A 72,089-nucleotide genomic window follows, 5' to 3' on the forward strand; every position below is an offset into this window, starting at 1 on the left:
ATCAAACAAGTCAAGGGCGCCTAGGTTCATCATTCTTGCTCCTTTTATTCCCTAAATTCCTAATCTACTCGGAAAGAAAAAAGCTACCTGGTTCAAACTATATCCCATGGAAAAGAACTGAGGCACAAAGAAAAATTACAGGGGATTATTACTACCTAAAGAAAGCTAAAAGACATATTTTGGATTTTTGTTTAGACTTTAATCCCTCAAGAAAATTGTCTAGGAGATCAATCATCGGGAAAAGTCCAATTTTTCTACTTTTTTCGTTTTTTTTTTTCCACAAAAGCTACTACACTTAAGAATGAGTACTACAACTAAGCTAAAATAGCACAGAAACTCATCCAAACGATCTCCTCACCCCACACTTAAAATTTTGCAATGTCCTCAATGCACACTATAAATAATAAGAGGGTAAACGAGACTCCCAAGTAAGTCAAAGGCCGAAGCAATAGCGGCTCACGAGGTACTCAGACTTTTCCCAGACATCGTCCTTTGTGTGGGCACCCCACACTTAGTCCTCACCATCTAGCTCGCTTTTGCACTCTTCTAATGGTTTTGCTTCCTATGCTCATAATCCTACAAAACAAAAATAAATACTATAAAATAATAAAAATAAAATAAAATAAAATGTAAACAAAAATAAAAGAAAGCAGTAAAGCTGGGTTGCCTCCCAACAAGCGCCTGATTTAACGTAGCGGCACGACGTGAATCACTTTTTGCCTCCACCTCGAACTTATGAATTGAGCCCCTAACATGGCATCCAGTTTGCGGCTATGCTCCAGTGGTGGGGCTACAATGATAACCAGGCCAAGTAATAAATTTTTCACTCTACACTTCTCGGCCTTTAGATGAGGAATGTATTTTTTGCTTTTTGGCATGACAAATTCAAGAATACAAGCACTCTCATCCTCACTCTTTGACTCCCCCATAGGCTCAGATGTCTTGATTACTATCTTACTATCTAAACACAATGTGGAAAAATGATTGGACTGAGGACCAATACGCCCTAACTCTAGAATTGTATTACTCTTTACATCCTCATATTTACATACACAAGAATCTTCAAATATAACATTATCTACTTCCTCACATGGCTCTAGTGTACTTTTCTCAACATGGGCATCATCAACAAAAATATTCTCGAGTGATTGGCTCTCCACTTTTAGCTCCTCAATTTGGCGTATAAGCTCATTTTCAGCTTTACACAACTCATTACTGTTTTGTTGGGCGTTAGACGCATCAACCTTTGTATTCAATTGAGCCTCTAAGTCGTGAATAGTAGTACCAAATTTATCGATCTCTTGTCCCAATTTGGCTCTTCCTTCTATAAAGTATCTCATCTCATTTGTAATTTCCTCATGTTGAGCCTCATATATTTCTAATCTTTCGGATTGTTTCACCAGCGACATATGGCTCAAAATCTCCCCTTTTTCAAAATTATCTGTTTGCTGGTACTCGCTCTCTTCATTCAATTCTTCCATATTGGCCTTCATTCTTGTGATTGCTGCCCTCATTCTTTTCATATCTTTTTTGAGTTCATCCTGTTGCTCTGCTACTTGCCTCAGAATATCCCTAATATATGCATCAGGCTCCATATCCTGCACTTCATTGCCCCTATCAAACTCAGAAATATCATTAGAAAGATCATAATAAGGGCTCAGAGAAGGATGAACAAAATTAGGACAACCATCCCAATGGCCATCTTGACCACCACACATATTACAAATATTCCACTCAAAGGATTGAGATTGTGCGCACAAATCGGTCCCGGGAATATTCTGATAATTTTTCCACCAGTGGAGTCTTCCACAATATGGACAAGGATCATCAAAATAAGAATAACCATCATTCGAATAATTTTCATTCCAAGATGCCATGTTAAAATAAATAACAAATACTAACTAAACTAAAAAAAATGAATAGATAAAAAAAATGTCTAATCTAGAAAAATAGCTAATTTCTAAGTCCCCGGCAACGGCGCCAAAAACTTGTTGCGACCAAACACACTCACGCAAGTATACGCGGTCGTCAAGTAATAAAGTGACTAAAAGTCGGATGTCGAACCCACGAGGACTTATGATTAACTATTAACTAAATTAGACTATCCTAATTATCTAAACAAGAATTAAAGCTAAAAATATTTGATTCTAAACTAATTAAATAAAAAAGATAAATAATGAACTTTGAACAGAGAAAGAGCAGATTTTTATGATATCAATGTAATGAAAACGATCTAGGGTTATGGGCTATCTAACAATCCTATTGTATTCTTAAATTGAATTTGCCGACTAATTTATCTAGCTTATTGGTTGACAGGGTTAATATTGCTCATAAAAATCTGTCGAGTTCTTACTCGCCTATTCAAGCTAACCTAATGCCTATATGTCTATGGAGTTAGAATCAACAAGAACGCATTTATAATTCCTGTAAATCAACCAAGCAAGGCAATTAGGTATATGTCTATCCTAACCACGAATTTGTTTCCCGATGCCCGAGTTCAAGAACTTGCCCTACTCAATCCTGTATGCAATATAGAATTCCCACTTTCGAGTTTAATTCTAGATTCGTAGATAATATTCAATTGGTGATCAAGCAATCAAATAAATAAGCGCCAGATTGAATAAATAAACTAATATGATAAATCAAGAAGTCAAAATCAATATCCGAATAACAATAGTCATGAAAGAACCACAATCCTAGAACGTGAAGTTTAGCTCCATATAGACATGGTAGCCAAACAACAAATCATATAAAGAAACATAAAGATTACTAAGTTTGGTAGGAGAAAGATGAAACTTGATGAATTCCGGCCTCCACAGCTTTGTCGTGGCTTTTTCCTCTTCCCAATATGTTAGATGCCCTAAAAGAGGCGTTTTTAGCTTATATATTGCGTACAAAAGTCGTGGGCCAAAGTTCTCCTATTCCTAATCCGACTTGGCTACAGGGATTGATGCTGGGGTGGATGCGTCGCATCCACCTCGTCCTCCACTTCTCAGCTTCGCATGCTAGGGTGGATGCGTCGCATCCACCCTTTGTTCCTCCTTCTCAGCTTTGCCTAGGTGCAGATGCTATGGCGGATGCTATGGGCCGACTTCACTGCTAAGGGTGCACGAAATCCAACCCCTCTTCCTCTACCTAGAGCACCTTTTCTTTATATTTTTGTACTCCAAACACCCTAATTCATCACACACAACTCAATTAGTCATAAAACTAATAATTAAACCATGTTGGGCATTTTAAAGATCAAATAGCATCAAAAAGCGGTTAAAACATGGGTAAAGTAACATCAACACATATCGAAATATGCCCAACATCAGACCCAAAAATATTACATTGTGTGTTGGACATCATTTGCACAAGTTGTATCTCTTCTTTTACACCTAAGAGGTCAAGACTTTTTTGGCTATAAAAAGGAAGGCCATTAGTTCATTTTAGATACACCAACAAGACTTGAGTCTTCATTTCTTGTTTCTTCCTTTATTAAGAGTGTTTTGTATGAGAGTTAAGTGTTGGGAAGCACTTGTGTGAACCCTTTCTTTGGAGTGATCTTGTGAGGTTATTCTCTTAGGGTATTTGGGATTAATTAGAGTGTTTATTCTAATTTTGTACTCTCTTTTGTACTCTTATTCTTATAGTAAATTGCTCCTCTCCGCTTGTAGACGTAAGTCACTTTGACCGAACCACGTTAAATTTGTGTCTTCATTATCTACTTTAATTGTCGTTGTTATCAACTTCAATTGTCTTTGTTATTGTCATTATACCGCTGTTTGGCTATATTCCGCACTACCCGGGTTCCCGATCCTAACAAATTAGTATCAGAGCCGGATCTAACCGGATTAGTTTCAATAGCCAAAATGACTCTAACAAAGACCTATATTGAGAAATTTGACCGAAGAGCAAACTTCGGAATGTGGCAATTAAAGATGGAAGCTATCCTAATTCAGGATGGCTTAGACTTGGCGTTGCAAGGAAAGGAGAAGAAGCCGGATAAAATGACGGATGAAGAGTTTGCCATCATAGACAAAAAGAAAAAAGCAGGTATTATTTTAAATCTCTTAAATGAGGTTTTACGTGAAGTTTCTGTAGAAACCACTGCTAAAGGCATGTGGAAAAAATTAAAAATCTTATATATGAAGAGGACAGTGGAAAATAGACTTTACCTGAAGTAGAAGCTTTATACAATTTGTATGGGTGAAGGTACCTCTATTCTCTCTCATCTTGACACATTTGATTTCATTCTTATGGATTTGAGTAATATAGATGCTGAAATTAAAGATGAGGATCAAGCCGTGTTACTGCTTTGTTCTCTACCCCCATCTTTTAAGCATATAAGAGATACTATGCTTTATGCAAAGGATAATATCTCTTATAAGGATATTAAATCTATCTTAAAATCAAAGGAACAGATAGATAGTGATATTACTGGGGAAGCTAGTGGAACTCAAGCGGAAGTTGGCTTGTTTGATAGGGGCAACTCCGACTCCATATTCAGATACAATAATTTACAGTGTCGCTATTGTCATAAGAAATATCACATTATCTCCGAATACTATAAGCTGAAAAATAAAAAAAAGCATAAGGAAAGAAAAAATAAGCACAAAAATACTGACACCGCCGAAACTAGTGTAGTAACTGATGAGATTGAGGGAACTATACAATGAGTGGATTTTAGATTCCGGTTGTTCATATCATATGTGTCCTAGAAGGGACTTATTTTCTACATATGATTCAGTTGCAGGTGGAGTTGTCCAATTGGGTAACAATATTACTTGTAACGTTATTGGTAAAGGTACAATTCGGGTCAGAATGCATGATGATGTGGTGAGAACTCTCACCGATGTTAGATATGTTCCTGAGTTGAAGAAAAATCTCATATCTTTGGGCACTTTAGAATCCCTTGGGTGCAAATTCACCGGTGAAGGTGGAGTTCTAAATTTTTTTTAAGGTGCTCGTGTGATCATGAAAGCACACAGATCTGGTTCGTTGTATACTTTATTGGGCTCTACTGTTATAGGCCCTACTACAGTTTCGGTATCAGATAACTTGTCTGATTTTGATGGCATTAAATTTTGACATATGCCCATTGGGGATTTTGCGGAGAAGGTGGAGCAAATTTACTATATCATCCAAAATTAGGCCAAGGTGGAGATTTGTAATATGGCCATTATTTTGTCAAATGGAATCCATCTCACATAATCATAAGCATCTTTGCAAAGTGTAGACTTTGTTGGCAATATTCTTTGGGACCCAAAAATATTGCATTGTGTGTTGGACATCATTTGCACAAGTTGTATCTCTTCTTTTACACCTAAGAGGTCAAGACTTTTTTGCCTATAAAAGGGAAGGCCATTAGTTCATTTTAGACACACCAACAAGACTTGAGTCTTCATTTCTTGTGTCTTCCTTTCTTCCTTTATTAAGAGTATTTTGTATGAGAGTTAAGTGTTGGGAAGCACTTGTGTGAACCCTTTCTTTGGAGTGATCTTGTGAGGTTATTCTCTTAGGGTATTTGGGATTAATTAGAGTGTTTACTCTAATTTTGTACTCTCTTTTGTACTCTTATTCTTATAGTAAATTGCTCCTCTCCACTTGTGGATGTAGGTCACTTTGACCGAACCACGTTAAATTTGTGTATTCTTTATCTACTTTAATTGTCGTTGTTATCAACTTCAATTGTCTTTGTTATTGTCATTATATCGTTGTTTGACTATATTTCGCACTACCCGGATTCCCGATCCTAACAAAAGACTTCATAGACTCAAAGATTGTGCTCAGTACATTGGGTACCATATGATTGTAGCAGATCATATGTAATTTTTATAGTTGGAGGAACATAAAGGAAAAAGATACAAGATATTATTTCTCGGTGCTTGAGTTGATAAATGGTCGAGAAATTAGTAATTGTGACTAGAAAGTTAGAAACCTACTTGGGTATCCATGAGTGAAAGTTAGAATCTGTCACTTTGGGACTTTAGAAGACTTATTACCTATTTTGGAAAGGTTTTAAAATAGTTTGGGTATCTATTGGTAGGCCTATTGAGAATATATTCTATGCGGATCAAATTTGCTTACACACAACATTTACTACAAATGTATCATCTAGAAGGATTTTATGTCAATTAAAAGGTTGTATGTTACGTAAAGTGCTTGTTTCATCAGATATAATAGATTAACAACTCACTATGTGATTATGGCACTTAAGTCAGATGGTTTAGGTGGAAGAGTTTGAGTTGGATAAAGTTTGCTTAAACGTTGTATAACAGACAAATGTTGTGAGTTGTATAGATACTAGGAGACTTGTTGACAAAGAATATCACGGACTTGAGGAGTCATTGAGTGATTTAGTTGTTGTTTTTTTTTTGTTTTTTTTATACAGATTTGACATAATTGGGTTATTGCGTGTGCAATACACGCACTATGTTGATAAAATTCCATGTGGAATTTGATGCGGCGTGTTGATCGAGAAGCAACAACTGAATGATACGAAGTAAACGGATCTAGAATTAGCGTGCTCGAATTTGGACAAGGTATGTTTGAAAGAAAAATACTATTAGACACCTCAGAACATGCAATAGTTCTTACCAAATGAGAGAAATCTATGACGCGTTGATATAATGGGTGATTACGAGTTTCTACATATTTCTTTCATCATTAACAGTATTGGGAAGGTTTAGATAAGAATCTATTTGAGTTAGGGCATTATGACCGTTACCGGGTTTGGCAACAAGTAATTATTGTAGCTAAGAGGTACGACTATGAATATAAAGGACATTGGATATATTATACAATTATGTTCCAATAGTTCATTTATGAATCGATACAGGTTGCTGAGAATTGATGTCACGATCCAAATCCACGTGACCGGTACGCGACAGACTACCTGATCCAAGTGAACCAACCCATATGTCAAAATCAAATATAATTGCGGAAACCAATTGAAAATATTGTGCATTTTCAAATTAAGTCATAAAATATTTTTTATTTCTAAAATCTTACATGAAACTTTTCATAAAATAATATAATCAAATTAAATAATTATTCATTTATCCACAATCCTATTTTTACAATCCAATACAAGTATCTATAGAGCCTCTATACCAAACAATAGAATCAACACTTAGAATAATTCTAATAAAAAAAGAAATAATATGATAGCTACTACGAAGTAAAAGTGGTACTTCATCATACATCGGAAGAAAGTCATCCTAGCCCTGTCCACATATCACGTGTCACACCTCATCTTGAAATATATAAAGAAATCAGGACCCCGCAGAGGGGCCCCTAAGAGCCGAGTACACTACCATGGTACTCAATACGAGTCATAGACCCTCTCTAACTTAAGTTTTTGGGATAAACTTTATAAAAATAATGCACCAATATTTGATATAAAATGGTAAGTAGTTTTATCAATTCACGATCTTTATCTTTTAAATTAAAAGACAAGTGAAATGTAACCCACAATATAAACTTTTAAAATATTTATATCAATCTAAAATTTTGAATAAAATCATATGAAATCATTCCAATTACTTTAAGTTATTGAAATCACTTTCGGCTTCTTAGACCTAAACATTAAAAAATTATTCTTTAACTTTCACCGGGAACACTATACTGACATCGACATAAGAACAAGGTCAACTAGGTGATTAACCTAGCGGCAAGTATCATATACCCTACTTGCTCAGGTTGTCTCATCGCAGTGCCGTACGAATCGACTCAGCCATGCTAATATAGCACATTTTTCCCACTCGGGGGACTTATCTCACAAACCTCGGCTTAGCCTTGGAATGTGTCTCTACACGGACACGTGTATTTTCATGGTAACAAACTCAATATTTAAACCAATCTTGGTGGTCTCCACTAGTAACTATCAAAATATTTGATATTCCAAAATAGATTCATAGCATAATTGCCTCAAATGATCTATTTTATCAAATCATAAAATTAATTGACAATTCAAACCATTTGAATAAAAATTATATACACAATATTTTACATGTTAAAACCTTTCGTAATTTAACATCAATCTTTAAAAAGATACCACAACTGCTATTCATTTATCAAATTTCAAAGGGAATACGTTTTATGAAAACTTATCTTTAGCACTCAAATATCTATACTCTTATCAATACGTAAATTTTGATAAAAATTTCTTACATTTGTCTTAAGTGTTATTTTGCCAACACGGTTTAACATAGAATTTTATAGAACAACATGACACTACATATGCAACATAATATTTTAGTACATGGAGACATCCACACTTATTTGTCCCCACAAGCACGAAAGCTCATTGGCAAATAACTTAAGCATTAACTCGAAATATGCTTTTAGAGAAAATCCCTCAAGAAGAGTAAGTTTTATTCAACTTACCTCGGTTTCGCTTTAATATCATTCATAAGTTTTCAATTCTCTTCCATTATTCCAATGCTGATTGAAATGCTCAAGCATCACCAACAAGTCGATATCTACAATTAGATATTCTAATGATATCATATAACCTAAAGTATTGATCAATATCTATTTATGGCCCACAAGTTGGCTACAAGCCTCCAACAACTCAAATCGTCCAATAGGTTCACATGTTAGTCTAGTCAACTTTATTCTTATAATTTAATACTTATTCAAAGTCATTAATGATACTACATCAATTGTCCAATGCCACCAAGTTACTATCCATCGTCTTTCTTAATCAACACTTGCAAAATATACAACTCGGGTGCTTACGTAGTTGGTCACTTTTAATTTTTCTAGCAAATAATTTCATAGATTCATTGTATTCATCAATTTCATTTCCAAGAATATTATTCATCTTCTCTCTCATTTTCTCAAGAATACTATTTATGCCATGGGCTATAGTTTTATAATTTCATCTTACAACTATTAAAACTTGTAATAAATTCCACAAATACTTCTAATTACTCATAATAAATGAGTTTGAAGTATTAAAATTACCTCTTACAGACCAATCTTGAAAAATTACAATTTTAGTAATTTTTGTGTTCTTGAAGATTTGATGATGAAATCTAGTATTTGTATATAAGAATGATATTAGAATTCATGTATGTTGAGTAAGAATTAATGCAAAATATCATTAACAACTTACCTTAGTTGGTTGGAATTGATTTGAGCTTAAAATTGCCTCTTGACCTCAAGAACCCTAACTCCAAAAGCTCAAAAATAATATCTCTCCCCGACCTTGTACTTATAGGCCTAGTTTCTGGGTTTCAGATGCTAGCCTGGATGCTTCGCATCCCCAGTTCACTTCTCCTGTAATGACCCGACGGTCATTTTGAGCTCTAGCATGTCCTTCAACGATTTGAGGCCTTGAGTAGCTTCACTTCAGGTATTATGACTTGTATGTGTGGTCGGCATTGAATTTTGGGAAGTTCGGAGTTGATTCGGATGGAAAATTCTAATTTCGGAAGCTTTTAAGTGGGAAGAATTGACTAAGATTTGACTTTTAAGTAAATGACCTTGAAATCAGGATGAGAAGGTTCCAATAGATTCGTATGATAATTTCGGACTTGGGCGTATGTTTGGGTTGAGTATCGGGTCGTGAGGGAGCATTTCGACGCTTATTGTGAAAAGTTGGCATTTTGAGGTTTTAGAATTTTCTAAGTTTGGTTTGAGGTGGACTTTGGTGATATCGATGTCCGTTTGGGGTTTCGAGCCTTGGAATAGGTTCGTATCGTGATTTGTGACTTGCACGCAAAATTTGGCATCATTCCGAGATTTTAAGTATAATTCGGATGCGTTCGGCGAAGTTTGAATGTTTGAAAGTTTAAAGAAAGGTTTCGATCATCCATTCATAGTTTTGATATTGTTTGGTGTGATTCGAGGCTTCGACTAAGTTTGTATCGTATTTTAGGACGTGTTGGTATATTTGGTTAAGGCCCCGAGTGGCTCGGGTGAGTTTCGAATGAGGTTCGGATCGATTAGAGCCTTATTGAAGTTGCTGGAATTTTTTATTTGCTGGTGCAACCGCTTCTGCGAAGCCTTGGTCGCAGAAGCAACTTCGCAGAAGCGAGATGAAGCTCGCAGATGCGACTTGGGCGAGTTGGGCATGTGGTCGCAGAAGCGAAGAGGAGCAGTGCACCTGCATATGCGCAGAAGCGACGCCACTACCGCATGTGCAGGGAAATACGCAGATGCGCGAAGCAGTGTTGCACCTGCGATTGCGTAGGAGCGGAAGAATTTTCACAGGTGCGATGGGCTGCTGGCAGTGGACTTCAGCAAGAGCGAGATTTTTCTTACAGAAGCGAGCTCTTAAGCGCGCAAATTCATCCATAGGTGCGATGATCGCTGGGCATAGGGCCTTATTAAGTACATGGGTTTGGCTCATTTTCATTTTGTTTCTTCCATGGGATCCGACCTTAGAGCGATTTTGGAGTGCCATTTTCATCGTCACTCATGAGGTAGGTAATTTCTACAAGTTGTGAGTTAAATTTACAGATTTGGGCTTGTCAATACATGAGAAATTGTAGAAATTGTGGGATTTCAAGAGAAAACCTAGAAATTGATATTTTTGGATTTTAACCACGATTTTGGAAATGGAATTAAGAGTAAATATATTTGAGTTCGTAATGTTATGTGTAAAGTTTTTCTTCAAAAATTTTCGGAATACGGGCACGTGAGCCTGGGGGTGAATTTTAGGGATCTTCCAATTTGGGTTGGATAATTTCTCTAACGGCTAAATTATGAACTTGTGAGTGTGTATTGATTAATTTATATAACATTTGGCTAGTTTCGGATTGATTGGCACCAAGTTGAGGCTTTAGAGCGGATTTGTGGACAGGAAGTGAGCTTGAGAACGAGGTAAGTCTCTTGCTTAATCTTGTAAGAGGGAACTCATCCCCTTAGGTGTACCTTTGTTGTGTATTACTTGTGTGGGGAGCTACGTACGCACGAGGTGACGAGAGTCCGTGCGTAGCTATATTCCATGATATGTCCGGGTAGTCTTAGATCCACATCATGCTTTAATTGTACTGTTGTGTTTATTATGCTTATTAATTATCCTGAATAGAGCTGAGACTAGGGATTTTAAAGTTGTAAATTTTCAAATTAAATTTATTATTTTGGAAAGAATTGAGGAATACATAATAACTTCGAGAAATCCGTGTCCTCTCGAGTCGCGAGTACTTCCGCGAGCGAGGTAAACATCTCTACGCTCATGGGAGCGAGCTGTTCGCCTCGGCAGTATAATAGATGCATCTATGGTTCGTGCCGTTCGATTCTCGGCAGTGCGCACGGTATTTTGGATTAGGCCGTATGACCTCGGCATAAATCGTGCGTGATAATACTCGAAGCCCGAATACACTTGATATTATTTTTATGACTTGAGAGGTTATAATTTATTTAATGGCCTGAAATTGTTGAAGTTAGCATGTGCCAATGGGAGACTTTTAAATTAACTATCAGTTAAATACATTTATTCATTCTTGGTTATAGTGTTATTTTTATTATTCATGTATTCCATGCCTATATAAATTTTTTGTATTTATATTATTGGTCCATAGTAAGTGTCGATGTCGACCCCTCGTCACTACTTCTTCGAGGTTAGACTAGATATTTACTGGGTACATGTTGTTTATTTACTCACGCCACACTTCTGCACGAATCGTGCAGGATCTGAGGCAGGTACATCTGGCATTCATTCAGGGTACCCCCGTCATCCTGAGGCATAGTGGTGAGTTGCTCTCTGAGTCCGTTCTGCAGCACCCGCAGTCTCTCTTTTATATTTACTTTCTGTCTATCCTATTTCAGACAATAGCATAGTTGTTCTGTATATTCTACTAGTTGCTCATACACTTGTGACACCAAGTCTTGGGAATATGCTAGTAGACACTTTATGTTTTTTTTGGTATTTATTTCCCGTATCTTGCTCTTTCATTGGTTCACGCTTTACTTTGCTATAATTTTCCACTTCTCATTTACTTAATAAATAAAAATCAACTATTTTGAAATTATTAAAAAGAATAAATATATGGCTAATTCACCGTTGGTTTGGCTAGCGGCGACGTTGGGTGTCATCACGACCTATAGTGGGTTTTAGGTCATGATAACTTGGTATCAAAGATCTAGGTTCACGTGGGTCTCACGAGTCATGAGCAAGTCTAGTAGAGTCTTGCAGATTAGTACGGAGACGTCTGTACTTATCTTTGAGAGGCTACATGGCTATTAAGAGCACTTCCCTTCTTGGTTCCTCTTCGTGCGGTTTGATTCTATTGGAGCTTATGCCTCCATTTCCTTCCTGCTCAATCTTATGCGACGAGGAGAGCTTGTTATCAATTGGGCATCGAGGAGTTGTAGTGGTACTGCAGGCGTGGTGCATGATGTTTCTCCCTGTGTATTTAGGCAGGCTATTATCGTCGCCTTGCGGAAGGGTGTTCTGTTGTTTCAGCCCAGCATTTGTATTTCCTATAGTTTCGTGGCTATACACATACTATCATGATGTTCATACGTTGTTATCCGACAATGTTAGTGTAATAGTAGGGTGCTTGTTTATATTCGAGGCAGTGAATGACTCGAAAGAAGGATTTCTTAGTACATGGTTTAGAGGTTCGACATTTAATTCCAGTGAGAAAAGGCAATCGGACTATGGATGTTCAGGCTTTGGTTGATGGAGTAACGAGACTTGATATTTTCGAGCGTGGTAGAATTCTTATTTGTGATGTGGTGTCATCGTCCTTGCTTGAACACATTAAGGTTCGCCGGCTTATGGTCTTCAATGGTTTGCCTTCGGGGCAAGGTGTTGTGAAATAGTGCCTGAGAAGCGGTTGTTAGAGATAGCGGTGTGTAGCTGTTTCAGAATCAAATCGGTGTTTCTAATGCTGATGGCTCGAGAAAGACGATCTTCGAAGAGGCTTAGAGTTGGCAGTAATTTATCAGTTCAGGTGATACAGAGATGGATTTTGATTTGAGGCAATATTTGGGTAGCGAAGGATGAGGAAGGACATGGTGGGAGGTGACTCGTGGTTGTTGAATTGATAGCAGGTCAAGTATGAAATGAATCGGTGTTTCTAATGCTGATGGCTTGAGAAAGACGATCTTCGAAGAGGCTTAGAGTTAGTAGTAATTTATCAGTTCGGGTGCTATAGAGATCGATTTTGATTTGAGGCAACATTTGGGCAGCAAAAGATGAGGAAGGACATGGTGGGAGGTGACTCGCGGTGGTTGAATTGCTAGCAGGTCAAGTATGAAAAGCAGAGGTCGAGAAGTTGCTTAAAATAGATGGTTTAACTGAAGTGGGAGTGACAAAGTAGTATATGGATTCGGTGGAAGGATAGCCACATGCCTTGAGAAAGTTTAGAGCGATTTGGGAATCATGGTGGAAAGTGAATAGGTCTACGAATTTTATTTGGGATGATGGCTACTGTACTGAGGAAGATTGAATATGGCAGAGAGGAGTTTGCTTGAAATGAAGAGGGGTGTGAAAACTTGATTATCGTTTTAAGGATGCAATGTGACTTCGAGTTTGGAATGTATTATCGGACTTTCAGTTGATGTCTTTGGGGAATGAACAGACTTTTACAACCAGTGGACGAGCATGGGCTCATGAGGGTTTACTGATTTCGTAGTAGTGGTACCTAGTGTAGTATTATTGGAAGATGTCGGTATGGAATTCCACAGGTGGGCTATCTCCTGTGGGCAGGTTAGCGGTTGTGTGATTTTGATGAAGTTTCTATGAAGAGTTCTACCTACTACTTGGCATAAGGTTGAATATGCGATTGTGGCTGATGATTTGGAATGTTCATGAAAAGTTTAACAAGGGATTTCGAGAAATTTGGCGGGTTAACGGTGCGAGATCATGGTGATTGAGAAGGAAGAATCTTTGTGGGTTCTACATTATGTGATGGTAGCTTAAAGCTTAGTAGGGGAGCCCACCGTCTACGATTGGATCGTGTGGTTGTCTGCTTGTGCGGTTTTTGTTATCGGTGCATTGGTGGATTATTTATAACTAGGAAAAGAAAACATCAGGGGTAATTCGAGCTAATAACTTGATGAATGTGTGCTATATTTTGCCTTATCAATTTAGGTGCAAGTTTTAGAAAAACTCAGAGTTTATGCTTCTTGTGGATGTGTTGTACAAGGAAAGGAATTCATCTGATTGCTTCTTTAGAGGTGTTCATATGCTAGCAGAGCGATGGAGTTTGATTATATTCGGGACCAGGTCAGAGTGGGTGACCCTCAATAGTGGTTCTAGTGGGTTCGAGGATGTAAGCACTGTGTCTAAGGATTTTGGGTTCGTTGTGTGGCTGAAGACCGGGATTTTGCAGCAGAGTGTGAAGAATACTTGGGGAATTTTCTATGTTATCATCGGGTCTGCGGGGCAGCATTGGAGAAATGGGAGAAATAGTTTCGGATTCATGGAAGATCTTTCAAAATGGGTGTACCAGTTAGAGATGCTATTGTGCTCGTGGGGAGGGTATGAGATGGTTCATGGGTACTGAGACGATGTGGTCTCGTGATTTGGGTCACTCGGGATGAGTGCTGATTAGGTTTGTATATTTTTGAGTGGATCTCTTATTATTTCTAAGGCAAGTCAAGAGTAAATTGGAAGAAGTCGGGTCGATTAGTAATGGTTTGAATCAGCATGATTGTGGCAATGATCAGTTCCTTCGACGTGTTAAGCTTACAGGTGGTTTGTGGTTGTACGTGCGAGCTTGACAGCCACCATAATTTGATTGATTTGGGGGAGATATTTGATTCAAATAGCCTTGTTATGTGTAAATGGATCCCGAAAGAGTTATGGCAGTTTAGACCACGATTTGGGGTTTGTATTTTATACGCCTATCGGAATTCAGTTGTGTGCTGCAATGGTTCTTCTGAAATGAGTTAAGTGAAAGGTTTCTAACCAATGAAGTGTTTATTCTACTAGTAGTTTAGGGGTATTGATGAATTCTTGTACTCTCATGTAACGGCATAGTAAATGCAGCGGGCGGTATGGAAATTTGGAAGTTGAGGACCAAGGTCGAGGTTTGGTGTTGATAAGAATGTCACGAGCTCGGATGAGCGGGGGAAGACTTCAGAGGTTCAGAGTAAGCTGACATTTTCTTTAGTGTCACCTGAGAACGATGTCCTGTGTAAGAGGCTTTGTGTATTGATTTGCCTTACAAAATTAGTATGGTTGGTGGTGTGGAGGTGCAGATTTTGCTATCTGGTGCGGAAGGTTGTGGAAGCGTGTCCCACGGGGAAATTTGTATAAGTGTGACATGTTAGTCACTTGATTGTTAAGGATTGAAACCAAGTATGGAGATTCTGGTACTATCGCTAATGTGATAGTTTATGCCTAAAAGGCGCTCTATTCCTTTGGTTGTGGATCCTTAGAAGGTTATTAGCCCAGTATGGGATAAGCGGAATTGGCTTGAGGTCCGCTAGTAGATTTACATCAGATCGGATATGTTCATTCAGCATAGTACTACTTATGGAGGAGTCTTCGAGTGTTGGGTTATTCTTGTCGTCAACTATTCTACGTAATACTCAATTATGCCATATGGGTTGTGAGACGACTTGATTATTCGCATGTGTGTTATGGTCCCATGTAGCTTATCGTTATTGCACCATAGTCGAGCTCGAGTTTTGTGGCGCATAGCGCTATCCGTCTCCCCAGAGTCGTATTTATGCACTTGGCGTGCTTGTGGCTGATATTCAGGTATTCCTTAGGTATGAGAATTTTGTCCCGATGAGTATTTCCTTATTTATTGTTATGAGTGGATCGGGTGGCACGCTGCCACGGGTATGTTATTTGGATCGGGTTGCATGCCGCAACGGTATCATGTGTGGATCGGGTTGCACGCCACAACAGTGAGATGTTGAGTACGGTTCCCTATACTTATTTTTATGTATTTTTTTCTCATTCTCTGAGAAAGGTTCATAGCATCTCTTCGGCCGTTTTATTGGTTACGTGGGTCGGGTAGTTCTTTTTCCAGAGTTCGTTCTCCCTTATGTGTCGTATTCAGGTTGTATCTTGTTGGCGCATTGATAGTGTCATATGAGATCTTGCTCAGTGTTTGAGGTAGCTTATTGCCTGAGCAACTTGTACTGGGTGAGATGAGGTTATTGGACCTAAAATCGGTACGATCGAATTTATGAAAGTTATATTAAAGGGAAAATGTCACTATTTAGTTATGAATGAGGAAGTGGTTCTTGTCGAGCTGAGGAACTCTGCGAGTTATTGATTTAACGGGTGGTTATGAGTTTCTACGCATCTCTTTCGTCGTGGCAGTATTGCAAGATTTGGAACGTGGCTTATATGTGTTATGAGGTGTATTGTGGGCATCCGATTCGTTAAATTGCAGTTATTGTGGTCGAATGATGTTATTATAGGCAGGCGATTTATGCGGTGCATAGTGTGATCTCAGCATAGGTGCATGATCAGGTTTTGGTACAGTGTGTAGGGATTGATACGGTGTTTGTATGTTAGAATCAGGTCTTGTAGAGAATTTCGGATGTTGGAATTTGATTCTAAGGCTTATTGACTAAATAAAAGGGAGGATCTTCAGTCTGACTTGAGATAATGTGCTCACATGGGTTGTGGTGGCACTGGTAGGTGCACGAGGTGTTAAACAGTGATTTTGGACAACTCTGGAATAGTTCTTGGCACGTTCGAGGACGAACGTATATTTAAGTGGGGGGAATGTAACGACCCAACCGATCATTTTGAGCTCTAGCACGTCGTTCAGCGGTTTGAGGCCATAAATAGCTTCACTTCAGGTATTATGACTTGTATGTGTGGTCGACATTGAATTTTGGGAAGTTCAGAGATGATTCAGATGGAAAATTCTAATTTCGGAAGCTTTAAGTTGGAAGAATTGACTAAGGTTTGACTTTTAAGTAAACGACCTCGGAATCAGGATTTGAAGGTTCCAATAAATTCATATGATGATTTCGGACTTGGGCGTATGTTGGGGCTGAGTATCGGGTCGCCCGGGAGCATTTCAGCGCTTATTGTGGAAAGTTAGCATTTTGAAGATTTTAGAATTTCCTAAGTTTGATTTGAGGTAGACTTTGATGATATCGATGTCCGTTTAGAGTTTCGAGCCTTGGAATAGGTTTGTATCGTGATTTGTGACTTGCACACAAAATTTGGCGTCATTCCGGGATGTTTAAGTGTAATTCGGACGCGTTCGGCGAAGTTTGAATGTTTGAAAGTTAAAAGAAAGGTTTCGATCGTCGATTCATAGTTTTGATATTGTTTGGCATGATTCGAGGCTTCGACTAAGTTCGTATCGTATTTTGGGACGTGTTGGTATATTTGGTTAAGGCCCCGAGTGGCTCGGGTGAGTTTCGGACGGGGTTCAGATCGATTTGAGCCTTGTTGAAGTTGCTAGAATATTTTGTTTTGCCGGTGCAAGCGCTTCTGCTCAGCCTTGGTCGCAGAAGCGACTTCGTAGAAGCGAGATGAAGCTCGCAGAAGTGACTTAGGCGAGCTGGGCGTGTGGTCGCAGAAGCTAAGAGGATCAGCGCAGCTGCGTATGCACAGAAGCGACGCCACTGCTGCAGCTGCGGGAAAATGCGCAGATGCGCAAGGCAGTGTCGTACTTGTGATTGCGCAGGAGCGGATGAATTTCTGCAGGTGCAATGGGCTGCTGGTAGTATAATTCCGCAGGAGCGAGATTATTCTCGCAGAAGCGAGCGAGATTATTCTCGCAGAAGCGAGCTCGCAGGCGCAAATTCTTCCGCAGGTGCGATGATCGCTGGGCAGAGGGCCTTGTTAAGTACGTGGGTTTGGCTCATTTTCATTTTGTTTCTTCCACAGGAGCCGGCCTTGGAGCGATTTTGAAGCGCTATTTTCATCGTCACTTATGAGGTAAGTAATTTCTACAAGTTGTGTGTTAAATATACAGATTTGGGCTTGTCAATACATGAAAAATTGTGGAAATTGTGGGATTTCAAGAGAAAACATAGAAATTGGTATTTTTGAATTTTAACCACGATTTTTTGGAAATGGAATGAGGAGTAAATAATATATTTGAGTTCGTAATATTATGGGTAAAATTTATCTTCAAAAATTTTCAAAATTCGGGCACGTGGGCCCAGGGGTGAATTTTAGGGATCTTACAATTTGGGTTGGGTAATTTCTCTTATGGCTAAATTATGAACTTGTGAGTGTGTATTGATTAATTTATACAATATTTGGTTAGTTTTGGATTGATTGGCACCAAGTTGAGGCGTTAGAGCGGATTTGTAGACCGGAAGTGAGCTTGAGAACGAGGTAAGTCTCTTGCCTAACCTTGTATGAGGGAACTCATCCCCTTAGGTGTACCTTTGTTGTGTATTTCTTATGTGGGGAGCTACGTACGCACGAGGTGACGAGAGTCCGTACGTAGATATATTCCATGATATGTACGGGTAGTCTTAGATCCATATCATGCTTTAATTGTACTGTTGTGTTTATTATGCTTATTAATTGTCCTGAATAGAGATGAGACTAGGGAGGGGAAGCCTACTCATCTATCAGCTCCTCTCGTTTTAAAGTTGCAAATTTTCAATTTTATTTTCTTATTTTGGGAAGAATTGAGGAATATATAATAACTCAGAGAAATCTATGTCCTCTCGCGTCGCGTGTACTTCCGCGAGCGAGAAAAACTTGTCTACTCTCATGGGAGCGGGTCGTTCGCCTCGGCAGTATAATAGATGCATCTATGGTTCGTGTCGTTCGACCCTCGATAGTGCACACAATATTTTGGATCGGGCCGTACGACCTCGGCATAAATCGTACGTGATAATACTCGGAGCCGAATACACTTGATATTATTTTTATGATTTGAGAGGTTATAATTTATTTAATAGCCTTAAATTGTTGAAGTTTGCATGTGCCTATTGGATACTTTTAAATTGATTATCAGTTAAAGAACCATTTATTCATTGCTTGTTATTGTGTTATTTGTATTATTCATATATTCCATGCCTATGCAAATTTTTTGTATTTATATTATTGGCCCGTAGTAAGTGTCGATGTTGACCCCTCGTCACTACTTCTTCGAGGTTAGACTGGATACTTACTGGGTACATGTTATTTATGTACTCACGCTACACTTATGCACTAATTGTGCAGAATCTGAGGCTGGTACATCTGGCGTTCATTCAGGCACGTATCCCCGTCATCCTGAGGAATAGTGGTGAGCTGCTCTCTGAGTCCGTTCTACAGCACCCGCAGTCTCTCTTTTGTATTTACTTTCTGTCTATCCTATTCCAAACAGTAGCATAGGTGTTCTGTATATTCTACTAGTTGATCATACACTTATGACACCGGGTCTAGGGAATATGCTAGTAGACACTTTATGTTTTTTTTTGGTATTTATTTCCCGTATCTTGCTCTTTCATTGGTTCACGCTTTACTTTACTATAATTTTCAACTTCTCATTTACTTAATAAATAAAAATCAACTATTTTGAAATTATTAAAAAGAATAGATACATGGCTAGTTTACCGTTGGCTTGCCTAGCGGCGACGCTGGGCGCCATCACGGCCTATAGTGGGTTTTGGGTTGTGATACCTCCTCCAAGCCCGGACGCGGACCTAGACGCTATGGTAGTAATTCACTGCCAGCCTTTTATAATTTGATTATAACTTCTTGTAGAAATGTCCAAATGATAAAAAGATTGAAGCGTTAGAAACTAGACTCGAAGATATTTTATTTGATAGGATGTTTACCATATAACTCCTTATATATATCGAGATATACTCGTCTAAAATTAGATATTACGTGTGCTTATTTGGAGCTTTAGTCTATCATGTAGTTTCTAACTCGACTTGTCCCAAGGGCTCTACTTAGGCCCTATATCACTTCAAATACACCTTGTACACTTTTTATCATGTTTATGAAATATCTTTAATATTATTAATTAACACTCGCATACAAATTAATATAATTAGCACACGTCAGATCTCTTAATGGTCTTATAATATTTCAAAACATTTCTGGAGCGCTACAATTGGTACAATGAATATACTCAAGAATCGAATTTTGAAGGAAGTTTCGGACGTTGAAGTTGAGTTTATAGGCTTATAAGCTATGGTTGAAGGAGGAATCTTCGGTCAACATGTGTTAACGGGGTTACCTGGATGAAGGTGACACGAGAACACCATGGGACTATGTGTAATAAGTTTATACAACTATTCAACGATTTTGAAATTAATTTTAGCAAATTTGAGGATGAACATATGTTAAAATGGGGGAGAATGTAATGACCTAACTGGCCATTTTGAGTTTTAGCATCCCTTGCTGTAATTTAAGACCTTGACTAAGTTCATATGATATGTTATGACTTGCATGTATGATTAGTTTTGGTTCCAAGATGTTCTAGAATAATTTGAAATACTTAGTTCCTAACTAGAGGCTTAAAATTGGAAGAGTTGACCAAAGTTAACATTTTGGGAAGACAAGGTTTGTATGATAATTTAAAGATTCTGATAGATTTGTATGATAATTTTGGACTTGTACGTATATTTAAATTAGGTATTGGGTGTCCCGGGAAGGATTTGACGCTTTTGGTTGAAGGATGGCAATTTGAAGAATTTTAGAGTTAATAAGTTTGACTTGGAATTGACTTTTGTGTTATTCTACTTTCTTCCGTGTATTGAACCTTTGGATAGGTCCACATAGGTTATTTAAAAAATTTTAGAATAGTTTAAAGGTGATTCAAAGGGTTTGAAAGTGATTCAGACCTATTTTTTGAAATTTGAGGCTTGAAGAACTTAAGGAAAGTTCAAGTTTGGTTTGAATCTTGATTCGTAGTTGTGATATTTTTGGATGTATTTTGAGCCCTTGGCCAAGCTTATATAGGGTATACACACTTGTTGAAATATTTGAATGGGGTCCTGAAGGGTTCCGGTGAGTTTCTACATGTTTAGAATAAGTGAATTGCAACTTTTAGGAGAAACCTAGTGCCGACGCCCAAGACACCGCATTGCAGTGCCTGTAGCGCTGCAACCATCAAGGCAAAAGGAATAGTGTCCAGATCATTGTGTTGCGGTGCCTGTGGCGCTGGAACTAGATTTATAAAGGGGCAAATTCGAAACTTTTTTTTAAAATTTAATTTTCCACCACTTTGGAGCTCGATTCTAAGAGGTTTTGACCTATATTTTCATCTACAAGCTTGAGGTAAGTGATTCTAACATAAATCTATAATTTATACATGAATCTATCCCTAGATTTAATATCAAAACATTGGATTAAACAAGAGAAATTTATATTTTTATCCAAAGTTAGAAAAGTATATTTTAAGGTTTTGAGTACTAATTTGGACTTAGATTTAGAAACTAATCATATATTTGGACTCGTGAGAAACATGAAAGAGTGATCCTTGGGGGATAAATTCATATCCACATGTAAAATAGAATGTGACCAGCACGCTCAATGCATGAACAACTCACGTGCCAAAATTATCTGGACAACTCACATGCCACAACCTTAGTCCATATAGAATAACCATATGTAGGGATGCATGCATATGAGAAAAAGATAAGAGTATTTATATAATGCATATGGACAAAAGAGATAAACATGAAGGAGTATATGCATATGCATAACGTATGACCACGACTACAACAGGGAATCCAATTGACGAATAGCCATCATGTCCAAATAAATCATCAAAAGGCCTAGACATGATCTCTAGCATGAGTAATAATGCTCAAGTAGTCATACGACAATAAGATATGACATATAATTTCCTATCATGTTATACTAGTATAAGAGGGATACCTATAACACGATACTAGCATGTGAAAATGCACATAAAGTCATGACACAAGTAAATCAAGTAAAGCATACAAAGTGAAGTTGTTACACCCCATATTTTCGTACGTAAATGTACGTCATAAGTTAACTGATGTAAGCTCGAAAATGAGATCATCTTTGAATGTATATAACGTAAGTTAATAATGTTACCTTGGAGGTTACAAATATTTAAGATCATGAACAACAAGTACCTAGAGGGTTGGAAGGTTTAGAAGCTAAACAAATTGAAGAAAATAAGTTTCATCGAAAGTCAACAAGTTGGGAATGTTATAACTCGTACTTTTGGGGTGAGACTAGAGTGATTAAAATGATAAAAATGTTATGTTATGAGTTATTTTATTCGTATGATAGTCGTATGTTAAGTTTTGAAGTCAAGCGAGTTCTGGAATAAAAGTCGATAAAAGTCGTCACAAGTTACGTTCCTAAGTAGTATTGAAATTTGGGTCTAATGTCACTGAGCTTTTGTACCAATATACTTGTAGTTATAGTGTAATTCACCCACCAAATTGAAGATCTACGAATTTAAATTTCAACGCATTAAACCGTTTGTCAATACAACGTCGGAGTAGAGAGATATTCGTATTTTCGCGAGACTGCACAAACAACTTCCTATGGGTCCCACTTAGGCGGTGGTCGGCCTGCTTCACTTTAAAAACGATTTGGACGACTATTTTTGCTCATTGTTTAGACCCAAATTCGTCCCCAAACTCCTCCTAACCCTCCTAAACAGATTTCCAAGTTTCAAGGGTGATTCCAAAGTGATTACACCATATTTCAACATCAAAAGTTAGTTTCAGTGAAGAACAACACCTCTTTGAGGTTGTGTTGTCATTGAGGATTGTTGTGAGTTGTGTTTGGCAGAATTTCAAGTAGTTGTTGCTGGTTTAGGTAGTTGGTTTCATTGTTTGAGCAAGATACTACAAGAGGAGACTTGAAATAGTTTGAGATGTTATTGTTCTTAATGGTCTGTTTTGGAAAGATTGTTTCCATGAACTTTAAATGATTGGAAACCTTGGAAAATGACTTGTTTATGATGTTGTTATTATGAATATATTGTCTACATGTTGAACTTTATGGTTGTATTGTTAATAAGAAGAGAAAGGACAACATAACAATGGAAAGTTGTACGTATTGTTGTTGTTGGATTGTTGGGTTGTTTGAGTGTGAACTAGGAGATGAATAGGAGGTTGGAAGTCCTCTAATTGTATTTAGTATCATTCTGAATATATTGTTAAGTTAAATAATGAATGATAATGCGGTTGAAGGGCGCTAAAGGGATTCAATCCGAGCTTGCCGCTCGTCGCCATATATTGATGACTTGTTAATAAAATATTTTATACCCTATTATTGATGTTGTTCTTATTGTATTTCTCCAGTGGTTGTGGTTGATGTATGAAGTTGGAATAAGTCAATGTTATAGGGGAGATGCTGTCCAAATTTATATAGAGAAGTTACTAACTTAGAAGATTCAAATTAAGTTCCTTCTTAGCGTTAATCATAGACCTTGTTGTATACTGTAGATTGAGTTGTTTTGTGGACTGCTTGGAAGGAATTGAAGAGACATGGAGATTGAGGTATGTTAAAGCTAAACCTTTCCTGTATTTTGGTATGATCCCGTAACTAAATGTGTTTGATAACTAGACATAACGAGAAGTTCGTACTCCTGAATTCATATACATTATCCTAGTCTCATATATATGCAGTATTATAATATTTTCACTACCACTGAGTTGTAATCGGTGGGCAGGCCCCTATTGGGCAACCTCTGATAAGATGGTGAGTTATATACCGAGCCTACTGTGGCCGATCGCTTATGAACAAGCCCAGAATGGCCGAACGCCTATGAGCGAGCCTACTACGGCAGTGAGGTTATACATACTGAGCCTTATAGGGCAGGGTAGTTATTTTAGTTACTATATTGAGCGAGTTGAGTCAGTATCAACAGGTAAGCATATCTTCATATCATCTTTGACTCCCAATTACTTTCAGTTATTATATTATTAGTTTAGTTTCCGTTTTTCGTTATTTTATCGCCTTACATACTCAATAAATTATTTCGTACTAATATCCTTTTTGCCGAGGACGCTGCATTTCATGCTTTCAGGTCCTGATAGATAACCGAATATACATTCCCAGTAGACAGAGCCAAATATCAGCTTGATTGGTAAGCTCCAGTCCCTCGGAGTTACCAGTTCTAGAATTTGGAGTCCATTTTGTATATACAAGTTTGATGGGTAGGTTGAGGTCTTCTCTCGATCATGATATAGTTTCGTTATCTCTAGAGGCTTGTAGATGAGTCATGTATATTTTCTATGCTTGTATTGTGGCCTTGCCAGCCCTGTGTGCATGTTTAGTTTGGTATTGTTAGTTATAGACGTTCATGACGGTCTCGTTAGCCTATACAGTTATGCATATCAGATTTTTGGTATGTCCCCTCAGATGAGATAGACGTTATTTTCAGATGATTCAGAATATGGCCTCATTGACCTAAGTTGAGGGATACCCCTCCAGAGTTCACAATTATAGAGTGGTAAGCTTGGACCGAGTATGGCACCGGGTGCCGGCCACGTCTCCCCTGGTTTGGGGCATGATAAACTTGATGTCAAAGCAGTTTTTTTCTAGGGAGTCTGCAAGTCGTGTCTAGTAAAGTCTTGTTTATAGATGTGTTGTGCATCACATTATATAAGAAGGAAGCTACAGGGCATTTAGGAGTCTGTTACCTTTCTTTCAAATCCAAATCGTGCTATAGACCTGAGTCATACGAGTTTGAGTTATGACTTATGCTTGCTAATGATACATAGATGCTTGCAATTAGAAAAATTACAGCAAGCTAGAGGGCTAATACAATAGCAAGTAAGGGTTATACAGAGAGTTCTTGACGACGTGGCCCAGTTTGAGGCCCTATTAGATCGTACATACCAGATGAGCAAAATTTCCTGCTTACGACCCTAAGATGAGAATATCTAACATACCTCGCGAATAGCATGCCATGGGTGTATTAGAAGGTAAAAGTATAAGTTTTAACAAAAGCAAGGTGAAAAAGGGTATGATGTATCCAGTTAGTGAAGAGTATCAGTATTTACGATTCATGCATAGAAATATAAGCATTCCGAGTTACTTTCAACGGTAACAGAGATATGTACAATTAGTCAGACCCATCTCAGTTATGCCCTATGCGAGCTAACATACATAGTTTAAGAGAAGGATGGGATATCCGGATCCAAATAGGGTTAGGGTAACCCAAAATGGTGGATGGATTGTTAGCATTAGTTGACATTTCCAAAGGATATTGCAAACATGATAATAGTTCTCCTTTTAAGACAATCAGGTGGTGCACTCTAGAATAGTATATTCAGATATGAATACTAGAATATTCAAAAATTTTAGAAGACATGCACTGGAATCCTAGAAGGGATAAATATTTACCTTAGTATGACTCCCGCCCCTAGTAAAAAGAGAATGTTAGGTGACCCGAAGGGCCAGTGAGATGGAGCAAGGGGAGCTAAAAGCGAAAGAATGTTTTGTTGAAGTTTTTAGAATATGTGATAGACATAAATATTAGCAGGAGAATAATTAGAGAGTAAATAAAGCATTATGAGTAAGATGTGATAATGGTAAATTAAAATATGGCAGGATGCCTTGAGACTATAGTCAAGTGAAGGCAAAGACAAGAGGAGCCATAAAGTCATATCCTCATTTCAAGAAATGAGTCGGTGACTCCAACGTGATTACAAGAAAGCTAAGTTAGACCCCCCGGAGTAATAAAAATCAGTATGGACTAGTAAATAAGATAAATCGAACATGAATTAGGGATCGAGGGATTCGATATTAGTCGACATCGTGAGGATTTCAGAGATCGCATTCCGGCAATAATAGAATGGACAACAGAAGTATAACCTTTAAAGGTCATTTAGGAAGACGTTCCCTAAAGCAAGTTGTGAGAAGAGTTAAGCTTAAGGGACTAAGTGTGCCAGTTACACATGTGTCACCCTCGTACGTGAGAAATTCAGTTATCCATGGTACATAAGGGTTACCGCAAGGTGAGTAAGGGTCATTGAAAATGTAAAAAGATGCCGAAGATGAAGAGGTAAAACATCTACAGGTAAATCTTCATAGCATTAAATGTTAGTACTCCCCTGGAGGGGGGGGGGGGAGAGAGAGATGGTTTGGTATAGTATTAAGCTGGAGTTAAGTAATTCAGGTAACTATAGAATGGTAAAGGAAGAAAGCGGTAAAAAGGTGAAAGGGATGAGATTGCATTTATTCAGATCCTACAGATATGTTACAACTATAGAATATTATGCAAGCACGAGGCTGGGGATAGGTAGTAAGGGTTGATAAATAAGTGCGAATGGACACTTGATACATAAAGAGCCAGTACAGGAGATAAGTTAAGACAAAGGAAATAACCCAAGAGAGATTACGCAGAATATAGATATGAGAATGGACCAACGAGTAGTTAGTAGTTGATTCAGGAAGAGCCTAGTTATGGCTAGACAAGAGGATACAGATAAATCAGCAGATCGTGCAAGATAAACGTAGTAAACCCCAGCATAGGGAACTCAGTCTCGCAGATACGACTTCGTAATCCTTGATAAATATTCATATATGAGTTGGGACAGTTAAAGATACCATATAAGTATTACGAAAATTAAAGAAAGTGCCACTAGGGAGGCAATTAAAATTTTAGTTAAGAAGTAACCCTACGAGCACAAGGGAACATAGGTAAGTAACTAAGGATAATTATAGACGAGTAAGAACATCAAAAATTATGTCGGGTATACGATGTAATAAGCTCGTAGCTTTACAAGAGTCATAGAGTCTCCCCTAAGTACTACAACGAAAGACTAGCTGAGGAAATAAGGAAGAAGGTTTCAACCTAAGCATAGTAACCTGAAGAAGAAATGATCTTGTAGCAACAGTCTCACTATAACATTCATTGTATGCACTCCATAGGAAACTAGCACCTATCGTGACTAATTAACGGGAAGTAAACTCAAAAGTAACATTCGAGATCATATGAGTTGCACAAAATTCCAATGTGCGTGGGCATTAAGATAAGCCAAGTAATCATGCAACAAGTGGCATAACAACCAGGAAAAGTAATTGGTTACATTTAAAGACAGTTGAGATGGCACGAAAGGAATTATTCGATCTATGACCCAGAGTTAGTTACGTTATGACTGCACTTAAGATTTCAGAGTATTATCCACGCAGTATATATATTGACATTCTTACAGTTATAGGAGATTCCAGTATAAGTTAAAAGAAATAATTGAGTCCACGTCACAGACAAAGGCTTGAATTGTTAGAATATTATAACATGAATGTTCCTTAGCGTCCATGAAAGGCTAAAGTAATAACTAATACCCCGAGGCATAGTTTGAAGAAAACTTAAGCCTACGTAAAGGATGAGAGATAAGAGGAAGTCCAAGAGTTACAATAGCTAAGTAAATTAGGAGTTCAACTATTAGACCCAGATAGTTATAGAAATCGTGACTCAGAACATTCCAGAATCACTCTTAATATTAGAGGTAGAAGAGAGGTAGTACAAAAATTATATTCTATAACATCTCTACAATAAAGCCAGTTAGAAGAGTACCAGCCTCATAAGAAGTCAGTATGAATCTTCGCCCGGATTGTGTATACACTAGAGGTGCAAGTATCATAGTACAACTTTAAGGTGTGGATGTGAATTCCACCTGCGGAAGAGAGGTATGAAAGAGACAGAAGATACGATGCGAGATTTAAAGGTAAGTAAGGTAAAGGTGAAGAAGGTACGAGATACTCAAGTCCAGAAGGTTGTGAATAGTCTAGACTTCAGATAGAGGGCTAGAAACATCGTGATTCAGTATCCAGAAATGATAGTTGGTGTCTTCAGTAGCATATCTTCCAGCCTATGGTTTCCAGGTACCGAGAGGTCTAGTTAAGAGAGTAACGAAGAGTTAGAGATGACGTGATATCTTGCTTGAGGTTCCAGAATAACATAATAAAATCTATGGTGCTAGCAAGTTAAAGAAAGGTTGCGAGTAGTATAAATAGATATGTGTAGGTTGCAAGCTAAAGTATGCTAGAGAGACACGATTTTAGGTAGACAGGAGTAAGGATAAGAAAAGGTAAGTGAGAAGGTGACGGGAATAGGTAAGACCCCGAGATTAAACCCATCAAAACAAGGGAGTTGACGATTTTTGTAAGTTATAGAAAGCTCAGTATAGGCTAAATGAACTCGGAGAAGTTTAAGACTAGTAGAATTTAGAAGAGATGGAATGTTGCATGGTAGTATAATAAGAGTGTAATTGTGATAAATGATAAGAGGATGACGTTTAGGCCTTCGATTGAGTAATGATTCAAAGAGAAGGGATTCCATAAATTGCACGAAAATAGAATACCCCACAAAAGATGAATCAAGTTGGAATGCTATGAGATACAATTGTTGAATTATAGTATCGTCCCTAGGCGGATCAGGCAAATAACTTCATATGTTCCCCGATGAGGCGTGAGCCCTAGTGACAATGTATTACGTAAGAGGTTTCAAATTATCAGTGGTAGATAATAGATCAATATTAAGGTGAATCAACAATAGACGGACAAAAGTTTTAAAGTATGAGATGAGATTAGGCTGTCATTCTAAAGATGAACAGTAATGGGGAAGCATTAAGAAACTTAGATTTATACATATAGGATAAGCATCAAGAGAGTAACTTGGAGTTGGGTAGCAGACATCATTAACAATAAATTGAAGTAAGTGTTATGGTATAGTATGACCTACCTAGAAGCAGTAAATCCATAAGGATAGATAACCGAGGCTATAAAACAAAATATAGCAATAGTCGTATGTTCGACAAAGTACCAAGCGAAGAACTTCAGTACACCTATAGATGGCTAGAGGGATAACTTGTCATAGTTCTGTATATGTTCACAAAGTGAGACCTAGAGATTGGCTAAAAGCTGGAGGAAATAAGAGAGAAGAGTCGTATAGGTGCACGTACAAGGATAAAGTCGTATAGGCTTCATGACAGAAGGTAAGAACAATTACGAGATTGGAAGAATTCTGATCATAACTCGTGCTATGAGAAAGAGGCATAAAGGGGGGAATGCACCGACCTTTGGATTAATTCATAGAACAGTTGCCTAGATGGCAAGGATAGTATTAAATTATTTGTAAGAGCTGTAGGTTATGACATTCATAAGTGCATCAGTCAATAATCGAGGACGAATGTTCCAAAGGGGGGAATGATGTTGCACCCCATGTTTTCGTACATAAAAGTACATCGTAAGTCAACGGATGTAAGCTCGTAAATAAGATCATCTTTGAAAGTACATAAATTAATTTAATCATGTTACCTTGGAGGTTACAAATATTTAAGATCATGAACAATAAGTACCTAGAGGGATAGAGGTTTTAGAAGCTAAACAAATTGAAAAACATAAGTTTCGTCGAAAGTCGACAAGTTAGGAATGTTATAACCCATACTTTTGGGGTAAGACTAGGCTGATTAAAATGATAAGAAGGTTATGTTATGAGTTATTTTATTCGTATGATAGTCGTGTGTTAATTTTTTGAAGTCAAACGAGTTGTCGAACAAAATTCAATGAAAGTCATCAGAAGTTACGTTCCTAAATTGTACTGAAATTTGGGTCTAATGTCACTGAGATTTTGTCCCAATATACTTGGATTTACGGTATGATCCATCCACCAAATTGAATATCTACAAGTATAGTTTCCAACGCATTAAACCGTTCGTCAATACAACGTCGGAATAGAGAGATATTTGTGTTTTCGCGAGACCGCGAAAGCAACTCCCTAACGAACCCACTTAGGCGTTTGTCGGACTACTTCACTTTAAAAATGATTTGCACGACTATTTTTGCGCAATTTTTCAATAAAAATTCATACCCAAACTCCTTCTAACCCTCTTAAACAGATTAGCAGGGTTCAAGGATGATTCCAAAGTGATTACACCATATTTCAATATTAAAAGTTAGTTCTAGTAAAGAAGAACACCTCTTTGAGGTTGCGTTGTCATTGAGGATTGTTGTGAGCTATGTTTGGTATAAATTTCAAGTGGTTGCTGCCGGTTTAGGTATGTATAATAATCTACTACCTGTGCTTGAAGTTGTGTGTATATTGGTTTCATTATTTGAGCAAGATACTACAAGAGGAGACTTGAAATAGTTTGAGATGTTATTGTTCTTAATGGACTGCTTTAGAAAGGTTGTTTTCATGAATATTAAATGAATGGAAACCATGGAAAATGACTTGTTTATGATGTTGTTATTATGAATATATTGTCTATATCTCGAACTTGATGTTGGTATTGTTAATAAGAAGAGGAAGGACAACATAACAATAGAAAATTATATTTATTGTTGTTGTTGGATTGTTGGGCTGTTTGAGTGTGAATTAGGAGATGAATAGGAGGTTGGAAGTACTCCAATTGTACTTAATATCATGCTGTACATGTTTTTAAGTTAAATGATGAATGATAATGCGGTTGAAGGGCGTTAAAGGGATTCAATCCGAGCTTGCCCCTCGTCGTGATATGTTGATGACTTGTTAATAAAATATTTTATACCGTATTATTGATGTTGTTCTTATTGTATTGCTCTAGTTGTTGTGGTTGATGTGTGGAGTTGGAGTAAGTCAAAGTTATAGGGGAGATGTTGTCCAAATATATATAGAGAAGTTACTAACTTAGAAGATTCAAATTAAGTTCCTTCTTAGCATTAATCATAGACCTTGTTGTACACTGTAGATTGAGTTATTTTGTGGATTGCTTGGAAAGTATTGAAGAGACAAGGAGATCGAGGTATGTTAATGCTAAACCTTTCCTTCATTTTGGCATGATCCCGTAACTAAATGCGTTTGATAACGAGAAGTTCGTGCTCCTAAATTCATGTATATTATTTTAGTCTCATAAGTTATAGTATTCTCCCTTATCGGGATTTTATATTCAGTTAAGTGTCATTTTCTTTCAGTCATGAGAGCAGAGGGTATATATATACACACACACACACACATAATATTACAATATTTTCACCATCATTGAGGTATAATCGATGGGCAGGACCCTATTAGGCAACCTCTGAGGATATGGTAAGTTATATACCGAGCCTATTATGGCTAAGCGCTTATAAGAGAGCCCAAAATGGTTGAGATACCGATCTTAGTATGGTCGAGCGCCTATGAGCGAGCCTACTACGGTAGATAAATTACACATACCGAGCCTTATAGGGTCGGATAGCTATTTTACTTACTATATTGAGAGAATTGAGTCAGTATCAGCAGGTAAGCATATCTTCAGATCATCTTTGACTCCCAATTACTTTCAGTTATTATATTATTAGCTCGGTTTCAGCTTTTAGTTATTCTATCAGTTTACATACTCTATACATTATTTTGTATTGATATCCCTTTGCCAGGGATGCTGCATTTCATGCCTTCAGGTCCTGATAAACAGCTGGATATACCTTCCTAGTAGACAGAGCCAAATATCAGCTTGATTGGTAAGCTCCACTCCCCCGGACTTACCAGGTCTAGACTTTGGAGTCCATTTTGTAAATACAAGTTTGATGGGTAGGTCGAGGACCTGTCCCGACCATGATATAGTTCTGTTATCTCTAGAGGTTTATAGATGAGTCTTGTATATTTTGTATATTTGTATTGTGGCCTTGTCAGCCCTGTGTGAATGTTCAATTTGGTATTGCTGGTTATAAGACATTCATGGCAGCCTCGTCAGCCTGTACAATTATGTATATGAGATTTTGGATATGTCTACCCCTCAGATGAGATAAACATTATTTTCATATAATTTAGAATAAGGCCTCGTCGGCCGAAGTTGAGTGATACACCTCCAGAGTTTATAGTTACAGAGTGGTACGCTTGGACCAAGTATGGCATCGGGTTCTGGCCACGCCTCCCCAGGTTTGGGGAGTGATAGAAGCATATACCAAATAAGGCACAAAATAGACTAAAACATACCCGAAACATGGTACAACCTTGGCGCCCGCATATACATTCGTCACCTCGCTTATACTTCAATCCCAAATACGTAGCATGTGGCACATAAGTACATTTTAGAAAATATTTTTTCAAGTCGAGGTTAAGCAAGATACTTACCTTTTCTTACGCTAGCTCAATTCTTAAAAATCAGCCTTTTGTAGATTCATCAAACAAGTTCAATCTAGTCCAAATAATACTCAATGAGGTCAAATAAAGCTATAAAAATTAAATCCAACCAACAAAGCTTCAATCTTTATTCAATTTTCAAAAGTCAACAAATAGATAACTTGGGCTCATATGGTCAAACTCGAGTCCTCGGATCCTATCGATCCATAATCCTCTTGTTGGTGTACATGTGATTTGGCACTAGGGTATCGGGGCACTGGGAGTGCCATTGTTGTAAGGATTAAGTCTTTATAGCATAGACATACTAGACTTATATGGAGGTATTCATGCATATCATCCATATATACATATTCATGAATTTTATATATGTGTGGGACTTGTTAGCAGGTTGTTGGGCACTTGAAGGGTGTCAGATCTATGTAAGATTTGAAACTTTACCATGTATAGCCATTATAGACTCATGTAGAGGCATTCGAGTTTATGCTACTTGTTGCATAACTCCCTTACATGTGGATTGAGTACATTTATATATGCTTTTGACCTTGTTATCTGAACAAGTATGCTTAATATCTTTGTCTTGGACTGTGCACCTTACTTGTAACGACCCGACCGGTCGTTTTGCTTTTTAGAATCCCGTTTCCCTAAATAAGGCTCACCGTATGTGCTTTTACTATTTTATGACTTGTGAGGATAGTTAGTTCGGGATTTGGAAAAGAGTTCGGGTTGAAATCAGAACACTTGGTTCCTTAAGGTTGACCTAAAAGGCTAAGTTTGACTTTAGTCAACATTTTGAGTAAACGACCTCAGAATCAGGATTTGACAGTTTCAATAGGTTCGTATGATTATTTTGGACTTGGGCGTATGTTCGGATCGTGTTTTGGATGACCCGGGAGCATTTTGGCGCCCAATAGTGAAAGTTGGCTCTTTGAAGGTTTTAAAGTTCTTTAAATTTGGTTTGGAGTAGGTTTTGGAGTCATCGAGGTCCGTTTGAGATTCTGAGCCTGGGAATAGTTCTGTATGGTGATTTAAGACCTGCACACAAAATTTGGTGTCATTCCGAGCAGTCTATGTATGATTCAGCGCGTTCAGAGCGATTTGGAAACTTGGAGTTCAAAACTTGATTCAATTTGGCTTTGGGGTGTGATTTTTGGTTTTGTTGTTGTTTTACGCATTCTGAGAGTTCGAGCAGGTTCGTATTATGTTTATAGACTTGTTGGTGTATTTGGACAGGGTCCCGAGGGGCTCGGGCGTGTTTCGGACCACCGGGAGCCAAGTTAAAGAAACCAGAATTTTCTAGTTCTAGTTTCCTTCTTCGCGTTCGCGTACACCCTCTCGCTTTCGTGAAGAAGGATTTGGGCAGTGGGGCAATTAGTCCTTCGCGTTTGCAAAGTCCCCCACGCGTTCACGTAGAAGGAAGGGACCTGGGGGGGGGGGGACCAGTGTCATTGTTCTTTGTGTTCGCGAAGGTGCCCTCGCGTTCGTGTAGGGCAGGGCTGGTAAGCCTTCGCGTTCGCGGGTCCCCTGTCGTGTTCGCGTAGGCAGAGTTTTCCTGGGCCTGGACCGATTGCCTTCGCGAATGCTAGGTTTGTTCCGCATTCGCGAAGAAGAGGGCAACTAGGCAGAGAGTTTTAAAATTCAGACTTAGCCATTTTTGGGTTCATTTATTGCACTCTTGGGCGATTTTGGAGATTCAAAAAGGGGGATTTAAACCTAGCTATTGAGGGTAAGTAATTTCTACCTAATATGAGTTTAATACATAGATTATGGGTAGATTTTAACATGTAAATTTATGGAAAATATAGGTTTAGATGAAAAACCTAGGTCTTGATAAAAATAAGAATTTAACCACGAAAATAGTTATGGAATGGGATGAAAATTATATATTTGACTTCTTAAGGTTATGGATGACAATTTCCTCCGAAAATTTCCGAAATCCGGGCCCGGGGGTGAATTTTATGAATTCTTCAATCGGAATTAGGTAATCACTTTAATAATTAGGACATGAACTTTTGAGCATGTATTGACTTTTATATATAATATTTGACTAGTTTCAAGTCGTTTGGCACCGAATTGAGGGTTTAAGCACAATCTTGGACCGGAAAGTAGGCTTTTACACGAGGTAAGTCTTTTTTCTAACCTTGTTAGAGGGAATTAATCCCATAGGTGAATTTAATTAATATGTGCTTCTATTTGTGGGGGTTACGTACGCACGAAGTGACCAGAGTCCGTACGTAACTAATAATTATGCTTATGTCCGGGTAGTTTAGGTTTACACCATGCTTTGTTGACACCATTAATTGATTATGCTTACTAACTGTCTTGAATTGAGCGGAGGTTGAGGATTTCAATATTTTAAAAGTTTCCAGTTGAATTTCTTGTTTTGGAAAGAGTTGAGGTATCTTATAATAACTTGAGAAATCTATGTTCAACCGCATCGCAAGTATATTCTGCGAGCGGGGTAAATTTCCACTACTCTCATGGGAGTGGTCTGTTCGCCTCGGCAGGTTAATAGATGCATATATGGTTCGTATCGTTCGACCCTCGGTAGTGCACACAATATATGTATATGTATTTTGGATCGGGCCATACGTCCTCGGCATAATTCGTGCGTAATAATACTGGGAGCCCAATTATAATTGATATTGTTTAATTGGCTTGAGAGGTTAAATGGTTAAATGCGGGAAATTGATTTGGTACTTACTATCGGTGAAATGATTATTTATTTGTTGCTTGCTTCCGAGTTCTATTGTCATTTATATATCCCATGTTTAATTAGAATTTTATATATTTTATTGTTGGCCCATAGTAAGTGTCGAAGTCGACCCCTCGTCACTACTTCTTCGAGATTAGACTAGACACTTACTGGGTACATGTAATTTATGTACTTACATTATAATTCTACACTGAATGTGCAGGATTTGAGGCTGGGGTATCTGGATATCAGTCCGGCGCACATCCTTGACTACTACGAGACTTTGTGGTGAGCTGCCTTCCGAGCCCGTTCTGCAGCAGCCGGAGTCTTCCTTTGCTTTATCTTCTATCTATTTCGTTTCGGACAGTAGTGTAGTACTCTTTTGTATATTCTACTAGTAGCTCATACACTTTTGACACCGGGTCTTGGAGATTTATGCTAGTAGACACTTGATGGTTTGGGGTTATTTTACTTATCTCATTTGCTTGAAAATTTTGATCTTGCATTTTTATTAAACTCTTACTTCTTATTTATGCATAAGCTAAAAATCAACTATTTCAAATCTTTAAAAGAGAGGATCACATAGTTAGTTCCCGGTTGGCTTGCCTATCGGTAACGTTAGGCGCCATCACGGCCTATAAGGGGAATTGGATCATGATAACATGGTATCAGAGCATTAGGTTCACATAGGTTTCATAAGTTATGAGCAGGCCTAATAGAGTCTTGTGGATCAGTACAGAGACGTCTGTACTTATCTTCGAGAGGCTATAGGGTGTTAGGAAACTACTCTTTCTTCATCTCCTATCGTGCAGTTGATGTTATACTAAGTGTCTTTCTCTTATTCTCTCACAGATGGTGAGAACTCGCACGGCGGATGTTCCAGACCTGGGAGGAGCTGCTCCCCCTATTGCCAGAGGCCGAGTTAGAGGCCGGGGGAGGGCACCAGCCCAAGGTAGGGGATGAGGACGTCCTAGAGTGGCCCCAGCTATACCACCAGCGGATCTAGTAGAGGATCCTATTATCGAGGAGCAGGGCGAGATGCCTACAGCAGAGCCAACCCCGGTGGATTTCATGTCCGCACCGGGAGTTTAGGAGGTTATGGGCCATATGCTATGGTTCAGGGATACTATGACCCAGGCTGGTTTATTTCCAGCAGACCCAACAATATCTCAGGCAGGAGGAGGAACACAGACCCCTACTGCTCAGGCTCTTGGGCATGCAGCTGCTATATATCAGACCCCGGGCATACTACCCACGGGCGGAGCCCAGCCAGTGGCAGAAGCTGTAACTGAGCCCAGACCAACTGCGACCGGTAAGTCACAGAAGCTACTGGACAGATGGACTAGGCTACACCCTCCTGTCTTCGGGGGTGAGCGACTTGAGGATCCCAGGACTTCATTGATCGGTGCAGGGATAGACTGCACAACATGAGTATATTAGAGTCCCACGTAGTAGATTTCACTACTTTCCAGGTGGAGGGCAGGGACTGTAGATGGTGGCAGTTATATCTTCTCGGTAGACCAGCAGGTTCTCCTCCCATGACTTGGCATCAGTTTACACGCCTTTTCTTGGATAGGTATATTCCATCCTCCCAGAGGGAAGAGTTGCGGTTTGCGCAGCTCCGGCTGGACCAGATGTCAGTGACCGATTATGAGGCGAGATTCTCTGAATTGTCTCGCCATGCACTTATGATACTTCCTACTGAGACAGAGAGGGTATAAAGGTTCGTTGCGGGGTTGCACTCCAATATTCGGGCCACTATGGCCCGAGATGTTGAGATGGGGACCTCTTACCAGCTGGTTGTAGAGATAGCTCGGAGGATTGAGGGTTATCATCAGCGGGACCGAGAGCAGATGTCGCGGGACAAGCGGTTCCGTCATTCGAGAGGATTAAGTGGTGCTCCATCTTGGGGTAGAGGTCAGTTTGGGAGAGGTCAGCCGAGCAGGCCTACATATCCAGCACCGCCGCCTCCTCGGGGTCCTCCAGTTCGACCCTATTTCAGCGCCATGCTAGAGAGTTCCTACCGCCCACCAGCTATCCAGGGTTCTTCCAGTGGGTATTTAAGCCATCAGGGTCAGACCTCGGGGGATCAGTCCACCTCTCCGAGGGGTTGTTAAGAGTGCGGAGATCCTGGCCACATGAAGCGATTTTGTCCCATACTTCAGGGCAAGGCAGTGCAGCAGGGTCAGCAGCCCATAATTACAGCACTAATAGCCGCACCAGCCGTCTGGCCTCCCATACGCAGAGGGCAGGTGGGCAGGGGCCGTCCTAGAGGCGGAGGCCATACAGGTGGGGGCCAGGAACATGGAGGCCAGGCAGGGGGCGCTCCAACTAGATTCTATGCTTTCCCGGCTAGACCAGATGCAGTGGCCTCAGATGCCATGATCACATGTATTATTTCTGTCTGCGGTAGGGATGCTTCGGTATTATTTGATCCATGGTCTACCTATTCATATATGTCGTCTTTGTTTGCTCATTTCCTGGATGTTCCTCGTGAGTCCTTGGGTACTCCTGTTTATGTATCCAATCCAGTAGGCGATTATGTTGTTGTGGATCGGGTCTATCAGTCCTGCATTGTTACATTTTGTGGTTATGAGACTAGAGCAGATCTTCTACTGCTCGATATGACTGACTTTGAGGTTATCCTGGGCATGGACTGGTTATCTCCATATCATGACATCCTTGATTGCCATGCCAAGACTGTTACCTTGGCGATACCAGAGTTGCCTAGATTGGAGTAGGGTTCATCTGTCAGCACACCTAGTCATATTATCTCTTTTATGAAGGCCCGACACACGGTTGAGAAGGGTTATTTGGCTTATCTAGCTTATGTTTGGGATACTACCGCAGAGACTCCGACAATTGATTCAGTACCCGTAGTCCGGGAGTTCTCCGATGTGTTTCCTTCTGATCTTCCAGGCATGCCACCAGATCGTGATATCAATTTATGCATTGATTTGGCTCCAGGTACCCAACCTATATCCATCCCACATTACCGTATGGCTCTGAAAGAATTGAAGGAGTTGAAGGAATAACTTGAGGAGTTGCTAGCAAAGGGGTTCGTCAGGCCGAGTGTATCACCTTGGGGTGCACCAGTGTTATTTGTGAAGAAGAAGGATAGACTATGCAGATGTGCATTGATTACCACCTGTTGAACAAAGTTACCATTAAGAACAAGTACCCGTTACCACGGATTGATGATTTTTTGACCAGTTGCAGGGTGCCAAGGTGTTCTCCAAGATCGACTTGAGATCGGGGTACCATCAGTTGAAGATTCGGGATTTAGATGTTCCGAAGACTGCTTTCCGGACTAGATATGGCAATTATGAGTTTCTAGTGATGTCTTTCAGTTTGAATAATGCCCCAGCGGCATTTATGGATTTGATAAATAGGGTGTTCAGGCCTTATATTGATTCGTTCGTCATTGTCTTCATTGATGACATTTTGATCTACTCGCGCAGCATGAAGGAGCACGAGCAGTACTTGAGAGTGGTTCTTCAGACCTTGCCGGAACATAATCTATATGCTAAGTTCTCCAAGTGTGAGTTTTGTCTAGATTCTGTAGCATTCTTGGGGCATGTTGTATCCGGCGAGGGTATTAAGGTGAACCCTAAGAAGATTGAGGCAGTTCAGAGTTGGCCTCGTCCTTCTATGGCGACTGAGATCAGGAGCTTCTTGGGGTTAGCAGGTTATTATCGCCGATTCGTGGAGGGCTTCTCATCTATTATAGCACCTTTGATTAGATTGACCCAGAAGGGTGCTCCGTTCCGTTGGTCCGACGATTGTGAGGCGAGCTTCCAGAAGCTCAAGACAACTCTGACTACTGCACCAGTTCTAGTGTTGCCTTCTGGTTCGGGGATGTATACCGTGTATTACGATGCTTCGCGCATTGGCTTGGGTTGTGTATTGATACAGGATGGGCAAGTTATTGCATATGCTTCATGTCAGCTGAAGCCCCATGAGAAGAATTATCCTGTACATGATTTAGAGTTGGCCGCTATTGTTCATGCTCTTAAGATCTGGAGGCACTATCTTTATGGTGTGTCTTATGAGGTTTACATTGATCATCGTGGCTTGCAGCATTTGTTCAAGCAAAGGGATCTCAATTTGAGGCAGCGCAGGTGGCTTGAGTTACTAAAGGACTATGACATTACTATTCTTTATCATCCGGGCAAGGCGAATGTAGTTGCGGGTGCCTTGAGCAGAAAGGCGGAGAGTATGGGTAGCTTGGCATTTATCTCAGTAGAGGAGAGGACATTAGCTTTGGACATTCAGCCCTTGGCTAACAGACTTGTGAGGTTGGATATTTCAGAGCCCAGTCGAGTTCTTGCATGTGTCGTTGCCCAGTCTTCACTATTTGAGCAGATCAAGACTCTACAGTTTGATGATCCGCATTTGTTGGTTCTCGGGGAGACGATACTACAGGGTGGTTCCAAGGAGGTTACTATCGGTGAGGATGGTGTTCTGCGACTCCAGGGTCGTCTATGTGTTCTTAACGTCGATGGCCTAAGGGAGAGGATTCTAGAGGAGGCACACCGTTCACGGTATTCTATTTATCCAGGTACTACGAAGATGTATCGCGACCTGAGGTAGCATTATTGGTGGTAGCGGATGAAGAAATACATATATGTTGCGAGGTGTCTAAATTTCCAGCAGGTTAAGTATGAGCACCAGAGGACAGGTGGCCTACTCCAGCAGATGACTATACCTGAGTGGAAATGTGAGCGCATTACTATGGACTTCGTAGTTGGGTTGCCGCGGACCTTGCAGAAGTTTGATACAGTTTGGGTCATTGTCGACAGGTTGACCAAGTCGGCACACTTCATTCCAGTGGTGACCACATATACTTCGGAGAGGTTGGCCCAGATTTATATTCAGGAGATAGTCCGGTTGCACGGTGTGCCTGTTTCTATCATATCAGATAGAGGCCCTCAGTTTACTTCACATTTATGGAGAGCGGTACAGAGTGAGTTGGAGACCCGGGTAGAGCTCAGCATAGCATTTCATCCACAGATCGACGGGCAATCAGAGCGGACAGTTCAGATCTTGGAGGACATGCTCAGGGCATGTGTGATTGACTTTGGAGGGCAGTGGGATCGATTATTTCCTTTGGCCGAGTTTGCTTACAACAACAGTTATCCGTCCAACATCGAGATGGCTCCATTTAAGGCTTTATATGGTCGGCGATGTCATTCTCCCATCGGATAGTTTGAGCTCGGTGAGGCTAAGTTATATGGTACCGATTTGGTGAAGGATGCCTAGGAAAAGGTAACGTTAATTCAGGAGCGACTTCGCACAACACAGTCCAGACAGAAGAGTTACGCAGATCAGAAGGTACGTGATTTATCATTCATGGTGGGCGAGAAGGTTCTCTTGAAAGTCTCGCCGATGAAGGGGATCATGAGGTTCGGGAAGAATGGCAAGTTGAGCCCAAGGTTAATAGGTCTATTCGAGGTGTTGAGACGAGTTGGGGAGGTTGCTTATGAGCTTGATTTGCCTCCCAGTCTATCAGGAGTTCATCCGATTTTCCACGTATCTATGCTCCGGAGGTATCATGCCGACAGGTCACATGTGTTAGACTTCAGCACAATTCAGTTAGATGAGAGCCTGGGATATGAGGAGGAGCCAGTTGCCATTATTGATAAGCAGGTTTGCCAGTTGAGGTCCAAGAGGATTTTCACGGTAAAGGTTCAGTGGAGGGGCCAACCAGTCAAGGAGGCGACTTGGGAGTCCGAGGAGGACATGCGGAGTAGATATCCACACTTATTCAGCACTCCAGGTATCATTCTAGACCCGTTCGAGGACGAACGTTTGTTTAAGAGGTGGAGAATGTAACGACCCGACTGATCATTTTGCTTTCTAGAACCCTATTCCCCCTAAATTAGGCTCCCCGTATTTGCTTTTACTGTTTTGTGACTTGTGAGTATGGTTAGTTCGGTATTTGGATGAGTTCGGGTTGAAATCGGAACACTTGGTTCCTTAAGGTTGGCCAAAAAGGCTAAGTTTGACTTCAGTCAAAATTTTGAGTAAACGACCTCGGAATCAGGATTTAATGGTTCCAATAGGTTCGTATAATGATTTAGGACCTGGGCATATGTTCAGATTAGGTTTTGGATGACCCGGGAGCGTTTCGACGCCCAATAGTGAAAGCTGGCTCTTTAAAGATTTTAAAGTTCTTTAAATTTGGTTTGGAGTAGGTTTTGGAGTAATCAAGGTCCGTTTGGGATTCCGAGCCTGGGAATAGTTCCTTATGGTGATTTAAGACTTGTATGCAAAATTTGGTGTCATTCCGAGTAGTCTAAGTATGATTCGGCGCGTTCGGAGCGATTTGGAAACTTGGAGTTCAAAACTTGATTCAATTTGGTTTTGGGGTGTGATTCTTGATTTTGTTGTTGTTTTATGCATTCCGAGAGTTCGAGCAGGTCTGTATTATATTTATAGACTTGTTGGTATGGTTGGACGGGGTCCCGATGGGCTCGAGTGTGTTTCGGACCACCAGGAGCCAAGTTAAAGAAACCAGATTTTTCCAGCTCTGGTTTCCTTCTTCGCATTCGCGTATGCCCTCTCACATTTGGGAAGAAGGATTTGGGAAGTGGGTTAATTAGCCCTTCGTGTTCGCGAAGTCCCCCACGCGTTCGCATAGCAGGAAGGGACCTGAGGGGGAGGGGGTCAGTGTCATTGCTCTTTCTGTTCGCAAAGGTGCCCTCGCGTTCGCGTAGGGCAAGGCTGGTAAACCTTCGCGTTCGCGAGTCCCCTGTCGCTTTCGCGTAGGCCAAGTTTTCCTGGGCATGGACCGAATGCCTTCGCGAACGCGAGGCCTGTTCCGCATTCGCGAAGGAGAGGGCAGTTGGGCAGAGAGTTTTAAAATCGGGACTTAGCCATTTTTAGGTTCATTTATTGCACTCTTGGGCGATTTTGGAGCTTCAAAAGGGGAGTTTCAACCTAGCTATTGAGGGTAAGTAATTTTTACCTAATATGAGTTTAATACATAGATTATGGGTAGATTTTAACATGTAAATTTATGAAAAACATGGGTTTATATGAAAAACCTAAGTCTTGATAAAAATAAAATTTTAACTACGAAAATAGTTATGGAATGAGATGAAAATTGTATATTTGAGTTCTTAAGGTTATGGGTGACGATTTCCTCTAAAAATTTTCGGAATCCAGGTACGTGGGTCCGGGGGTAAATTTTAGGAATTTTTTAATTGGGGTTGGGTAATCACTTTAATAATTAGGATATGAACTTTTGAGCATGTATTAACTATTTTATATAACATTTGATTAGTTTCAAGTTGTTTGGCACCAAATTGAGGGTTTAAGCACAATCTTGGACCGGAAAGTAGGCTTTGAGACGAGATAAGTCTCTTTTCTAACCTTGTAAGAGGGAATTAAACCCATTGGTGAATTTAATTAATATGTGCTTCTATTTATGGGGGCTACGTACGCACGAGTTGATGAGAGTCCGTACGTAGCTACTAATTATGCTTATGTCTGGGTAGTTTACGTTTACACATGCTTTGTTGACACCGTTAATTAATTATGCTTATTAATTGTCTTGAATTGAGCGGAGGTTGAGGATTTCAATATTTTAAAAGTTTCCAGTTGAATTTCTTGTTTTGGAAAGAGTTGAGGGATATTATGATAACTTGAGAAATCTATGTTCAACCGTGTCACAAGTATATTCCGCGAGCGGGGTAAATTTTCACTACTCTCATGGGAGCGGGCCATTCGCATTGGCAGGTTAATAGATGCATCTATGGTTCGTGTCGTTCGACCCTCGGCAGTGCACACAGTATATGTATTTTGAATTGGGCCGTACGTCCTCGGCATAATTCGTGCGTAATAATACTGGGAGCCCAATTATAATTGATATTATTTTATTGGCTTGAGAGGTTAAATGGTTAAATGAGGGAAATTGATTTGGTACTTACTATCGGTGAAATGATTATTTATTTGTTGCTTGATTTCGAGTTCTATTGTCATTTATATATCCCATGTTTAATTAGAATTTTATATATTTTATTGTTGGCCCATAGTAAGTGTCAAAGTCGGCCCCTCATCACTATTTCTTTGAGATTAGACTAGATACTTACTGCGTACATGTTGTTTATTTACTCACGTTACACTTCTGCACTGAATGTGCAAGATCTGAGGAAGGTGCATCTGGATATCAGTCAGGCGCGTATCCTTGACTACTACGAGACTTTGTGGTGAGCTGCCTTCCGAGCCCGTTCTGTAGCAACCTGAGTCTTCCTTTGCTTTATTTTCTGTCTATTTCGTTTCGGACAGTAGTGTAGTACTCTTTTGTATATTCTACTAGTAGCTCATACACTTGTGACACCAGGTCTTGGAGATTTATGCTAGTAGACACTTGATGGTTTGGGGTTATTTTACTTATCTCACTTGCTTGAAAATTTTGATCTTGCATTTTTATTAAACTCTTACTTCTTATTTACGCATAAACTAAAAATCAACTATTTTAAATCTTTAAAAGAGAGGATCACAGAGTTAGTTCCCGGTTGGCTTGCCTAGCAGTAATGTTGGGCGCCATCACGACCTATAGGGGGAATTGGGTCGTGACATTACTATTGAGATCCGTTGTATCTTGGTTGTTTCTCTATTATTGTATATACTTATGAACTGCACAAGTTATATAAAGTGAGTATCTTATGACCAAAACTTGCCACTACTTGTTAAGTTTAGTCTTGATATTTACTGAGTACATGGAGTCGGTTGTACTCATACTATACTTCTGCACCTTGCATGTAGATTTTTTTGCTGAGCTGTTGCGGAGTTCGAGGGCGAGCATTGAATACATTAGCATTCCAGTCATTAGCTGCCATCTTTTTCATGGTAGTTTAGAACTTAATTTCTGTTTATGTATAATTAAATAATGTATTTTTTTTTCATATCTATGCTAAAATCCTAATCTTAGTTGTTCATGACTTGTAACACTAGTACTTGGGGTAGCTTGCGTTAAATTTCATATTCTTAATTCATTATTTATTGGAAGATCTATAGTTTGAGTTATGTTTATTTTGGTTGATTTGCCTAACGGGTTGGACTAGGCACCATCACGACCTTGTGAGATTTGGGTCGTAACAAAAAATAATTAGGGGTTCAAAAATTAAAGAGTTGTAAGGTTCTGCCAACTAGGGGTGTAACCAACTATATCGGTTTTGATTGGTTTGGGTTTGTCGGATTTTTCGTATTTTTTATCACATGAATATTTTTTCAATCTTACTTTGTTAAAGTTATAGATAAAGTTTTGATAAGTGATCATATATTTGGTAAAAATTGAAAAAAATAACAAACATATGATCTATTACAATATTCTTATGGGAGAATATTTTAATACACATGATAGTTATTTTCTTACTCGTCTAACAATAATTTTTTCTTGATGTACGCTTTCAAGATTAATCAAATTTAATAATTAAACATACAAATTAATATGCCACCTAAATAATGATATATTTTATTTAATTTTAAATTATTGAAATGTCATTTCAAATTCGAAAAAGATATAAGTAATCTTGACATATGAATATGGAAGAACAAAGAGATGATTGACGCATTTCAATAGCACTTGACAAGAAAGTGATACAACTTATTATTTAAAGTAAATAACAATGAGTGCACTTCATAGTTCTATTAAATCGTACATCTCATGAGAGGATCCAAAATATTTCTAGACGTTATTTAAAGAAAATTTTATATAAAGTCTTAGAAGTATATAAAAATTATATATTTATATGTCGGTTTGGTTCAGATTTTTTTACTTAATACCAAACCAAATCTAACCAAACCTAATTGAGGGTTTTAATGAAGAATTTTCATAAACCACTATAATATAGAACATAATAGCTATAATTTGTCTAATTACCATTCGTAGCTAATGTTCAATTGTTATTAACTTGTATCGTTTGTATTCAAATGCGCAACGAATACAACCCATGTCTACTGTATTTGTTCGCCAAACGAATGCATTCGTACAACGAATACAATATGTATCAACTGTAATCAAGACGAAATATAAGGGTGTATACAAAGGATACAATTTGTATCACCTGTATATAGGGATATATACAAAGGATATAACCTGTATCGACTCTATTTGGTCGTGTAACGAATACAACTAAGGCGAATACAGAAATACAAAAAAATAAAATGTTCTTGTTGAGATTCGAAGTCAAGACATACGCTAGCTAAGCAGACGCTCTAACCAAGTGAGCTATAAGAGCTTGTTGCTATATTGTTTCAGTTCAAAACAATTAATTTCTTATTTTATTGATTTGCTATAAAATTCAAATATAGCTACGAATGGTAAATTTGCTGAAAGTATAGCTACGAATGATAAATACAGTGTAATGCTTGATGTGACGTATAATTTTTTCTTTTTCAGTCGATTTAGTTTGACTTTTCGATTTGATGAAATTTTTCGATTCGATTTGAATATCCCGCCTACAAAATATTCCATGTCTCTTACCTTCGTTCTTATAATGGGGGTAGACTTGCAGTGCGCAGTGCAAAATCATTAAATAACAATAAATAATAGAGTATCACTGTTTTTGATTTTCAACGAGGGTGAGAACACTTGATCAATGAATGGCAAACCATCGTCGTTTGGTTAGAAAAAAAATTATCCCGAAATTAGTTATTTCACTTTTTTATGGAATAAAAAAATATTATAATTGCGAAATAACTAATCTCAAAATTAATTATATCTTAATTTTTTTTCTAACCAAATATGAAATAAGCTCTTTTTAAATTTAATCTCGAGAGTAATTCTTCGTGGGAAGGAGCAGAAGAGATAAATTAACCCTGAGGATTAATTGGAGGTTATGGTGAATTCTTGGGAATCCAAAAACCAGACATTTACGCTTAAATTTGTCATTTCTTGGAAAGCGCAATTACATTTCTCCAAGCGTGTATCATAAATTTTGTTATCTCTTACTGTCTCAGGCTATAAATACAGCTCAGCCCTTCTCAAAATTTGAAAAGTTCTCAGTCTAATTTGGTGTAATTATGGCTACTCACACGAATTACTTTATATTGATAAACCTAAACCCTAAATTTAATTGATTTTTTTAGCTTTTAACATATATTAAAGAATTTATCTTTTAGCGCTAATTAATAATAAAATTAACCAAATTAACCTTAATTGGTTGATTGAAAATATAACAAATACTCCTAGGTTTTTTTTACTTCAATGGTAACTTTAGAAAAAAAAAGTTAATTCCTTTTTGATATTTGAAAAATCAAATATTATGAACCACAAAAAAGACCAAAAAATCAATTAAAGTGAACTGGAGGGAGCAATAGTATTTGTTAAAATCTAGCCTCTCTCTTTTTTTTATTTTGTACTAGTCCTTGGGCACGCGTTGCGCGTCTATCCCAAATAATTAGTACATAACTGAAAAAATTGTATCGTTTTGTACATGGATGGTAAAATGCTTTGAATCATGATTGCATTTATAAGAAAAGAATTGCATTTAGAAATCATAACAATTTGAATATTTAAGCTAAAAAAAATAGAAGGAGAAGATAATTAAAATGTAAGAAATGTAAATGTTAGCTCAAAAAAATTATTATACACATCGGAAGTTAAAGAGTTTATCTTTGTAAAGTGAAGTATTTAGATAAATGTACCTTAATAAATTCTTTGATAATCCCAAGTTAAATTTAATGTTACAAAACTAACTTTTATTATTAATATTGAAGGTATTATTAATATAACTTTTAAGGGCATAAAAGTCTAATAAAATTGTAGTGTTATTTTGGTCTTTCAAATTCAACATTTATTCTTCATGCTTATAGTATAGTATGATATGATATACACTGTTAGCGTAAAGAATTTTCAAGTTATCTAAGGTTTAATTACTAGAGGTTATTAATTATTGTAGGTCAACCTAATCTATGGATAATCGGTGTCCAAATCTTAAAACCAGTTTATTTTCATGCATTAGCATGGAACGTCCTCCTTCTTAGAAACTACACTCATTCACTTATATTACATGTGGCCTAAGGTGGGGAGCAAGAATTAAATACCTTGTCTTAGAGTAACTGTATATAAACCACCAGGTTGTAACCAAAAGAATACACTACACATAGAGAATAGCATACAAGCAATACTATACTCTTACACTAAAAGAACACAAAGCAAAGAGTTGAAAGAAAGTTGACATTGAGAAGATGAAGAAGTTATCAATGGTCTGCATGTTAGTTGTGACATTAGCAGTAGCAGCAATGGCTACTATAGAAGACGACGAAAAAGACTGCGCAGACCAACTCACAACTCTAGCAGCATGCATTCCATATGTGAGTGGCACAGCAAAGAAGCCTACTGCTGAATGTTGTGAGGATACTCAGAAAGTTAGAGCTGCTAAGCCTAAATGCCTTTGTGTTCTTATCAAAGAGAGCACTGATCCCTCTTTAGGCCTCCCTATCAATACTACTTTGGCTCTTCAAATGCCCTCTGCTTGTAATATTGATGCCAAAGTCTCTGATTGCCCATGTAACTAATCCTTCTTATTTCACTAGCCTATTACTCACTGTCCCATTTTTTGTGTCATAATGAAGAAGCCTTGGGGTAACTGGTAAAGTTGCTTTCATGTAACTAGGAGGTCATGGGTTCGAGCCGTGAAAACAGCCTCTTGCATCAATGCAGCGTATGACTTCATACGATAGACCCTTGTGGTCCGGCCCTTCCCCAGACCCCGCGTATAGCAGGAGTTTAATGCACTGGGTTCCCCCTTTTTTTACTATCATTTTTAGTCGGTTCCAAATGATCGATACCTTTTTTATATTTAGAAATAGTTTAATTTTAAACTTCCTATTTTACTCTTAATGACATACAATTTTATAGCCAAAAGAATATTTATTTATGGTATGTTTTAAACCACAAGTATAAAAAAGTTCTTTTTTTTTAAAACTCCTTAAATATTGCCACATAAATTGGAATTGAGAGAGTAATTCTTGTGTAACGTCTGAATGCTAAGAAAAGGAAAATTGTTGGGAAGTTAACTCCCTGAACTTTCTGGGGTGTTTGTAAAAAGCATGAAGTTTGTGTGATACTAGTTGTGTGAGGCCTAAATTTTGTGGTCCCGGAATTTTGTGGACCAAAATGTGTAAGATAAAAAGAGGCCTCACACAACTAATGTCAGTTGTACGAGGATAAAATCACTCCTCCAAAGACTTTCTTGCAACAGCCCTTAACCTTTCATTTTCCATTCAAAAAGAGAAATGTAAGAGTCTTTTAAAGAATATTGTTTAACTTGAATGGCTAATTATTTGTGTGCAGCAATACTGAAGCTCCCAGCAGATTCACCAGATGCAAAGATCTTTAAAATAGCTGATGCAGATTCCACTTCTACTTCATCTGGAACCTCAACTCCAGCTTCCTCTTCTAGTTCAGCAGGTTCAGACGCCAAGAATTCTAGTACTACAACTACAGGCACCAGTGGGGTTGCAGAGCAAAGCGTCAGCATAATGTTGACTATGGCACTGACATCAATTGCACTGATCTTCATTTAGAATTTGACCATTGGCAAAAGGCTAACTTATGGCGACTTACTGGAACGGATCATTAGCTCTATAATTAGTTTGGTTTCTTGTTTTGCAATTTTACTTTGGCTACTGCTTAATTTTTATCGAATTGAAGTATTATAATAAAGTCGGTTTCAGGAGCATCAGTGAGCATTTGGGGTTCATGCCTTGAAATTTCAACAAAGTTCTCTAGTTTCTCTCCTCTTTTATGGATTTTTAATAGCTTCTTCTCCTTGGAAAATTACCCGCAATTCAACCTTGTTACCAGCGCAAACTCCCTCGGCCCAAAACAAGAGGGAACTCCCTCCTCTATGAACCACATCTCACGCTTCTTCCCGTACTTTCTAACCAGTTGCGATGCACGTTTAACAAAGCGGTGTCATGCGACACTGCCTCATCGGAAAATTTTACTAAATAGTTATTAGCATTGTGAGGAGGTGGATAAGTAGGAAAAAATAACACCACTTGACACAGATTGTCTCTTGGTGCTTCAGTTATGTACATGATTTTGCTCTAAGAAGTCAAGTTCGAACCTCAACTAGCATGTATTTTTTTGCAACTATTTGAGAGAGTTGTCTGTGGTTAAAAATTTTGATGAAGTAGAATGGAACTCAGGACCTTTTGACTCAACGAAACCAATAGACTAAAGCTATTTCTAGTTTAGAAATATAATAATTAAATTTATTTATTCGCATTTCTTGCTTACGCCCGCTGTTTCTAACTTAACGAAGAAGAAGTGAATGAACCATTTGTCCACTGAATGTAAATCAGTATTTTGACAGTTTTACAAAGTTGCCAAAACAACTACTAATTTTAAACTCTGTTATAAGGTCTAGCTGCTTCAAAATATTTTTGAATTTCCTCACTATCACCATCATTTTCCCTTGCTACTTCTTCATCAACAACAATTTCATCTCCCTCATCATCAGCATCATTTTCTTCTTTTATCGGTGTATAATAATCTTTTTTCGTTTATTACTAAACTCAGACACACACAAAAACTGTCTATTTCTTCGTCATCTAATCTCGACCTTTATTATTCGTTAAATGTCCATTGCTCTTGCCTACCGATATACTGTTTCTGAAACTATTTTCATCTCCAATTTCATCCCGTTTACTTTTATTTTTCGTTCTTGTCATGACTGTTATGCACAATGGACATAAAAAGTGTGCAAATAAGAAAGAAAAATAATACTAATGCATAAATGTACACTGAACAACAAAAAATCAGAAAAATGAAAAAATTAGGGCTCCACACTTGTATATCACTTCAAGTGTAAAATCGCTGCTTTCTAGGAAAATGGAAGAAGTGAAACTTCCAACAAATTACTTCTAGTCACTGCTTATCGTGATTATGATGTTGAATTTCATTCCAAACTTAAATGATCTTGAAGAACCAGAATATTTCTGTTGAGAAAGAGAATAGCTGTTTAGGGTCTGTTTGGTTTGGAGCCAAAATTAGACCCTATTTATTATGTTTAAGTTTGCCCCAGAAGTTTTTTAAAAATTCAAAACGGCCCCCGACCAAACTTGAACCCCCCGGTTAGCATTTTCTTGGGCAAAAAATAAATAATAAATAAATAGGGATTCAAAATCCGAAATAAAGTCTTATGGGCTCTCCAAACAAAATCTTCCTACTTTGTCCAGTAGCTTTTCACTTTTCTGTGTTTTTTTACTTCCTCACAGATGTAGCTTATCTTCTACAATGGAGAAAAAAATTCAAAATAAAAGTTACCCTTTTCCACCACCCGAACTAAAGCAAGACATAAAAGCATGAAAAGACCTTTTCATGTTTATTCTTTGACCCCAGACAAGATGAACAATTTAATTCTTGAAGTCAATCAGTGCTGATTCCACTTTCATTTTTCAACTGCCTTTCGCAAAACTGCAAAAGCTTCTTGATTGAAACTTAAAAGCAAAGGCAAGAAGAGGGAATAATCAAGAAAGTCGAAGAAAAGAATCATTTTGCATGATTTTTTATACATAAATGACAGTTCTCCAAGAAAATCCCACGGTTACAAACTTATAACCAGAGATATATGCCATCTCACCTTATATACATCACCCCCAACAAAATGAAGTCAAAAAACAGCAAAAACAAGGGAGGACCAAAATGAAGTCACAAGAACCTAACTAGTGTGCCCTTACATCCCATTTCCCAAAACTATATTGCACATTTCACCAAGTTTATTCCTTTACAAGCATAGACATCAATATGCGGATATTCAAAAACTTCTCATCCTTCCTTTTACTCCACTCCACTCCAAAGGCTATTAGTAATAGAAAGAGGAAGGACTTAAAGAGCAGCAGAAGTGACATCTTCGGCTTTGGTTATGTAACTGTTACCTAGGCTTTGGTTGTGATGCAAATGACCACAATGGCCGAACATGTCTTTGAGCTGAAGGGCTTCCCAGTAACGTAGCCTGTGAGCGAGTTACCATATCGACCATGGAAGGGGTTTGATAGGCTTGGATAAGACTTGAACCATCTGTAGAGTCACCTCGTGTTGTTGCTCTCTGCCACGAGTGTGAGCTCAGCCCTGACAAGACGTATGCCCTTCCTGATGCTTCATATACATGTCTGCTTGCCATCCTTTCCTGCATCTCCTTGAGCTCCGCATCAAGTGCCACACAAAGCCGATCATGAGATTTAGCAGACTCTGACTCTGACAACAGCTTTCTGCAGTTTTCTAGGATGGAAGTTGCACCAACTAGGTCTCCTTTCTCGGCAGCTGCTCGCGCTTGTTCCATTGCCTCAGCTGCTCGGAGCCTGTTCTGCTGCCTGTCCACTTCAATCAAAATACTCTCTTGTCCAGCCTTTTCAGGTCTCTTTATCCTAAGATCTTCACTTCTGACTGAAACCTTTTCTTTTGTGAAAGGATCCATATATACACACTTAACCTTTAACAATGATGTTTCTGCACATGAAGATTCAGTAGGGATATTGATTGAAACCAGAAAATCCCTCTCTTCATCAGCATATAAATTTCCAACGTCAATTGTTCCCATGCGTCGATCAGACATTAAGCGGTTCGGATAGCTTCCTGCTTTTAAAGAGCTAAGGTAGACACCCGGGTGAAGACACTCAATACTTACCTGAAGCTCGTTGACTACAACACTGAGAAGGCCTCCAATGCATTGAGCAAAAGCGTCCTGTATGACACCTTCTGTCTCAATAAAAGAAAACGTTCCTCCTGAAATCTCCGATATCGAATGCATTGATGAAGCATCATGATCGGCACCAAACCCAAAGGCATGTACCGGTATTTTAAACCCTGAACTATTTCCACCATGAATGGACAAAGGCAGAAGCAACTTGTAGTTAGGTTGCTGCCGGCTACTACCAGAAGTACTACTGACTGTATATGTATCTTGACCATCAGACAACAGAATTATACTAGCAACTGAGTTCTTTTCCCTACTATCTTCCATTATCTTGGCACCCTTTCTCAAGCCTTCAGCAATATTTGTCCCTCCATTTGCAACCAGGGAGTTTACTGCTTGCAGTGCTTGCTGCCGTCCTGTTTCAGACATCCGACGAAGAGGGAAGAGACGACGAGCTGTCGAAGAGAAGGCAATTACTGCCAGCCTATCATTGGGACCGAGATTCTGTATCACAAAACCCATAGCCCGTTTTAGTAGTGCAAGTTTAGTGCCAGCCATACTTCCACTTATGTCAAGAACGGTGACAAGGTCAACAGGAGCACGAGGCGTTTGGGAAACCTGGGACAAATTTACCTGGTTTCCACTTGGATCTTGTACTGAAACTGAACCAGGAGCCTTCAGCTGGACTAACACAGTGAAGTTATCTGAAGCACTAGACCTTGAGATTGCCAGAACCTCAGGGTAATTTTCAATCTTCACTTTCCTGTTGCCACAACCATTTATCAAACTCTTATCTGAAGCACTTTCCTCAGTAGAGTTGAGTTGATTACCCAAAGATTCATCATCATCAAAGACGGCTGGCTCGGGAAACTGAAATAATGGGGAAATATGCCGATTGGCAGTTGGGCGGGTTGTTGGTAAACGACGTATTACAGTCATTAGTGCATTATTTTGGGGCCAGTCGACAGGATTGACTCTAGCCCTCCCAATGGGAGGATCAAGGCTGGGACACTGCAGAGGAATTTCTTTCCATTTGGCCCTACAAACTGGGCAAACTTGATTTCCATGTTTTACATTTGAAGCAATACACTGGAAGTGAAATGAATGTGAACATTCAGCAGTGAATATAGCATGCCCGTCTCCTCTCTTCATTGAAGCCAAACATATCGAGCAAGTTTTCTGAAAGTAGAAACGAACTGGTCAGGTGATTAAAAGAATAATAAACCAATTTAATTGAAATACAATGCAAGCGAGAAAAAGTTCCATCTAAACAAATGAATTTAAGCCAAGTAGATGGACCACATCAGTCAAATACCAGTACTGAAAAGAATGACAGCTGAAGAAAGGGAACTTTTGTTTTCTTCTGCAGTCTATAAATTCACCAAAAATAGGTAATCTCACGGCTAAGTCAATGATCCAAATAGAATATAGAGGAAAGAAACAGAAGATTTAGCAGAAAAAGATAAATCAAACGGTTTTCAATTGGAAAGATCAAATTGCGCAATAAAAAATAAATATGTACCAGGCATAATTTGTGATCAAGATAAAGATGGAAGAGTAAGTAAATAAAACAAACATCGAAACTCAAAGAAAATACACGAACAAGAGGTCATGTTGGTGACAAACGCAAAAATACGAATACATGTTTACAAAATAAAGAATTTTCAACAGACGCTGCTGAACAAGTTGCTTTCCTTTCTAAAGTGATGAAAAGAACAAAGTTTAAATCGCCTGAACGAGTAAAGATGACAAGGGTCCTGAAAAGAACTATTATGGCTAGTTACAGAACAAACACTTTGAATTGGTCTACTTTTCTCTACTTGAAAAGTAACAAGAGTTTAAAAAAAATGAGAACTGATTCTGGAGTCAGTAATTTCAAACAATTTGCATAGACATATAGCAACAGCAGAAGCAGAAATTAAACAATAGACTAAACCATTGCAAATTCAAACTTCAATGGAATAATAACAAAATTATCACCAAATAAACTAGAGGGGTAAAAGTTTCGGTGTTTTCCACCCATTTCCTTCCCCTTTTAGTAGTTCCTTTCCCACCAAACACTTCATATATTGATGAAAGACCCAAATTTCCTTTTTTCTTTTTTCTGATGACGGTGGTGTCTAGTCCATCTCGATTCTTCCTCAGGATACCTGCTATCTCCACTAGGGCATGTAACAAGCAACTCTGCCCACCAAAGCTTAGGCAAATAAAAAAAAATCACCTAGTGTTCTCTTTGGCTCTAGTGGAATTTCAACTCGGACTTTATTGACCGTCAGGCCACACCCCGGAATCCTGATACTAAATTTTCTAATTCATGTTTTCCTTACCAAACAAACACTAGTATTAGAAATTTTCTTCATTAAATCCTCCTTTTTCCAAGCTCACAGCTTTCCTCAGCTACAATCACTAATATAGCCATCCAAAATATAAAGAAAACAAAAAAAGGAATTATTTAAAAAAAAAGGAAAACAAACCTTAGAAGATCTACTTAAGCTCTTGGACAACTTCAACCCATGTGACCTTGGAGTCGCCGGAGGAATGTCCCAATCAGCCGTCGCCGGCGACAAAAGGGCGGCGCCGGAGTGCCTTTCTGACTCAGAAACTGTTGAACTGCCACTGTCATCATTATCATCCATTGTTCTTTTGGGAATATAAGCACAAAGGTTCAAACCAAGAGCCAATTTCACTTTCCCCCATTTGCTTACCATTTCGAAAGAAAAAACTGCTAAAACCCCGTATCAGAAATTCAAGAATCAGGTCCTTTTAATATGGGGTTTCACCAAAAGAAACAAAAAAGGTCTCCTTTTCACGCTGCTAAAACAAAAAAGTCCCACTTTACTATTTGCTTACCATTCTTGAAAACAAAAAACTGTTTGTTTTGTTTGTGTTGTTTGGGTGGCCATGAATGTGAAATGGGAAATGAAAGAGTAAAGGAAGGAAGAGGAGTAAATGGAGATTAATAAGGTGACTGCTGAGAGAGGAGTAGGACCACAGAGCTGACCTGTTTGGCTGTTTGTTTATTACTATCTTTTGTAGATTTGTGTGTGGTTGGTCTTTTTGACTTTGGTTTATTGATATTTGTAAAAGGTACTCTAAATGATACCACACCACTAGAGTCTAGTATTGCTTTCCCTTTGTAAAAACTTTGTTGCATCTATTTGCACATACGTTATTTAGGCAAATAATAGTGTGCGTTTTCAAATAGTTTAAATTTTGAGAAAATGAAAGTGTATAGCCCTTCCAAAATAATAGTTAAAATATATATTTATATATATATATATATACAAAAAAATATGCAAATTATATATATTTTTGTGGTTATCTGCCGCCGGCTAAAAGTAATTTTTGCCTAAGTTCGGATTTGATCATTATTTGTTATTAAAAGTATACATGTTTGACTCGTAGAAATGAACTAGACTAGCATATGAGGAGGTGTGTTGAAAATATAATTTAGTAAAATAAAAGTAAACTTGTATACGGATAAAATCGAGCTCGATATTCGATCGAGCTTCCAAAACTCCTTGATTAGGCCAGGGTCGAAATATCTGTGATCAAGTAAAGTCGAGCTCGAAGATCGATCTAACATCCAACACAATCAACCAAGATCGAAACATGGTGATTAAGATCGAACCCAAAGCATTGTCAAAATTAGTCATCGAAACCATCATATTTGCCCTCGAATTTACTGAAGGCGAAACCGGTCATGTTTCTAACGGTCTCGAAGAAAGCTTTGCTAACTCATCTGATAGGGGTCCGTAATTCTCGTCATTAACCAATTATTATGGCAAAAATTACGGAACGACTCAAAAAGGGAACCAACGATTATCAAATCAAAAACTTTTGCCTTTTATAGAATAATAAAATAATACCTTAAAAGGTAAATCTCTCCTAATATAAAAAGGGAACTTGACAATTCATTAAGGACATTGTAACATATACTCATGAGTAATACATTACCGTTATCCTCAAAATTCTTATTTCTTTGTTATCTTTGTGTCAATAAAAGTGCATTCAACACAAAGGTGGCTCCTTTCCTAAGCTGAAATCATCCAATTCATGTGGTTTACAGTTAATTTATCGTTATTTAATTCAATTGCAATCTAATTTATCATTTTGCATTAAATTAATCCACATATCCTTTAAATCACTTATAAATTTAATTGTTATCCGATTTTGAGGGTAAACAGTTTGGCGCCCACCGTGGGGCTAAGGATAATAGTGGTTATTTGATACAGATCTCCATAACGTACACTACATTACGCTTTCTCTTTGAAGTGTCTTTGATTTGTAGCTAAAAATGCCAAACTCTCAATCGACACCCCTACGTATCGACACCGAGTCTGGTCATCAAGGTGAGAATAACAACATGGCGCCGGTAACGAAGGGCCGCCTGCTGATCCCGTTGGAACTTCGACCCTAAATCCAATTGACGTTAATTCACATGTGGCTACCGACGCAAACTTGCCTACCGACCTCGAAAATAGCGTCCGTGGTGGAACCCGATCGGTATCTCGAAACACACAAAATATTGAAGAAGACGGGATCAACCTACAGATGATCTTTGAAATGCTGCAAGCTCAACAGGTGGCGGTAGCTCAGTTACAGAGCCAAAGCCGGGCACCGAGCAGGGTTGAACCCGATCTACCCCGTGAAGCCATCCGCGGAAACGAACCAATCCCGGGAAAAACGAGCGAGAGTGAATCGGGGACTAACCCCGAGATCCTAAAATTTCTCGAAGAATTGACGAAACGGATAGAAACAGGGGAAAAGAAAATCGAAGCCAATGATAAAAATGTGGAAACCTACAATTCCAGGGTCGACCAAATCCCAGGAGCACCTCCGATATTGAGGGGCCTGGATTCCAAGAAATTTATTCAATGGCCTTTTCCCCCAAGCATGGCTCCGAAGTCGATCCCCAAAAAAATTTTGCATGCCCGAAATCCCTAAGTACAACGGAACGACTGACCCAAACGAACATGTGACCTCTTATACATGCATCATCAAAGCAAACGACTTGGAAGATGATGAGATCGAGTTTGTCTTGTTGAAAAAATTCGGAGAGACCTTGTCAAAGGGATCTATGATATGGTACCACAACCTTCTTCCTAATTCTGTTAGCTCATTTTCTATGCTTGCAGATTCCTTCGTAAAAGCACACACTGGTACTATAAAGGTCGAGACCAGGAAGTCAGACCTTTTTAAAGTAAAGTAGAGGGATAACGACATGCTCAGAGAGTTCGTGTCCCATTTTCAAATGGAACGAATGGATTTTCCACCGGTCGCTAACGATTGGGCTATTCAAGCTTTCACTCAGGGACTCAATATTCGAAGCTCGGTGGCTTCATAGTAGCTGAAGCAGAACCTGATAGAATACCCGGCCGTTACATGGGCCGACGTGCATAACCGGTATCAATCGAAAATCAGAGTCGAAGATGATCAACTTGGGGTCCCTTCGGGGTCTGCCTATCCCGTCAGAACCCTCAACAGAGTTAAGAGAGACATCGACCATGAACTGAGGCAAAATAGGGATCGGTACTAGCCATATAATGGAGATCGGAGAAGTAGTGGGTCCGGGCGGAACTCAATGAGAAACGAAAAGAGAAATGACCGAGGTCAAGACAACCGGGGTCTCATGACCAAAAATAGCTTCGATAGGTCCGTCGGGCCTAAAGAAGCACCGAGGCTATCAGAATACAACATTAATGTCGATGCTACCGCCATTGTATCATCTATCTAGTGCATCAAAGATACCAAGTGGCCTCGGCCTCTACAGTTTGATCCAACCCAAAGAGATCCTAACCAGATATGCAAATATCATGGCATTCACGGTCATAGAATGGAAGATTGTCGGCAGCTGAGAGATGAAGTAGCTCGTCTATTCAACGATGGGTACCTTTGAGAATTCTTGAGAGACCGAGCCAAGAACCACTTTAGGAACAGGGATTCTAACAAATAGACAGAATAAGAAGAACCTCAACACATCATTAATATGATCATCAGTGGAGTCGATATCCCATAGGAGCCGATGTTGAAATGCACCAAAGTATCCATCACTAGGGAGAAGCGAACTCGAGACTACATACCGGAAGGAACTTTATATATCAACGATGAGGATGCGGAAGGGATCGTACAACCTCACAATGATGCACAGGTAATATCTGTACTCGTAAATAAAATTCGAGTTAAATGTGTGTTAATTGATCCAGGTAGCTCAACCAACATCATTCGGTCAAGGGTCGTGGAATAGCTCGGCCTGAAAGATCAGATTGTACCAACGGTCCGAGTCCTGAATGGATTCAACATGGCATGTGAGACCACAAAAGGGGAAATAACTTTATCGGTAAATGTCGTTGGGACAGTTTAGGAAGCCAAGTTCTATGTGATCGAAGGGGATATGAGATACAACGCTTTGCTCGGAACACCATGGATTCACAACATGAGAGCAATACCCTCAACATTACACAAGGTGCTAAAATTTCTGATGCCATGGGGAACCAAAATAGTTTATGTGGAACAACCAGCCGCCAAAGAAATATTCGCAATCGATGAGGTGATTTCGGCATCCACACTTTCGATGATAAAGGATCCGATGGTAAAAAATAAGGCCAAATAGCAGTCACTGATACCGGCCTCGATGGAATATGAGTTTTGAGGGGCAGGCGAGGGCGACGATTACGGGGTTCCCAGATCCTTCATAGCCTCTGAAGATTCCGACGCTACAAAATCAAAGATCGAGGAACTGGAGCAAGTCGTATTAAGTGAACACTTGCCCGATCGAAAGGTATACCTGGGCACGTGTTTAAACTCCGAGCCCAGGAAAAGACTCATTCAATTTCTCATAACTAATGAAGATTGTTTCGCTTGGTCCCATCTAGATATGACAGGTATCCCACCTGAGGTAATTACTTACAAGTTAAGCTTAGACCTGAAGTTCCACCCTGTCAAGATAAAGAGGAGACCCCCATCCGAGATCAAGCATGCTTTCATCAAAGATGAGGTATCTAATTAAACTTCTTAAAATAGGGTCTATTCGGGAGGTTAAATACCCGGATTAGTTAGCGAACGTAGTGGTAGTCCTTAAAAAAGGGAATAAACTAAGAATGTGTGTAGACTACAAAGATTTGAATAAGACATGTCGCAAAGACTCTTTTCCTTTGCCCAACATCGACCGCATGATCGATGTCGTGGCGGGACACGAGATCCTTAGTTTTCTCGATGCATATTCCGGGTACAACCAAATACTGATGGACTCGGGTGATCAGGAAAAACTTCCTTCATCACTAAATACGACACATACTGTTATAGCGTAATGCCGTTTGGATTAAAAAATATCGGTGCCACATACCAACGCCTAGTAAATCGGATGTTCGAGGAACAAATAGGAAAGTCAATGGAAGTTTACATTAACAATATGTTAGTTAAGTCCCTGCGAGCAGAGGACCATTTAAAATATTTGCAGGAGACCTTCAGCATACTGAGGCGATACAATATGCAGTTGAACCTAGAAAAATATGCGTTTGGAATTGGGTCGGGTAAGTTCCTCGGATTCATAATATCCAATCGGGGAATCGAGATCAATCCCGATAAGATCAAAGCCATCAAAGATATCACGGTCGTGGACAACGTGAAGGCCGTACAAAGGTTAACCAGGCGCATAGCCGCCCTAGGGCGATTTATTTCGAAGTCATCCGACAAGAGTCACCAATTCTTCGCATTGTTAAAGAAGAAGTTCTCGTGGACCCCAAAATGCCAATGAGCTTTGGAGGAACTCAAGAGGTACTTATCGAGACCACCATTGCTTCACACACCAAAGACAGATGAACAATTATACTTGTATTTGGCGGTCTCGGAGATAGCGGTAAGTGGAGTCCTAGTTCGGGAGGAGCAAGGTACACAATTTCCAATTTACTATGTTAGCAGAACCTTAGGTGAGGCCGAAACTAGGTACCCTCACCTAGAAAAACTGGCACTCGCTTTGCTAAGCGCCTCTAGGAAGCTAAAATCGTACTTCCAATGTCACCCTATATGTGTCGTAACTATTTACCCGTTAAGAAACGTTATGCATAAGCCCGAAATCTCGAGTCAGTTGGCCAAATGGGCCGTAGAAATAGGTGGGTACGATATTGAATACCGACCTCAGACTGCCATCAAGTCTCCAATTTTGGCAGAATTTGTGGCCGACTTTATACCGGCCCTAATACCAGAGGTCGAAAGAGAACTATTGGTTAACTCAGGAACTTCCTCGGGAATCTGGACCCTCTTTATGGATGGCGCCTCAAACGCAAAAAGGTCTGGACTTGGCATCGTACTAAAGCCACCAACAGGTAATATGATTAGACAATCTATTAAGACTGTGAAATTGACTAACAACGAGGCTGAATATGAGGCCATGATTGCAGGCCTTGAACTAGCCAAGAGCTTGGGGCAGAAGTGATCGAAGCCAAGTGCGACTCCCTCCTCGTGCTAAACCAAATAAATGGAACATCCGATGTCAGAGAAGAACGAATGCAAAGATACTTGGACAAGTTACAAGTGATATTACATTGGTTCAAAGAATGGACTCTGCGACATGTACCTCGGGATCAAAACAGGATGCCCTCGCAAACTTGGGGTCGTCGGTCGAAGACGATGAGTTCAACTCGGGAGAAGTCATACAGCTTATGAGATTGATGGTAGAAGAAGGCCACACCGAGATTAACTCAATGAGCCTAACTTGGGACTGGAGGAATAAGTACATAATATCTCAGGACCGGTAAATTTCCCTTAGATCCAAAAGAATTGAGGGCCCTGCGTACAAAGAAAGCCCGATTTAGCCTGTCCGAAGACAGCTAAATCGTTGGCCCATGGCCATTCATGAAATGGGAGATGGGAGATGGACATCGTTGGCCCCCTTCCACGGGCATCCGGTAAGGCTCAATTTATTTTATTTATGACTGACTATTTTTTAAAATGGATGGAAGCATAGGCATATGAGAAGATAAGAGAAAAAGAAGTCATCAATTTTATCTGGGACCACATCGTATGTTGGTTCGGAATACCGGTCAAGATCGTGTGCGACAACGGGAAACTGTTCGTTGGTAGCAAAGTAAGCAAGTTTCTCGAAGACCATAAGATCAAAAGGATCTTATCCACTCCCTATCACCCTAGTAGGAATGGACAAGCTGAATCTACAAATAAAACCATACTCCAAAGCCTTATAAAGAGGTTAACAGACGCCAAAGGAAGATGGAAGGAAATGCTACCTGAGGTCCTATGGGCGTACCGAACAACCTCGAAGTCCAATACAGGGGACACACTATTTTCTTTGGCTTATGGCACCGAAGCTTTAATACCAGTCGAGATCGAGCATCATATTCCGATATGCAACAGAGAAATCGAACGACAAGGCTATGAGTACGAGCCTGGAACTATTAGATGAAAGGCGCGAAGCCGCCCAAAAATAGCGGATCGAAAGATATTACAATCAAAGGTCCAACCTTCAACACTTCAATACAGGGGACTTGGTACTAAGAAAGGTCACACTAAGCACCCGAAACCCGAACGAAGGGAAATTAGGCCAGAATTAGGAAGGACCATACCAAATTATCAAGATCACCGGAAAAGGATCCTACAAGCTCGGAACGATGAACGACGAGCAATTATCGAATAACTAGAATATAACTCACTTGAAGTGATATTACTGCTAAGGTACGACCCCGTTCTTTCTTTTATTTACATTTTAAATTGGCACTTGCAGGTAACCAACAAGGGGCGATACGAGATCCTAGGTCTGAAAGCACACGTTGTACTATTTTTTCCTAGAACTGACTTTGTCCCAAATGGGTTTTTCGGCAAGGTTTTTAACGAGGCAACAAATAAATCGTGCTAACTAAGAGTTGAAGGCCGGCTACAAACCGGTGACAATGATCACAACAACATTTGAGGCCAAAAGAATCGGGTCAACCCCGAACACTAGGGAGCAATACCCTCGGATATCGAGCTCAGTTTTACCAAGGAAAGAAACTTTGTGATTAAAGGGTCTCGATCAATAGGATTTATTGTAAAGGCCAAACGGTCAAATGAATCGTGCCCACTTAGATCGCTCGAGCCCTGGCACAAAACATGTATACATGTACAACTATTATGCACAAGAATAAAAAAAAGACTCTTCTTTCCACATAAACATCTTGTCCTTTAAAATGTTTCTTGCATTTCTCAAGGCATTGCCTGAATTAAAAGGCCAAGGCCATTCTCGGGTTAACAAAACTCAAGGGCACAAAAGCTTATTTGGCATTGCCCGAATTAAAAGGCCAAGGTCATTCCTGGGTTAACAAAATCCGAGGGCACAAAAGCTTATTTGGCATTGCCCGAATTAAAAGGCTAAGGCCATTCCTGGGTTAACAAAATCCGAGGGCACAAAAGATTATTTGACATTGCCCGAATTAAAAGGCTAAAGCCATTCCCGGGTTAACAAAACTCGAGGGCACAAAAGCTTATTTGGCATTGTCCGAATTAAAAGTCCAAGGCCATTCCTAGGTTAACAAAACCCGAGGGCATAAAAGCTTATTTGGCATTGCTTGAATTAAAAGGCTAAGGCCATTCCCGGGTTAACAAAACCTGAGGGCACAAAAGCGTATTTGGAGATTGCCCGAATTAAAAAACCAAGGCCATTCCTGGGTTAACAAAACCCGAGGGCACAAAAGCTTATTTGGCATTGCCCGAATTTCAAAGGCCACGACCACCCCCACTCGGGGACTGTTATCTTAAGCATGTCCGGATAACTCGGGCTAACAAACCTACTGGGCGATACCCGAACTAAAGAGTCTACGGCCATATTAACACGGCTCGAAGACATCCGAGACCCGTAACAAAAACAAGGCCTTCAAAAAAAAAATTATAACCGGTTCTAAAGGCTGCCCTCGGCAAACTATAAACCTAAACTACTTTGGAGAAATTTTTCGGTAACACCGAATCCCCACGATGCCTTAAAACAAAATAATGTTAAAGGCAAGTGTAACACCCCAAAATTTTTTAAAGTATTTAAGTGTACAACCCCGTAAAATTTCGTAAATGAATTCAAGGTTTTGTGGTGCCAGAGTAGGTATACGTGTTTAAGGTATGCACCGGAAAGTAAAAGAAAATTTTTGGCGGAAAAGCGCATTTATGCGGTCCATTATGCGATCGCATAATCACTCTGCGGGCCACATAATGGCCGCAAAAGTGAGGCAGGAGAGGGTTAATCTGGGAGCAATTATGCGGTCGACTATGCGGCCACATAACTATTCTACGGTGCATTTTGCGAACGCATAACAGTTATGCGGACCGCATAGTGATCACAGACTCAGACAAATATTTTTGGTCAATTTCGACACCAATTATGCGACTGATATGCGATCCGCAAAACCATTATGCGGTCACATATGCGACCGCAGAACCTGTTCCGGAGCTCCATTTTTGGATTTTTAAAACTCGACCCTACTTCGTTAAATACACGCTTTGGGCCATTTCTGAGCAAAAATCCGATGTTTTAGAGAGAAGGGAGAGTGTTTTAGAGAAAGAGGAAACCCTAGGCTAATTATTCATCAAGTCTTGCTCAGATCTTGGAAGATTAACAAGGAAAACTCACAAGATCTTCATCTAAAAGGTAAGGTTCCATACCCTAGTTTCCAATTTCGAATTTGGGTAAAAGATGGTTGATTTGGAGTATGATTCTTGGGTATAAGAGAATTATTTATACATATTTGTACTAATAAGGTTTGTGGGAAGATTGTTGAGCTCAAATAAGTAAAGATGGGGTTGTGGAGTGAAGGAAATCTTGTAGAAGAGCCTTGTAGCTAGATTTGCACACCTAGTGTTGATAAAATGCTCAAATGAGCTGAGATCATGCATATCATCCTAATAATGGTTCAATTTTGTTATGTCTCAAAATAGATTGGGATTGCTAGAATTTCCGGAACGTTGTAATAATTTAAGGAATGCTCAAAGCAAGGTATGTTGGCTAAACTTTCTCTCTTGGAATTGAATTTCATAATGTTTCCATAAGTTTCAAAGTATGGGTTGCGTATTAAAAGGTTATGGCTTTGAGTCGTGTTTCAATGAAAGATAGTATGCCAAATTGTGTGAGAAAATCTCAATATTCTTAAGACTCTTAATTGCTCATATGTGTACCTAAAGTCTTGATTTGAAAATGTCTTATTGTTGATAATCTATAAAGATGGTTGGAAGTGAAATAGGTTAATTGGGGATATAGAGTGTGGCCAATGTGCCGAGAATTTAAGTTATGATTGTGGCTAGTAGTGCAAATGATTTGAGAAGATGCGATAAAGAATATGAAATGAGCCTCGACTCAATTGTTTAAACAAATGAGTTCGAAGATAGAATTGCCTAAAAGCTTTTGTACTCAATTCATGCCCATTAGTGGTTGCTTTAACTAGTGCTTTGCCTTATAAATATATCCAGTGTGATTCGAGTTCTATATACTCATGTGTTAAAATTGTACACTATCATTTCTGGGGAAGAGTGTTGCAATAGTAAATGGTGTATTGGTTGTTTATGATTTTTCATGTGTGTTTCTATTGTTGGTTGGTATGCCTCATTCTTTGGAAAGAAACCATTTGTGTTTGAAGTTCCCATTTCAAATGGATTGGAAGTATATGATTTCGGAAATTTTCTATATGTTGATATTTGATGGTGATCTTTGAAATTAAAAGAGGTAAAAGTGTGGAATATGAAATACGGCCATCGTGCAAGGAATAAAGAATCTTGTGAATGGCCTAATGAGCCAAGAAAATATTATCGTTGTGAATGACTGGAAATACTAATGAGAATTTATACAATGTGAAATATGTTGAGGTGAGTACAATGGTATTTATGATATTTCTGTTTGCAAATCAAATCAAAAATATTTTTTGGGAGTATCATTAGCAAAATCGAGGAAGGGTGGGTCATAAGGCCCGCACCTGAAACTACACGTGTCGGTGTAGGGGTGGATTGAGATTATTCCCCTTATTTGGGGTGAAATTGGAACCTTTGGAAATTATGATATTATTTCCCTTAATTGTGATGAAACTGGAACCTTTGTGGATTGGAAAAGTCAACCCACACGTCATATGTGGGAAGGCGGCCTAGTTGATCGGGTGGAGATCAGACGCCATATTGTGCATATGGTGGTACTACTCTTGGTAACAACTTTCTTTCGCATCACATGTCAAACCACATTGTTCGTGGGGATATGGCCTAGCCGATTGAGCATGATCGGACTCCATGCTAACAAAGACGGTGGTATATCGGAGCTAATGATCTCCCAACCAAAATTGTATATGAAGTTCGTTTTTTGAAAAGTATTATGTTTTAATTGAACATTTGGATATTGTTGATTATGACTTGTTGTTAATATGTGTTGCCTTTTCTTATATGGGCATTCTATTTTGAAAGAAGACGTTTAACTATGCATACTAGTGCTATTCGACAGTACTAACATCCCTTTTGCCAGGGGCGCTGCATCATTAATGGATTCAGGTGGTTCTACAGCAAGCGACATTAATCAGTGATAGTTGTGCACTCTTTTTAGCTGATTTAGTGAGCCCCATTTCATTTCGGGGTCATGTATCTTTTGTTTCTCATGTACTGTATTTTGAGGTAAAGCGGCCTTGTTGCTGGCATTTTCATATTACTCTTCTATTGTATTTAGAGGCTCCATAGACAGGTTATGGATTGTGGTTGATGTTGGGGAATTGAACTAGAAATGTTGGTATTTGGAAATCATGTTTTTCATTAATTCTATAAACTCGTAATATTTTGGAAATTATGAATGAAGCTGCTAATGGGAATAAAAAAGAAGTTGTTAATAAAATCTTTTTAGTGTTTGATTAATGGAGTACATCTCCTCTTCATTCATGGATGAGTTTGGGTAGAAGGAAATTTAACAGGCTTGCTCGGCCGGGTTCTCTCGGTTGAGCACCGGTCGTGCTCCCCGAGTTTGGGGCGTGACAAATTTGGTATCAGAGCCTATGGTTTTAAAGTGTCCTAGGATGTCTCGGAGCCGTGTCTAGTAGAGTCCTTCTTATCGGTGTGTTGTCGACCACATCTATAATGAGAAGGCTATATAGACATTTAGGAATTTCAGACTTCTTTGATACTCCAGATCGTACGATAGAGCTCAAGATAGGAAGCTAATTTCCTCATTATGTCTCATTTTCCAGCTGAGTAATCCACGAGTTCGAAGTAGCGAAGAGGGAATGACCGCGCCATTGAATCTGAGGGAGATTACACAAGAGTTCGTTGGGAGAATGCGTCGAGCCGTGGAGGTATTGGAAGAACTTATTGCTAAGGGAAGTGTCCTTGTTCCTACCAATGTCACCGCACTACCGGATCGTGTGGTGAGAGAATCTAATAAATGAAAGAGGGTTGTTGGTGCTAATGAACTAGTTTGTGTGATTTGCATCAAGCGCCACTTGGGAATATGTTGGATGACCCTTGAAATATGTTATGGCTGTGAAAAGAGGGGGCACAAGAAGAATAAATGCCCTAGGTTGGGTACACCCATCCCGGTCTGCCCGATGTGCGGGAAGGAACATTTGGCGTCGTGTGGTGAGTATGCTCAGCAGCATGTTAGGAGTGACAGGTTTGGGAAATTCCAAAGGCCCACACAGCAATCCGGTGCTGGAATTGTTACTCCCGTATTGGATGCTTGGAGAAAGGATAAGGGGGATGCTTATAATGTATGCAAAAAAGGTAAATATCATGTCAGTGGGACGAGTCAGTTTAGTGGACCTCATCCCCGTTGTGTGAAGTGTGGGAGATGTCATTCGGGAGTATGTCACTATGGTACCTATGTATGTTACAAGTGTGTTATGAGGGGTCACATTCAGAGAGATTGCCATTCGTCTCATCACAGCATGGGCAGGGGAGCGACACAACCATCCAGTTCCATAGCTACTATATCCACAACACCTCCCCCAGCTAGAGGCACTATACCGCCCGCAGGGCATAGAGAAGCTAGGGGTGGTATTCAGAGCTCGGGAGGGCCCAGCAGGTTTTATGCTATGAGGTGGCGTCGAAAGTTTGAGGCTTATCCAGATGTGGTTACAGGTATATTGACTGTCTATCTCATGATGTGTATGCTCTTATTGATCCCGGTTCCACTTTATCATATGTCACTCCTTATGTTACTATGGAAGTTGGGATAGAACCGGAACAACTTTATGAGTCGTTCTCTGCATCTACTCTTTGAACGAGACGCAGTATTCGTGAAGCCTCTATATCAAAATTCTCTTTTATTTACAACCTCTTGAGAAAGTGAGTTCTATAATGAACTCAGCTAGAGGCACTATACCGCCAGCTAGAGGCACTATACCGCTCGCAGGGTGTGGAGAAGCTAGGGGTGGTATTCAGAGCTCAGGAGGGCCCATCAGGTTTTATTCTATGAGGAGGCGTCGAAAGTTTGAGGCTTATCCAGATGTGGTTACAGGTATATTGATTGTCTAATCTCATGATGTGTATGCTCTTATTGATCCCGGTTCCACTTTATCATATGTCACTCCTTATGTTACTATGGAAGTTGGGATAGAACCCGAACAACTTTATGAGTCGTTCTCTGTATCTACTCTTTGAACGAGACGCAGTATTCATGAAGCCTCTCTATCAAAATTCTCTTTTATTTACAACCTCTTGAGAAATTGAGTTCTATAATGAATTCCTTGAATTGGGTTATAACCCTAGGTTAATACTTTCCACTGTATCCCTAAATTCTCAATAAGGGACTATACCTAATGAATATCTTACAGAACCTTTTGATTCAAATGGATAACATATGCTCACTTGTGCCTATGCATACACCATCGTAATATTTACCTATGTGGTATCATCTCTAATGTAAAGTAATCTAGTGTTGAGATCCTTCCTGAGCCACTCTTTTCTCTTCGATGTTTGTGGCTCCTATTGTTAGAACAATCATTTTACTCCTTTCTGAGCATTATCATTAATCCATTTCACTGTTTATAACATGCGAGCATATCTCAACACCTATCACATGTGTACATGTAAATTGAAAGGGGTCACTTCTCTGCATAAAGTTTCTAGGAAATTTGAAATTTTCACAAATTCGTCACAAGAAAACCTTTTTGTTCACCCATCTCAATATGTCTTTCATGTCCACCTAGAGCATACCCAGTGAGTAACTCGCATTGTTCCTAGCATTGTAGTTGCCCATGAATTGGCCTAGTATTGCAGCTTGAGAGTTGTTATAGCAAAAACAAAAAACTTGTCTAGCTCGCAACAAAGTGTACATTCTCTCTAACCAATACATGATTTCATCCAAACATTAAGATGTCCTATCTACATGATTTCACTCGTGTGTGGTTGAAAGTTAAACAGCCTTATAATGAACATATTGATTTGAAAGACAAGTTTGTTGTATCTCTAGTCCTTCAATATAGGACCAACTATTGTGAAGGGTTAAGGTGTCAGAATGATAATAATATCACAAATGTTCAACTTCTTTTTCATCCTCTTAGGCTTATGGCATAGATTCATTGTGCTAGTTACTGTTAAGAGCATAATGCAACTTCATGTATTTTGAAAACCCATATCACATTCAGGGTGCTAGAATATTCTCATTTCGGGTTAAATTGATTTTCCCTACATTCCAAAAGGCGACTATTGTCACATAAGTGCTATCTCTCTTTGAGGCCTGCTATTGCCAAACAAGGCACGTATGGAATGAAACAATTGTTGTTGTCCTCTTCATGACTCATAGCCTTCCAAGGATAACTGACGCTAATGTCTTTATCCCTCTGATTATGCCTCCCATATGTCACATGTCTAAAATGACTCACTTCTGTTACACCTCAGGATCATGTACATGGTTCCCTACATTATCAATGCCTACTAGGCAACTCTGTGCCTCATGTGTCAAGTCAATAAAGTTATCACAATGATTAACCATGTCAGTACTATTGGTAGTAACCTTCATGTCTCTTAGGATATAACCTCCTGAAATGTCGTACTCAGTACCTTGATGGATTTTTGAATAATTTTATCCAATCTCGAACCTTGTTGTTCATATTTATAGAAACCAACGGGGGTTGAAGGTTCAAACATGTCAAAGAAGAAGCATCATCCCGTGATAAAATATATTGGATAGAAAATTTTATGGTCATATTCAAGCTAGCACATCTTAGACTAATTGTTGGAGGTCGCCAAAGTTTTAGTTTGGGTGTTCGGCGTAGAAATTTAGAATGGAATAAAGTGAACGGGTTATTCTAAAGATTTCTCTATGAATATAATGTGTGAATTGTTAAGGAAGGTAAAGTATATGTAGTCACATTAGGCCTTATGAAATCTTGAAGGAAATAGGGCAAATTATAAGTATGATATTTCCCTATTACTTTTCTCTATATACTTGGAGTTTCATGTGTCCACGTCTAATAAGGTGAAGTTAATGGATAATGGGATTGTGAAGAGCAACTATTTTCTATCCTTGTTAGAAAAGTCTGGGAGTTTAGATTGTCTCCGTTAATGTGTTATGGCGAAGTCTGTAAGTCGAGGAGGCCACACTGAGGGCCAAAAGTGTTAAGGAAATAAAATGTTCTTACTTGACTGTATAGTTAAATGATTGTGGATCGAAAGGCACTCTTTTTATGTTACAATTTATATATGTGCGATTCTTGTCCAGATGCTGCTTGAGATAATGTAATGCATGTAATGTTGAGATTAGTGATGTTGATATACATAGAGATGCGTTGATGAGTTGTGGATGTGTTGTTATGAGTTGTTTTGGTGTTACTCTGACAGGTGGATAGGCCCAGTTACAGGGGAGACTTTGACAAAATTTTTGGAAATTTAGGGAGTTAGCCAAATTTTGAAACTACTAGTGAGTTGGGCCACATTTGATGCTAATGACGGATTTTTACCCTTATTCGAGGACGAATGATCATAAGCGGGGGAAAATGTAATACCCCAGAAAATTTTGAAGTATTTAAGTGTACAGCCCCGTAAAATTTCGTACCGGAAAGTAAAGAAAAGTTTTTGGCAGAAAACCGCGTTTATTCGGTCCATTATGCGACTGCATAATCACTCTGCGGGCCGCATAAGTGAGGCAGGAGAGGGTTAATCTGGGAGCAATTATGCGGTCGACTATGCGACCGCATAACTATTCTGGGGTGCATTATGCGACCGCATAAGTTATGCGGACCGTATAGTGATCGCATATTGAGACAGATTTTTTGGTCATTTTGGACACCAATTATGCGACCGATATGTGGTCCGCATAACCATTATGCGGTCACATATGCGACCGCAGAACCTGTTCCGGAGCTCCATTTTTGGGTTTTTAAAACCCGACCCTACTTTGTTAAATACACACTTTGGGCCATTTCTGAGCAACAATCTGATGTTTTAGAGAGAAGGGAGAGTGTTTTAGAGAGAAAGGAAACCCTAGGCTAATTATTCATCAAGTCTTGCTCAGATTTTGGAAGATTAATAAGGAAAACCCACAAGATCTTCATCTAAAAGGTAAGGTTCCATACCCTAGTTTCCCATTTCAAATTTGGGTAAAAGATGGTTGATTTGGAGTATGATTCTTGGGTATAAGAGCATTATTTATACATACTGGTACTAATAAGGTTTGTGGAAAAATTTTTGAGCTCAAATAAGTAAAGATTGGGCTGTGGAGTGAAGAAAATCTTGTAGAAGAACCTTGCAGTTAGATTTGCACACCTAGTGTTGATAAAATGCTCAAATGAGCTGAGATCATGAATATCTTCCTAATAATAGTTCAATTTTGTTATGTCTCAAAATAGATTGGGATTGCTAGAATTTCCTGAACGTTGTAGTAATTTAAGAAAAGCTCAAAGCAAGGTATGTTGGCTAAACTTTTTCTCTTGGAATTGAATTTCATAATATTTCTGTAAGTTTCAGAGTGTGGGTTGCGTATTAAAAGGTTATGGCTTTGAGTCGTATTTCAATGAAAGATAGTATGCCAAATTGTGTGAGAAAATCTCAATATTCTTAAGACTCTTAATTGCTCATATGTGTACCTAAAGTCTTAATTTGAAAATATCTTATTGTTGATAATCTATAAAGATGGTTGGAAGTGAAATTGGTTAATTGGGGATACAGAGTGTGGCCAACGTGCCAAGAATTTAAGTTATGATTGTGGCTAGTAGTGCAAATAATTTGAGAAAATGCGATAAAGAATATGAAATGAGCCTCGACTCAATTGTTTAAACAAATGAGTTCGAAGATAGAATTGCCTAAAAGATTTTGTACTCAATTCATGCCCATTAGTGGTTGCTTTAACTAATGCTTTGCTTTATAAATATATGTAGTGTGATTTGAGTTCTATATACTCATGTGTTGAAATTGTACATTATCATTTTTGGGGAAGAGTATTGCAAGAGTAAATGGTGTATTGACTGTTTATGATTTTTCATGTGTGTTTCTATTGTTGGTTGGTATGCCTCATTTTTTGGGAAGAAACCATTGGTGTTTGAAGTTCCCATTTCAAATGGATTGGAAGTATATGATTTTGGAAATTTTCTATACGTTGATATTTGATGGTGATCTTTGAAATTGAAAGAGGTGAAAGTGTGGAATATAAAATACGACCATCGTGCCAGAAATAAAGAATCTTGTGAATGGCCTAATGAGCCAAGAAAATATTGTCGTTGTGAATGACTGGAAATACTAATGAGAATTTATATAATGTGAAAGATGTTGAGGTGAGTACAATGGTATTTATGATATTAATGTTTGCAAATCAAATCAAAAAGAGTTTTTGGGAGCATCATTAGCAAAACCGAGGAAGGGTGGGTCATAAGGCCCATATCTGAAACTACACGTACCGGTGTAGGGGTGGATTGGGATTATTCCCCTTATTTGGGATGAAATTGGAACCTTTGGAAAATATTTGATATTATTCCCCTTAATTGGGATGAAACTGGAACCTTTGTGTATTGAAAAAGTCAACCCACATGTCATATGTGGGAAGGCGGCCTAGCTGATCGGGTGGAGATCAGACGCCATATTGTGCATATGGTGGTACTACTCTTGGTAACAACTTTCTTTCGCATCACATGTCAAATCACATTGTTCGTGGGGAGATGGCCTAGCCGACTGAGCATGATCGGACTCCGTGCTAACAAAGATGGTGGTATATCGGTGCTAATGATCTCCCAACCAAAATTTACATGAAGTTCATATTTTAAAAATGATTATGTTTTAACTGAACATTTGGATATTGTTGATTATGACTTGTTATTTCTATGTGTTGCCTTTTCTTATATTGGCATTCTATTTTGAAAGAGGAATTTTAGCTATGCATACTAGTGCTATTCGACAGTACTAACGTCCCTTTTTGCCAGGGGCGCTGCATCTTTAATGGATTCAGGTGGTTCTACAGCAAGCGGCATTGATCAGTGATAGCAGTGCACTCTTTTTAGCTGATTTAGTGAGCCCCACTTCATTTCGGGGTCATGTATCTTTTGTTTCTCATATACTGTGTTTTGAGGTTTAGCGGCCTTGTTGCTGGCATTTTCATATTACTCTTCTATTGTATTTAGAGGCTCCGTAGATAGGTTGTGGGTTGTGGGTTGTGGTTGATATTGGGAAATTGAACTAGAAATGTTGGTATTTGGAAATCATATTTTTCATTAATTCTATAAACTCGTAATATTTTGGAAATTATGAATGAAGCTGCTAATGGGAATAAAAAGGAAGTTGTTAATAAAATCTTTTCAGTGTTTGATTAATGGAGTACATCTTCTCTTCATTCATGGATGAGTTTGGGTAGAAGAAAATTTAACAAGCTTGATCGGCCGGGTTCTCTCGATTGAGCGTCGGTCGCGCTCCCCGATTTTGGGGCGTGACAGCAAGTTTGTTCGAACC

The 72,089-nt window shown here is 39.0% G+C and overlaps 2 protein-coding genes across 2 annotated transcripts; one reads left to right on the forward strand and one right to left on the reverse strand.

Annotated features, from left to right (window-relative positions):
- The first annotated feature begins 46,660 nt into the window (after window positions 1-46,660).
- On the forward strand, window positions 46,661-48,263 carry LOC104097258 (non-specific lipid transfer protein GPI-anchored 14-like). Its single transcript, XM_009603806.4, has 2 exons — window positions 46,661-47,089; window positions 47,876-48,263. The coding sequence occupies exons 1-2, from the start codon at window positions 46,768-46,770 to the stop codon at window positions 48,106-48,108; spliced, it is 555 nt and encodes a 184-aa protein (XP_009602101.3). The 5' UTR covers window positions 46,661-46,767; the 3' UTR covers window positions 48,109-48,263.
- Window positions 48,264-50,067: 1,804 nt separating this feature from the next.
- LOC104097259 (E3 ubiquitin-protein ligase WAV3-like) lies at window positions 50,068-54,079 on the reverse strand. Its single transcript, XM_009603807.4, has 2 exons — window positions 53,699-54,079; window positions 50,068-52,403 (listed from the first exon to the last, which is right to left on the reverse strand). The coding sequence occupies exons 1-2, from the start codon at window positions 53,930-53,932 to the stop codon at window positions 50,463-50,465; spliced, it is 2,175 nt and encodes a 724-aa protein (XP_009602102.1). The 5' UTR covers window positions 53,933-54,079; the 3' UTR covers window positions 50,068-50,462.
- Between the last annotated feature and the right edge of the window lie 18,010 nt (window positions 54,080-72,089).

Source organism: Nicotiana tomentosiformis, chromosome 5, assembly GCF_000390325.3.
Source record: "Nicotiana tomentosiformis chromosome 5, ASM39032v3, whole genome shotgun sequence".
Classification (NCBI taxonomy): domain Eukaryota; kingdom Viridiplantae; phylum Streptophyta; class Magnoliopsida; order Solanales; family Solanaceae; genus Nicotiana; species Nicotiana tomentosiformis.

Bases quoted from the DNA above. Each gene is read 5' to 3' on its own strand.
- LOC104097259 (XM_009603807.4), bottom strand. From the start codon at position 53,932: ATGGTAAGCAAATGGGGGAAAGTGAAATTGGCTCTTGGTTTGAACCTT. The intron at 52,404-53,698 runs GTTTGTTTTCCT...TTCTACTTTCAG, and splicing joins GCTTAAGTAGATCTTCTAAG to AAAACTTGCTCGATATGTTT.
- LOC104097258 (XM_009603806.4), top strand. From the start codon at position 46,768: ATGAAGAAGTTATCAATGGTCTGCATGTTAGTTGTGACATTAGCAGTA. The intron at 47,090-47,875 runs GTAACTAATCCT...ATTTGTGTGCAG, and splicing joins CAAAGTCTCTGATTGCCCAT to CAATACTGAAGCTCCCAGCA.